Source organism: Tenrec ecaudatus, chromosome 12 (assembly GCF_050624435.1).
Source record: "Tenrec ecaudatus isolate mTenEca1 chromosome 12, mTenEca1.hap1, whole genome shotgun sequence".
Classification (NCBI taxonomy): Eukaryota; Metazoa; Chordata; class Mammalia; order Afrosoricida; family Tenrecidae; genus Tenrec; species Tenrec ecaudatus.
In genome coordinates this window covers 124860212-124925773 of record NC_134541.1, presented here as the reverse complement: position 1 = coordinate 124925773, position 65562 = coordinate 124860212, and the positions used below count along the sequence as shown (strand labels likewise).

The following is a 65562-nucleotide window of genomic DNA, read 5'->3' as shown; positions in this document are numbered from 1 at the left end:
TGCCAACTCACGGGGCCCCTAGAGGACAGGGTGGAACTGTCCCAGGTGAGTTTCTGAGATGGTCACTCTGGGAGCAGAAAGACCCCTCTTTCTCCGGAGGAGCAGGATTCCAAAAGCTGACCTTGCACTTAGAGGCCAAACAGGCAGCGACGACAGATGGTTGTAAACAGTAGGTAACAACACAGAAAGAACATGAAAGAAACACACAAACACCCCCAAACCTAAACACCTGTCCACACAAACTAGCCAGCAAGCCCTGCCCGTTTTGGATTCTAAAGTGAAGGTCTGCTCTCTCGGTGTTTTTTAAAAACGATAAAATCAGGAAGAGGACAAGATAAGCCTGGATAGACAGGTGCCAACGGGCGGCTGGCAGGGAAACCACACGGGCTCCTCCAGGGAGCAGAGGTGCTGAAAGACAAGTGGGAAGATAACATCTTCTCCCGGGGGTTTTCCCTGTGGATCCTGTGCTGGGCTGCCAGGCACACGCTGGGAAAACCCTCTCTGGCTGTCCTGGGAGTTTCTAAACAGCTCCACGGGCCCTCCGAGCAGGCCAGGCAGGAGAACACAGTCACAGGAAGGGGGCCAGTGTGAGGTGACTGCAGAACCTCCTCTCTGGGATCCCAGGCGACTTCTGCCCACTTTGCTCCCCTCCCCCAGCCTGGCCCCCAGTGTGTCTGGAACCCCCACATGGTCTGGGCAGGCCGACACCCCCCCCTCGGGCCCGTCCCAATTTACCTTTCCCTGCTACTTCAGGCTCCTCAGCCAGGTGCTGGGGTCTGCTCATCCTTTGTACCTGAGGGGCGCATCTCCTCAGCCCTCTGGTGCTGGGAGGAAGTGACATCATCTAAGGCTGTGAATAAATAAACACAAAGCAGCCTGAAGTGCCCTGTTTCCCACCCGATACCCAGGGAAGGGCTCAATTCCCCCTAGAGGGTTCTGGCCAGAGTCAGAACCAGAGTGCCCACACCATTTATTATTCAAGGCTTGCATTTGTACCTGTCCCAGGTTAGGTACAAGTCCTCCCTGCCCCGATCTATCCGTTGGCAAAAGCCGAGGACGATAGCTGGTTGGTTTGGCATCAGAAAACGAAGGGTCTAGGCTCCTTTCCTCCCACTCAAAGCTGTGTGGCCTTGGCCAAGTTTCAGAACCTCTCTGGGCCTCCCCTGTATATACTACACGAATTCCCATTGTTTGGGCGCAAATCCTGGCTCTGCCTCCGACTAGCCAGGAGTTCTTGAGCAAGAGGCTTAGCTCCTCGGAGCAGAGCTCCGGGATCCTGCAGCAGTATTGCTCTAGAGGGCTGGGATGATTAAATGAAATGACATGTGGAAAGCATTGGTCCCGTGTAACGCCTGGCAAACATTCACAATCTGATCACCGTTCTTGTTGCTGTTGGTGTTGTTATATATTTTTAACGAGCCCTTGTTCTGCCCCAGATATTTTGCATACAGTTTTTCTAATCCACCCCACAAGCCCTGGCGATCTCTTCTGGGAATCTCTGCTTTCCAGATGAGGAAGACTGAGGCTCAGAGAGGGCATTCATGTGTCCAAGGTCATGCACCAGCAGAACTTGAATTCAAACCCGGAGTTTTCCCATTAAGAAAATGCTCCTGGGCCACAATGTCTCCCCTCTCTAAACTAGAAGTGACAATGTCTGTCCCTCAGGTCTATTAAGATGTTTGAAGAAGCCTTTGCTGCTACCTGCTCAGCTTCTTTAGGCCCCAGGGTAAAGATCTAGGCATGTGCCTTTCCTTTGCCTAATAAGAAGGCTGGGGAGCTTTCTCCTACTCTCTGAGAGGCTATATGGCCCGATAGCCACAGGAGGGGACTTAGATCAAAATCAGGACTCCCAGGTTCCCATCCAGACCCAGGGCCCCCCTTTCATGAAGCTTTCTGTCTCCTCTGGGCCTTTTTGGACTCTCCAATTTCCCACTGACCCCATGGTGATTTGAAGTATGAAACCCCTTTCTCTTTCTTCCCAGGGGCCAGTCAAAACTCCCTGTGATCGTATGAAGCAGCGAACTAACAGAGAGGTCTGCGGGGCCGGCCCCCACCCCCGCTACTTCGACCCCCTGCCCAGAAGATTGCACTAGAGGCTAACACTGAAGATACAGCCCAGGGGGAGTGACGGGTCTGCCCAGACTACAAGAGAGCAAACTAAGGGGGGTGGGGGGGTGGAGAGAGAGAACCATCTCGACCCACCAGGTCCCAAGGATGACACAGAGAGGACCATGGGGCCAGCCCCACCACGAGATAAGACGTCCCCTCACTGGCCCACAGCGCTGCAGGGGACAGCACTGGAGACACACTGTGGGCATTGTGCTTGGTCTGAGCCCCCTACCCTAGGGCCAAACACAAAGGGAGAGCAACAGAGCAGCGGGGGGGGGGGGGGGGGGGGAAGGGAGCAAAGCAAGGAAGTCCCTGAGGAATCCCCCGAATAGACTTCAGACTGGGAGGGCAGGGCTTGGCACCTCATCAGACTCAATCAATCAGAAAACCGACCTAAGGGTCAGCAGACAGACCTGGAACTATTTATAGGCTCCCTTTGGTCTTCTTTTTAAAAATGTCTATCTATATAAGATAGGCAAGATAAACAATCTCAAAGAGAAAACAATGGAACCGATGGGTTGAGGGGAGGGCAAGGACAGGGGGAGGGAGGAAAGGAATGGGGAGGCAACAAACCCATGGATGGACAAGGGAACAACAAGAGATCTAAAATCGATGGTGAGGAAAGTATTGAATACCTGGTAGGGTTTGATCAAGTGCAATGTAGCCGAGAGGAAGTACTGAAAGCTGAGTGAAAGTCAAACATGATAGTGGGACAGGAGGAAAGTAAAAGGAAATAGAGGAAAGAATTAGGAGGCAAAAGACTTTTATAGGGGTATAAATATGTAAAAGGAATGTATATATGTAATATATGATGATAGAGATAAAGGTCTATGTACATATACTTATATGTTAAGTATCAAGGTAGCAGATGGACATTGGACCTATACTTAAGTCCTCCCTCAACACAAGAACACGTTGTTCTAATAACCTAGCATTCTGGGATGCTCACCTTCCTGACATGATCGCTGAAGTCAAAATGGGTGCATAAGCAAATGTGGCGAAGAAAGCTGATGGTGCCGGGTATTAGAAGATATAGTATCTAGGAAAAAAAAATAAGATACAGCATCTGAGGTCTTAAAAGCTTGGAGTTAAATAAGCTGTCATCTAGCTTAGAAGCAACAAAGCCCACATGGAATAAGCATGTGTAATTAATTATAAGGTGTTGATAGGATCAGGTATTAGGCATCAGAAGACCCAAAACCATCAGATTGATGCAAACGAGGGGTGTTGGAGTGGAGACCCAAATCCCATCTGTAGACAATTGGACATCCGCTCAGAGAAGGGTCACCGGAAGGGACCAGTCAGCCAGGGTGCAGTATAGTATTGATGAAACACACATTCCTCTAGTTCAGCGGTTCTCAACCTTCCTAATGCTGCAACCCCATTAATACAGTTCCTCATGTTGTGGTGACCCCCCAACCATAAAATTATTTTTGTTGCTATTTCATAACTGTAATTTTGCTACTGTTATGAATCAGGTGACGCCTGTGAAAGGGTCGTTTGACTCCCCCAAAGGGTCGCGACCCACAGGTTGAGAACCACTGCTCTAGTTCTTTAATGCTTCCTCCTCCCACTATCATGACTCCATTTCTTTCTTTCTTTTTTTTGAGTTGATTATTCCGTTTATTATCTGTGCCTGATTTATTGGGTAAGTGGTATCTTCTGTTACCCCTAACATTTTATTGAATCATTTTATTGGGGGACCCCATTTCTAACCTACAATCTGGCTAGACTGGTGCTTGAACACTGGTACAGATAAGAGCTATGAACACACAGGATCCAGGATAGTCCCCTCAGGAACAACAATGGGAGTAGGGATCCCATGAGATTAGGGGGAAGGTGGAGGGAGAAGAGGGACAAAGCGGAACTGATGACAATGATCAACGTATAACACCTACCCTCCCCAGGGGACAAACAACAGAAACGAGGGTGAAGGGAGACAGCAGATGGTGTGAGATATGAAAACAATAATTTATGATTAATCGAGGGGTAATGAGGATGGAAGAGTGGGGGAGGGAGAGAAAAAAAGAGCTGATTAACCAAGGGCTCAAGTAGAAAGAAAATGTTTTGAAATGATGATGGCAGCATATGTACAAATGTGCTTGATACAATGGATGGATGGATGGGTAGTGATAAGACTTGTAAGAGCCCCCAATAAAATGATTTATTAAAAAAATAAATAAACCTCCCTGTGATCATGTCTGCCATCTCCTGCTTTGCACATGAGGTGGAGGTGAAGAAAGTTTCCCTGCCTGCCCCCAACAAAGGTATGGGTAGAAGCCGGGCTTTGGCACAGTACACACACACCTCGCCCCTTCTCCTGGCTCACCTTGCAGTCAGCGGACCTGGGCCACTGGGTACCTGGCTGAATAATGCATGATTATACACCATCAGCCACGCGCCTGACCACTGCAGGCCACAGGTGCGTCCAGAAATCGTGCAGAGATGGAGGAAGCGTGTGTCATCTGAAGCCTTTCTAAGGCTGGGCTGGGAATTGGGCTTCTCTTGGTCTCAGTACTTTACATGGAGATAGATAAGGGCAGATCAGAAGACACCGGGAAATGGCCACCTGGTCCTGCAGGCCTCAGAATTTCTGAAGGTGACATTGAGGCCACACAGACTCCTGTTTTTCCTGTTTGCCTGACTTGGAAGCCCCCGCCCATGGAGAGGGTTGGAACTGAAACTGTGAGGTTGAAGGCAGGAGGAGAGATTTGGGACACAGAAATGGATGGACGGGACACAGACTCTGGAAACTTCCATGACTGCTTCCTGGTGTTGGAAATCCCTGGGGGCAGCAACTGCGGTGCGGTCCATCAGACTTGGACCATGCACAAAGGCAGGTGTTTGGTGGCTCTGCTTTTAGGGGGAGATGCCAGGGATGCAGCAATCACACCTGAAGTCTGAGGTCTCCACAGGGGAGGGACTCCTAGGTGAGGGTGTGAGTGGTAGTGTACGACACACACACCCCCAACCAGGAAAGACAGAGAGGGTGGGGTGGCCTGAGTCCTCTGAGAGCCAATGGCACTGAAACCACTGCCATTGAGTTGATGTCAACTCATAGGGACCTGATAGGACAGGGTAGAACTGCCCCTTGTGAGTTTCTGAGACTGTAACTGTTTACGGGAGTAGATAGCCTGTCTCTCATCCGAGCGGCTGGTGGTTTCGAAATGCCCACCTGCAGAGGGAACAGCAACTTCAAAGGCGTGGGGCTGTAAGATCCTGGGCCCGTTCAAGACCCTCAAGTTGGTACTATGGTGAAGGTTGAAAAGACCTGATGGGACACAAAACAATCTTATTAATTTCTTCACCTATTGATTAGCCGACTACCCCCATTGAATGTAAAAGCTGGAGAGTGGCCATTTGTTCCTCTGGTTCTTGGTCAGAACCTCACAGCCCAGAGCAGCGTGTTGCACACGATTTCCACCTCTATCGAATGGATCTGCTGGCTCATCTTGAGCCTGCAGAGCATGGGGGAACTGCTGGGAGCAGAAAGCTCGGTCTCTCTCCTGTGGAGTAGCAGGTGATTTTGAACTGCTGACCTTGCGATCGGTGCGACCGCTGCACAACCACTACGGCTCCGGAAATGTGAACGTCCAAGCAGAAACAGGAAGGGCCTAGAGAGGATGATGGCAATCATGCTGGAGGCTGCCGGAGCTTCTAGAACTTTCCAAGTAGAGAAAGAATGAGATCTGGTGTGAGTTGTAGGAAGAGACTCGACAGGGGCCGGGCTGGATGGGGAGGGTGAAGGGAAGAAAGGACAAGGTCTTAAATGACAGCACATCAGTGAACACGGTAGTGTCGGGCTGAAAAAATATCGATGCACAGTAAGAGCACCTCCAAATTAATTAAGGACTTCTGACACAGGATGGCGCTATGCTAAGGTCTGAGGGGCAAACTCCTTTTCAGGAATGTGGCTTGTCATCCCTGTGACTCTCCACTGCACCCAATTAAAAAAAAATCAGAGAACAAAGTTATTTTGCTTGCTTCGAGGTTTTGCTTAGTAGTGTAGTGGATATGCATTAGAGCGCTGTCACGGTAGACCAGGCTATAACACATCATCACGGGTCCGGTAGGCGCAATTGTACAGCGATAATAAGTCAAGATTATAGTAAAGTCAGAGAGCATGAGAGATAGAAGAGAAATTGAAATAATGGAGTCAGACACAATTCATAGTAGCATGCTCCCTTCAGCCTCCCTTGGTGGTCCACGTGGAGAGAGAGAGAGAGAGAGATTGATTTTATATTCTCTGGGGACGTGAAAGCCTCCTAATTACAGGTGAAGACATACGGCACAGGAAAGGGTTGTGCTATAGGTAATACAGTAATGGGAGGGGGATGATCTAGGGGTTAATATGTTATTGGAAGAGGAGGGAATAAAGGTATACATGTGACAAGATGGATGGACCCTAGATTCATGATGGCTGCTTAACTTTAGATGTTGCTGAGCAAGTTTGGCCTGTTCTCTGGCTCACTACAGAAATCATTATCAGCAGGACTGTAAACTCACCCTACGGGGACCAAAGTGATGGCCTCAAGCCTTTAAGGAGAAGTAGCCCATTGTCCTTAATGGCAGGGAGTGGGCCCTGGTGGGATCAGTCTGGCGACTGACTGCCTTCAGGGAGGCAACTTGACAATCATTTGCCATTAGTTGCAAGCAGTGTCCTAAGTCCTGGGAGAAATCTTTCTGTTTCCCACAGGCCACTAACCGCAAGGTCAGCAGTTTGAAATCACTAGCTGCTCCTTGGGAGAAAAATGGGACTTTCTACCCCAGAGTCTCAGAAACTCACAGGGGTGATTTTGCGCTGCCCTACGGGGTTACTGTGAGCTAAAATTGACTTGAGGGCGGTGAGTTTGTTTTTTTTTGGAAGAGTTTTTGCTTGCCTCTTAAACTGGGTCCAAAGCAATTCTTAGATGTTTAACTCAAAATATATTTTAGTGCTATCATGCCAAGTGTATTGGAAAGTGGAGTGCAGATGTAGTTAAATTAAATTTTAACACTTTTTCTATGGATGTTCCTTTTGACCCATTGTAATTTGTTTTAGTTGCTACTATTTTCAGCTTTTATTTCGAGGTTTTTTTTCTCTCTCTTTTTTTCTGGTATCTTTTTGTATATATGAAATCCTATTAATAACAATGAGGACAAGAATCAAAAATGTTCTAAAATTGTGGTGATGATTGTACAAAGTTTCTTAATAGGATTGAACTATTGAATTGTAGATGTGACTCATATGCTAATAAAACTGTTAAAAAAATAAAATAAACTTTAGAATTACTCATGGCCTCCCTGCAGGCATGCAAGGAGGAACTTACAAGTGTGCTTAGACTCCGTATGTCTCCAATTTAACAATTATATTGTCATTTTAAAAAATGTTTTCGAAATGTATGTCATCTCCTACCAGTTAGGTGTAACCTCATTCACTTTGTAACTATTACTTAAATGTCAACCAACTACTGAATTTTTTTAACTGAAGTTCCCTGTATTTTCTTATACAAACCCCTTGAACTGTTTTCTGCTCCGATCACTTAGTTCAGAATCCTCTGGATCTTGGATTCCCAGTTTGAAAACTACCTTATCTCTCAAGAAAAACTCTTTTTTCCCCCATATGTGTGTGAAACACACATACCAGAACACCCCAAAGGTAACAACTCCCATATCTACAATTCTGGGACTCAGGCTATGTCCCCATTATCTCTGTCCTCATCTAAAATATTCCACCAACATTAACTCCATGCCCCCCACCCCCAATTAAAACTCCCTCTTTTTCCCTTTCTCTCACCCATGGTAACCACTAATTTTCTGTGGTTTCTACATGTTTCCTTATTTCGTGTGAGATCATAGAGCATTGTTCTTTTGTGATTGGCCTATTTTGTTCAGTATAAGGTTTTCAAAGTTCATCCACGATCTGACCTGGCTTGATACATTGTGACATACTGTGAACCAGAACTGATACATCTGTGATACCAGAACTGATACGATCTGACCTGGCTTGATACATTGTGACATACTGTGAACCAGAACCTCCTCTCTCTTCACAGCTGCATCTATCTCATCCACTGCCCCATGGCCAGTCGGGGGTGACCGCACAGGACAGGGTAGAACTGCAGTCCTCTTCTCTCACCCGAGGAGCAGCTGGTGGTTTTTGAACTGCTGCCTTTGCGGATCGCAGCCCAGTGCGTAAGCACTACGCTACCAGGGCTCCTACAGCTGGGTACTATATTTGATTTATTCATTCACCCACAGACGGACGTCTGGGCTGTTCCCATCTTTGGGCTCTTGTGAGCAGAGCTACAGTGAATACTGGTGTACAGGGATTTGCGTTCCTCTCTTCCCTTCTTCGAAGAAGGGGGGACATATGGCAATTCTACTACCTGCAACCAACCCTTGGAAGGACCCCGGGCCGCCCCCCTTCACGTCCCTCCCAGCAACGGACAAGGACGCGTTGCGGTCTCTGCACACCAGGCCGACACTGGCAGTGTTCTTTTGGATCATTGCCGTTCTAAGGGAGCACAGCCGTCTGAATTTTGACAGCGGACGCTTCGTCCGTCAGGTTGCAGTCCGGGAAATGGGCTCAGGAGGCGCCGGGACTTGACCCCAAGTCATGCAGCAAACTGGGGTGTCGCCCGAGGGTTCAGGCCTCCCTCAGTAGCGCCCCAAGGCCTGGGATGCCTTCTCGGTGTTCTTTATATGATGAGGATGCTGCGGACAGGAATTTGCTTTTCCATTCAGTTACCTAGGAAACGAGGAAGCCCAACCCCACCCCACCCCCACCCCTAAGTCAGCGCTGCAACCTGGCGCAGGACCTGATGGTGTCTCCTTCTGGGTTTGCACAGGGTCGCTATGGGTCGGAACCGATTCGATAGCACCTAAGAAAACCCCCGCAGGCCCGAGAGAGAGAGCGAACGGAAAGGAGACGGGCGAGGAGTTTTGGGTCTTGGCGGCCGCCGTAGGAGCGGCGCCCTGGTTCCCTATGGCAACGCCAAAAAAAAGAAAAAAACGGGGAGCCGAAACCCGGGCAGCTTTGCCGCCAAGGCCGCGCAGACCGTCGCGACACAGAGTCTGGGCACTGACTGCGGGCCCCAAGGGTGCAGGTGATGGAGACGGGTGGGCGCAGGGAGCCCGAGGCGTGGGGGCCCCGGAAGGATGGGGGCCTGGGCGGGGCGGGGCCGCCCGCGAACCCTGGGACCGACCCCCACCCCCTGCACCTGGGGCCCTCACCCAGCCTCCCTCTCCCGCGGGAGAAATGGTGGGCGCTCCAGTTCCAAGCCCCTCCCAGCCTCTGAGGTCCGGCTCCTGTTCCCACTGCAGCTCCGGGACGGACAGGCGCCGCCCCCGACCCATGGACGTGAGTCCCGCTGCTTCCCCGCCCGGTGCTGCCCCTCCCCGACGCTGCCAGCTTCGAGCCCCTGGACTGGGGAGGGGGCCCCTTTACCCAGCGGAGACCCTCCCAGCGCAGGTTTAGAGATTTCGAGGGATGGACCACCCAGAGGAGGGGCCCCAGGCAGGATGATGTGCAGGAGTTGGCCCAGTAAACCAGGGGAGGGGCCGAGGCTCTGTGTGTGTGTGTGTGTGTGTGTGTGTGTGTGTGTGTGTGTGTGTGTGTGTGTGTGTGTGTGTGTGTGTGTGTGTACACACACACGAGGTATTTAGGGAACGGTGGCGAAGCTACCAGCTACTCCGCGGGAGGAGTTGATTTTCTGCTCCCATGAAGAGTTAAACAGTCTTGAAGACCCACAGGAAAAGTTCCACTCTGTTCCATAGGGTTCTTGGGTCAGCCATAACTCGCTGGCAGTGAGTTTTTCCTTGCGGGGGTGGAGGGCCAGATGAAAGGTTTTGTATTTAAAGACGTGTAGACGGAGTAGTCTGTAGGAGCCATGGATGGGTAAGGAAAAGAGAGGTGTGCATGCAAAGGCAGTTGGTGTAGCGAGAGAGCCCCAACTGCAAACCAAACTCATAGCGGTCCAGACAGTGCATCTCCTATGGACCCTATAGGACAAAGAACTGCCCCACGTTGTTTCCAAGGCTGAGATCCTTATAGAAGCAGGTGGCCCCCATCCCCCTCACTTTCTCCGGAGGTGTGGCTGGTGGGTTCAAAAGGTCCAACTTTTGGTTAGCAGCAGAGTGCTCTGTAGAGTGGAGTTAGAGAGATTCTGAAAGTTAGGGCAATAAGTCTGAGCAAAGTCTAGAGCGCTCCTGAAGGTGCTGAAATAGGGCAGGTTTGATAACAAGGTAGCCAGTCCAGCTGTGAGCACCACTGTGCCCCCAACCCCGCTTGTTCTTCCCCCTTCTCCCAGCCACCTCCCTGCCCTTCCTGTGTTCCTGCCTCCCGCCCCGCCTCCTTGTCATCCCTTCCACCTGTGCTCACTCAGGCCTCCTCTAGCACTTGGGATCCAGCCCCGGCTCCGGTCAGCAGCCCTAACCTGCTCCTCCCCATCCCTGCCATCGTCTTCATCGCTGTGGGCGTCTATTTGATGCTGCTGGGCCTCATCCTTCTGATTAGGCACTGCCTGCTGGTGAGAGGCCTGGTCAGGAATAAAAAAGATGGTCATTGGGGTTGGAGGGCCGCCACCCCCATCATTCCTATCACCCCTACCCCACCCCTGCATTCTTATCCAAAAACAGCTTTGCAGATGAGACCTCCCATCGATCCCTTTCCTGGGATCAGAGGGTCTCTCCTTTCCTGTCCCTAGCCACACCACCACCTAACCCCTCTCTCCCCCAAACCAAGAGTCTTCCCTGCCTCCACCTGGCTCCTGGCCCCCTCTCTTAGGCCCAAGGCTGCTGCACAGACTGCAGCTCCCCCTGCAGGAACAGCGGTGCCTCTGGGCCCCAGGACTGCTGCTGGGCCTGCGCCGAAGCCTGCAACTTCCCTCTGCCTAACCCAGCCGGCTACTTGGATGCCTGCTGCCCTCAGCCCACCGAAGCTGTGAGTGCCCTTCCCACCCCCCCACCCGCCCCTCCACCCCTCTCCCGGTCCCACCGAGCCTCTGATCTGGGTTTTAGCTGTGTATTCACTGATTCATTCAACAACAGTTTATGAGTGAACACCCACCTGAGGCCAGGTGTTGACAGTTCCAAGCATTGGGTCAGGGGGAGATGGGGCTCATAGCGTCCCAGAGTCTTCTGAGGATGGCAGCAGTTAATGCTGGCTCATAGCGACCCCCTCTGGGTGTTTATGGGGGTAGAAAGCCCAGCTACTGGAAGGACATCGTGCCCCACTGGAGCAAGGGGGGGAATGTAAAGTCCAGCACCCATTATCAGCGGGCGCTTCCAGGCAGGGAACAGCGTAGCCCACCCCAGAGCTGGGTGAGTGAGTGTTCTTTTTTTTTTTCTTCAAGTATCAAGTGAGTGTTCTTTGCCAAACACTTGACCCAAACCAAAATCTAAACCCACACTCACTGCCATCTAGTCATGCCGACCCAAGGGCAACCGTACGGGACAGGGTAGAACTAACTGCCCCTGTGGGTTTCCCAGACTGCAACTCTTTAAGGCGGTGGAAAGCTACCTTGTTCTCCTGCAGTTTTGAACTGCTGACCTTGGGGAGAGCAGTCCAACTAGTAACCATGATGCCCCCAGGGCTCTTAAACACTTCACAGGCTCGGTTATTTTAGCAGTACTTCACTAGGCTACCAGGATTTCTTTTCTGATGATACAAAATATGCGTGCTAGACATGCAGAGAAAGGCCGAGTCCGTTTCTCACTCAGCCCTCACGCCCCACCGCGGCGCGATGCGATTTGATGCCATGTGATTTGATGCGCGTCTTGGGCATACAGCATAGGCAACTACTGCTTTTCATTATTCTTGGGCAAAAATGGGGCCAGTACCACCGATGGCTTCCTCATCAACTGCAACTCACCTTTTAAAGTTTGCTGTTACTTCCGGGGCCCCCCTCTCTAGGCTTGTCCCATAGACGTTGTCATGAGGTGTAGTGACCGGAGGCGGCAGGCATCTTTAGAGAGGCCGAGGAAGGAAATGGCAAAGGGAACTGAGTGCCACACAAGAGAGCCTGCCTTAGCCCAGGGCTTTGTAGCTTTCATAGAAACGGAAGCCTCGGCCATAAATGTCTGCCTCGCAGGCGGCCAGTTTCGAATTTGTGGGCATAAAGCCGCTGTCCGGTGGCATCGACCCTCTTCCTGGGCAGTAATTATGGGCTCTGGGATTTAGACAGCCATGCTCCTGCCCTCTGAAGCAGTAACCTTGAAAGCCAGGGAGAGAAGGGTGAGGTCGCAAGACCACGTCTCAGCAGATTGGTGACTCAGAGTAACTCTGGTCATTGCAAATCCCAGAGAGCTGCTGAAGAGTTTCCAAATAAATTATGAGGCAAGTAACTCGTCTGAAACTTTCTGCTTTGGACTTTCTCGCACATAGCTGTGCACAGGGCTTTGGTCACAAGGGTCAGGGGAAGGAGGCGGAGCCTCTGATTTGTATCTTACAGGAAATGTTCAGTTCAAAGAGGATGCCCTAGCCCTGTCCTGGGAGTACCTAAAAGGGGTTAGCATCTTGGGGAGCCCTTGTCTCATGCACGTGAACAGCAGACTCCTTCCAGAGAAGCCACCTGGCTGCCCAGAGGGAGTGAAAAGCCGGGTCCACCTCATCCTCCCCTTGAGAGAGGTGCCCTGGAGGAAGCCCACTGGCCTCTTCCACCTTCCCCTCCAGAGCTAACCCTCTCCGGCCAGGGTGAGTCTCGAACACCTAGAGGATGAAGCAGTGCCACTGTGGCTTCAACAGGGTCCAAAGCCCACCATCCTGTTTTCTTACAGAAGCCACTAAGTTTTCCCAAACTTGGGGGATTGTTTCAGAGGTCCCCAAACCCAGGCCCATGTTGACAATGGTGGCCGTCCAGCTCACAAGCCCTGGGCTCCCTCCTCCCCTTCTCTCGTTCCTGAACTTACTCCCCACGGACTCAGGGAGTCAGTGTTGAGGCATGTTGCTGCCAAGATAAGTTCCCAGCCCTGAACAGACCCTCGGAGGACCTGATGGGACAGCAAGCAGCTAGGGGACTGGATAAGAAATCCAGGCACCTAGCACACCCCATGCAGCAGGTCTGGGATGAGACTGCAAGGGGTGCACTTTGAAGATTCCCTCAGGTGGTCCCTTGCACCCCAGGGTTAGGGACTGCTACAGGGAAGTCCACGAGCTCGGATAACGGATAACGGCAATAGCTCTTTGATGATGGAGGGTCCACCCACTGGCAGGCACCATGCCCAGTTCTTCCCATTTTCCCATAATAATAACCCTATGAACGGAGGAGGTGTTCTCTTTGTTCCCTTACAAGAAGATGGGTGCAGCAGAATTTCCAAGCCCAGCAAGAAGGGCAAGCCACATCTGACTGACCCCGGGGCCCAAGCTCTAGGCCGTGCAACCATGGCTGGCCCCACGGCAGCCAAATGAAACAATTCCCAGCGAGATGAAAAGGCAGAGCCGAGAGAAGCGAAAGGGTTAAGAGTCCATCCTGCAGTGTCCTTGTTTAATGTACTTAAACAGCAGATTCTTCCCGGAGAAGCCACATAGCTGCTTTTATGAGAGGAGAAAGTCATTAGCCAGTTATTAACGACTCTCAGCCCTTTTTAGTACCTGCTGTAAGACGAGAGTAGCTACCAGCTCTGCACCCAGAGTGGTGGTGTGGTCCCTAAAAACCTGGCCACGGCCATCAGAGCCTCTGACGGTACCTTCCCAGAGACACTCAGAGCCAGACCCTCTTCCACCGCGAAGCAGCCGCTCGGCTGTCCTTGCCAACACTGTGACCCTTCGAACTTCTCTGAGAGGCAGTCCTGATGGCAATGGCACCCGCCCAGTTCAGACCCTCCTCCCCCATGGACGGCCAGGCCCTGTCCCTCACTGGAGCCTCTGGTGATATCTGATCCCACTAGTCATCCGACACTGTACCCCCAAAACCTCAGCTGTTTGAAAGGTCATTTCCCTATTCCTGGCTTGGCCTGGTCTCTGCTTGAGTTGTGCATCTGTGACTTTCACCAGCTCTGCCTCTGGCTGGGGATCCAGCCTTCTGTTCCATTGCCACCCTGGGTGTGTCTCGCTGGAGGCACTTGGCTGGACGGACGCCTGTCCATGCCTTAAGCAGCCGCTGATCAACCCCGGCTGGAGTGGGCCAGTACTTTCTGGCTCAGAACTTGCTGTACCTGTTCCCCAAGAGACAGACCTTGTGTGTCTCCCCGAAACAGAGAAGCCCTCTTTGTCCCAAGAAGGGGAGATGCTCAACTTGGACTCAGCCATTCATTCCACATGAGGTTATGTGTGAGCTCGCTCGGCAGAGATGGACCGCCTCTCCCCCTGCAAACCCAGGAAGAAGTTTAACTCCTTGGTCTTAGGGGTCAGGGTAGGGAGCCCGGGGACTCTCAGGGCTGGAAGCAGGCAGGCCTGGCCCATCCCAGCTTCCTTCCTTAATCATGCCCCTTTGGGCCTGTTGATCCCCAATCTGAGCCTTTTTACTTTACTTACCGCATTGTAAAGAGAGGCCCATCCCTCAGGGTTCTGATAAGGAAAATAGCTCTCTCTCTTTAAGAGTTTACTATGAAAATGACCCTTTTCAAAACAAAATCTGAACCGCTTGTTCTCAATCATTTATGAAGACCACCTGTGCCTTGCCCCGAGGAGGCCCTCAGAACTGTGTGTGGGCTGGGAAGCATGATGAATGGCAAATAGGCTCACATGTATCTTTGAGCTAGAAATTGGGGATCCCAATTCTGGTGGGGGACCTAGGTCTCAGGCCATTAAGTCTCTTGGCCCATAAAATGGGAGGCAGGAGGCCCCCCCCCCCAGGAACACTGCTCCCAGCTCATGCACTTAGTTCAGCATTGTCTTGTGTTGCTGTTTTCCCGACAGCCCAGGGAACTGCTTTGATCTCAGAGCAGTGGTACCCTCCATTCCATGGGCAACAAGTTTGTTCTAAACCTCCCTGTTCTCCTCTGCCTTCCCCCTCCCCCAGAAAAGGCAGCATGAGGAAGCGCTGGTGCCCCCCCCCCCACCTGCCCAGTTCACTCATCCCTCTCTTCTCTCCTAGGGTTGGGCCCCTCGCTGTCCCCACTGCTGCCCACTCTGTGACTGTGCCTGTGCGTGCCAACTTCCTGACTGCCAGAGCCTCAACTGCCTCTGCTTTGAGATCAAGCTCCGATGAGGACCCAGGGCCCCTTCCCTTTTGGGAATGGCCAGCCCCCAGGACCCACGTGCCTTCTTTCCTATGGGGCCTGAGGACACCTATCCCCAAGCCACTGGGACCACCAATGGCTTGCCCAGCTCACCGGTGGCTTGTGAACCAGCAGTGGAGGGTCTGCTTCCCTGCAGGGCCAGCCTTGGTGTGCCCTGGGGTAGCTGGACAGCAGCCCCTTTGCAGAGCTGAGAGAAGGTCTAGTGCTCTGGCATGTACTGCTGCCCTCCTCGATTCTCCCAGGAAGCCGTCTGGACTTGAAGGTGGGCATGGGGGACATGGCACACCACATTAGGGGAGGAACTTGGACCCAAAGCATCAGGACATGGGGGTCCCCTCCACCCCCCATCTCTGTGGAGGGACTCTTAGTTACTGTCACCTCTCTGCCTCCAGAGAAGTAGGCTTTGGAGGTCACAACTGGCCCTATCCAGGGGTGAAGGAGCTCATCCCTGGGGCCACTGGGTGGAAGGATGGGACATCCCCTTCTAAGTGCCCTCACCCATCTCCACAGATCCCCACCCCAAGGTGCGGGGGTGGGTGTGGGTGTGCCTTGACCAGTAGGGCCCCATTCTGGATTTCTCAAGAAGCCTGCACCTCTGCTGGGCTGGTGAATGAGCGTCCATCCCTTTCCAGCCCCCCACCTCTCCAGGGCAAGTCTGTGGGCCCCCCCCCCTCACACTTGGGGCCCTGTGCTGGCATGAATGCCAGGGGGTTCAAATTTCCCTAAATATAGGCCGCTGCCGGTGGGCCCGTGGCGGGAAAAGGGCAGGGGTCACCTGAGAAGGTCGGGCTACTGGCAGGGGGAGGGGAAATCGGCCTTATAACCCAGCCCTGTGGCCGGACTGGCGCACTCGCTCGCTGCTGATTCCACCGGCTGCCGCTTCTTTCAGCCTCCAGGAAGGTGGGCCGTGCGCTGGGGAGGGGAGCCTAGCTGGGGGGCCAGGGCAGGGCTAGGCCTGGCCGGTAAGCTCAGGAATTATCTGGGAGCATCAGCCGGGAGACAGTTTTATTTTGGAGCGGGAAGTCAAATCCAGGGAGAGGTGCCGCATTTCTGGGGAAACTTGCCGGAGCCTGTCCGGGGCTGCGCGGCGACCTGCGCAGGGCTTTCCGGAGGCTGCCGGCGGGCGGGCCGCTCGCCCTCCCCGCCCTCCCCGCAGCCGACACCCACCGGCCTTGCCCTTCTCCCGCCGGGGCTGGAGCAACCCGGAGGGGACGGCCCGGATGCTCTGGGAGAGCCAGCAGTAGCCGCCAGGCCCCGAGGCTCGGGTCCGGTGGGATGCCCGCTGCCCGCGCTCTGGCTGGAGCGTGGCGCTGCCGACACCCCGCCTCCACCTTCCCCGCTGCCCCCAGATCCGGCTGAGTCACGGCGCCCCGGAGCGCGCCAGGCGTGAAGGAGAGGGGGAGGGCGGGCCTGGCGACCCGCAGGATGTGGCCCTAGTCACGTCCTAGGGGGGGGGAGGGGGTCGTTCTCGTCGCCTGGTCCCCTCCCAGCCCCGCCTCTCTGCTTTGCCTCGAGGGTGGGGGGGTGGGAGGGCGGCCTTTCCCGAATCCCCCGCCTGCCATTGGGCGCCGTGCGCCGCGCCGCCCCGCCCTGCAAAGGAAAGGACCCGGCAGTGGATGGTGCAGTGCCTTTAAAGGGCCAGGGACCGCCTCCCTGCCTCCCTCGCCCCCCCCACCGCCCCCACGGGAGCTGAATAGGCGGCGTTCCTCTTGGAACGCAGCTCAGAACCCGGGTGCTGGGGACGCTCGCTGGCTCACTTCCCCCTGCCACCGCCGCAGCCGCTCTCTGGTGTCAGGTGAGCCATCCTTCCCGCGCCAGGACCAGATCGGAAACAGCGGAGAAGGCTACTGGGTGGGGTGGGCTTCGGCTAGAGCCCCCACATCCCTTATTCCGGCTCCCAGCCTCCCCTCCCCATCGTCAGCACCCCGAGTTTGCTGCGCAATGCCGCGGCCTCCACGTTGAGTCATGGCGTGGGTGGAGGCGGCAGGAAAAGTCGGAGGGCGCATTGCCCCCTGCTCCTGCGGGGACCCCAGGTGCAAAGGATTATGGCCCCTCTGCTGCTGCCGAGACCGCCGGGGCGGACGCGGGCCCTTCTGTGTTTTCTGGGGCGCTCCTCCCAGCTAGCCGGGGTTCCCTTCCTGGGAGGGGGGTGCCTCTGGAACCCCTTGGCTGTGTAAGCGTGCGTTTCCGCGTGAATACTTCCTGGGCCTTCCTTATCTGGGGGTCTTGATTCTGCGCCCCGAACATCGGGTGCGGTTTGTGGGAGCAAACGGGCACAAGGAGAAGGGGTGGGGCGCTTGCCGCTCCTCCGTTTCCTTCCCTGTGTGGACCGTGAGCGCCCCACTTTACCCTTCCTTCCACCTTGGGGCTGCCAGCGCAGCTGTTCTTTCGTGGGCCTCCCCTTCCCAACACCCTACCACCTTCTCCCTAACTGAGGGTGGGGGGGGGCAGCCAAGGGCCCCTGACCTTGGGATGTCCTTGAGGCCTGTGAGCCTGAGCCTACTGTGGGAGGTAGGGTGGGTGGAAGGAGCACACACATGGCAGTCAGCATCTGGGTTCTAGTCTCAGGTCTGGCTTGGAACCCAGAGATGCCCCTGCGCCCCCTCCCCTCTTCTGAGCCTTTTCTGTTGAGGTTGGGCTCTCTGCCCTCCACGCGACCTTTTAATTCTAAACTACTCCGGTTTGGTTTTGCTTCTAGGCAAAGTGACCCCATGGCAAGTCGCAAGCCACAAGGGTCCAGCTTCTACATGACCCACCTGTCCTGGGCTCTGGCCTTTTCCTATAGCCCAGACACCCGTGCACAGCCCCGCCCTCAGCTGGGCAACACCCAGCAAGAGTTAGGAAAGGTACACGAGGCAGGCTGAGCCTGAGGAAGCTGGGTAGAAAGGAGAGTTGGGCCAGGAAGTGGCTCGGGGCCAGCCGGCTATGGGACAGGGGAGGTAGGGAGCATTTGCCCTAGCCTCCAGGCCAGGGCCCCTGCCGTTTGGCTCTGGAAAGATGTAGCTGACCGATTCTCCTGTCCTCCTGTACCCAGGAACTTGCCACCATGCCCTACCCATACCCAGCGCTCACCCCAGAGCAGAAGAAGGAGCTGTCGGACATTGCCCATCGCATTGTGGCCCCGGGCAAGGGCATCCTGGCTGCGGATGAGTCCACCGGTGCGGGCAGGAGACTGAGCCATGGGGAGGGCCCAGGGTTGGGGGCGCCAGGCTGAAGCCCCCGTTCCCTCGTGACCTTCTGTAGGAAGCATTGCCAAGCGGCTGCAGTCCATTGGGACCGAGAACACCGAAGAGAATCGCCGCTTCTACCGCCAGCTGCTGCTGACCGCTGATGACCGGGTGAACCCCTGCATTGGGGGCGTCATCCTCTTCCATGAGACTCTGTACCAGAAGGCGGACGACGGGCGCCCCTTCCCCCAAGTTATCAAATCCAAGGGCGGGATCGTGGGCATCAAGGTGAGGGGCCTGGACATGCAGGAAGGTAGCCCCAAGGAGTGGGGTGGGGGTGACATTGGCTTGGGAGCACGAGTCACCTTGGGTGGTGTCTGCCCAGCTTGCCATCCAAGGTTTTCCCCGTGGCGTTCGGAGAGAGGGGCATTGATTGTATTTGAGAGGTGAGAAGCGCGAGGCTTGGGAATTCAAAGTCAGTAAGCGGCAGAGCCCCAGCCTCCTGGCAGACAGTCCGGCAGGTTAGTGTTTCGTCACAGGGCATCCACTGTAGCCCACCGCACAGGCGTCAGATGCTGAAAGAACGTCTGCAAGCCACGAGCTGCTACTTGAGGGCTGAAGGGGAGGTTCAGATGGGCTGCCAGGGGGGGAAGGACCCTGCACATCCCTCTCACGTGTAACACCCACACCCATCTTCCCCATCCCAACAGGTCGACAAGGGTGTGGTGCCCCTGGCAGGAACGAACGGCGAGACCACCACCCAAGGTGAGAACTGTTTGGCTCCTTCCCCCATTGACTCAGTCTGCCTAGGTTGGTACCCCTCTTGGGCGCTGAAGGTGAATGAGTGCCTTGTATGCCTATGCTGGTCCACCCCACCCTCCCGCCCACTCTTTTGTCTCCTCTTTAGGGCTGGACGGGCTGTCTGAGCGCTGTGCCCAGTATAAGAAAGATGGCGCTGACTTTGCCAAGTGGCGCTGTGTGCTGAAGATTGGCGAACATACCCCTTCAGCCCTCGCCATCATGGAAAATGCCAACGTGCTGGCCCGTTATGCCAGCATCTGCCAGCAGGTGGGCCTGCAGGTCCCCCCACAGGCCTCCTCCCACCTCCGGAATGTCAGCTAGCCTGCCACCAGTCTGCCAGGATGCTTCCCTCCCTCGGGGCAGCTGTCCCTGACACTCACATAGGCCCAGGTCGGGTACCAGGATTGGCCTTGTTGAGGCCACTTGGAAAGGCTTTCTCCCCGAGGCACAAGGGACAGGGTAGGGATGGTGTGGGTGGATCTGGGGGCGATTCCTGCCATCTGCTGAGGGCTTTGAAGAAAGAGTTTGGCCAGTGGGGCTTCCAGGCAGCAAGCCTCACGGCTGCCCTTCCCTCACCCGCAGAATGGCATTGTGCCCATTGTGGAGCCCGAGATCCTCCCCGATGGTGACCATGACCTGAAGCGCTGCCAGTATGTCACTGAGAAGGTAGGTGGCCAACCCGGTGACCGGGCAGTGCTGGGGGCTGAGCTGGGGAGCCCTATGTGTGATCCCTGTGCCCACCCTGCCTTGCCCTAGGTGCTGGCTGCCGTCTACAAGGCCCTGAGTGACCACCACGTCTACCTGGAAGGCACCTTGCTGAAGCCCAATATGGTCACCCCTGGCCATGCCTGCACACAGAAGTTTTCCCATGAGGAGATTGCCATGGCAACTGTCACCGCCCTGCGCCGCACCGTGCCCCCTGCTGTTACCGGTGAGGCCTTCACTCTCCCTCTGCCAGCAGGAGGAGGAGCTGTACTCCCAGTGCATGCCCCCTTTGGGCTGGTTTCCAGGGCAGCAGCGCTGGGGGTTCCCACCAAGGCTCCTGGGCCCCGTGACAATAGCCCCACCTCATTTGTTCTGCAGGAGTCACCTTCCTGTCTGGAGGCCAGAGTGAGGAGGAGGCGTCCATCAACCTCAACGCCATCAACAAGTGCCCCCTGCTGAAGCCATGGGCCCTGACCTTCTCCTACGGGAGAGCCCTGCAGGCCTCTGCCCTGAAGGCCTGGGGTGGCAAGAAGGAGAACCTGAAGGCGGCCCAGGAGGAGTACATCAAGCGAGCCCTGGTAAGGCTGGGGCAAGGGGTGGGCAGGGTGCCCGGGCATGGGCTTCCAGGGAAAGGAGAGCACCTCTCACTCCACCACCCCCTTCCCCCATAGGCCAACAGCCTCGCCTGCCAAGGAAAGTACACTCCAAGCGGTCAAGCTGGGGCTGCAGCCAGCGAGTCCCTCTTCGTCTCTAACCACGCCTACTAAATGGAGGTGGTGTGAGGCTGCCCCCTCAACACTCCAGGCCCCCCGCCCCCTCCCATGCCCACCTCTTGATGGGAGAACACCACCTGGGCTCCAGGCCACGCTTTCCTCTCACTCTCGTCGCTCTTGTGACAGTGGTGTGCGGTGTTGTCTGTGTATGCTAACTCCATCGCCCTTTCCAGCTCACGGCCAATAAACAGCGGTTTGAGGGGGAGTCTGTGTCTGTTTTATATGAACTTGGGGCTCTGAGGAAGGTGGAGCGCGAGAGCTTGTGAGACTCTTTCTGCCATGTAATGGCTCCATCCCTTCTGCCAGCGGCATCTGAGTTCAGTGTTGAGTGTGTGCACAGTTTGTAAGTCTTGGAAGGCCACAAACTCAGCCTCACTTTTAGGCCCAGAATTCCCAGATGACAAAAACAGCTGTTGATAAAAGTTGGTCTTTCCGGAGTGCTTGGAGCCAGGCAAGATAATCGATACTGTGGATGAGTAGGCACGCCGATTCCCCATCCACGTAGGGCTCCCTCACCCAGGGCAGTCCTCTTTCTCACCAGAATGATGACTGCTTCATTTCCCCCTTCCCTGGTTTACCAGGAGATGGGAGTCGAGTCAGCTGTTTAGTCTTTGAGTTGTGGAACCCCTTTGGGGAATTTAGAATCCTCCTCTACCCTCAACAGTGTGACTGTACAGAGGTGTAGCATTGTGGATCCAGGTACCCAGGTAAGAATAGAGCTCTGTGGCTGCTGTGGTCCATGAAACCTGTGCCATCCCTTGAACCCTTGATCACTGAGACTAGGCCACAGGAGTAAGACCAGGGCCTTTCAGCTGTCAGAAAGATGATTGCCTTCTCAGGAAGCAACCTACTGATCTTGCTGCCACTCCTACCTCTTTCACCCCTAGCCCTTCCAGTGAAGGCCCTCTAATCTGAACTACCCCGTATCATAAAAACAATTATGGCTTTTATACTCCTTCGTAGAAATGACACATAGGACCTCCTAGGAGTTTTAAAAACTTGGTTTTCTGTCTGCACATTGGTATCTGCTGCCTGTATCTTCAAACCAAGCTCACCCCTAGTGGCCCTCCAACTTTGGCCTCACTTCTGAGCCTAACCTCATTCAGTCCTCTGGGAAATGTACCTGTTAAGCTGAAGAAAAATACTAAAAGGCCCAGTGGCTGAATGGAAATTTTGCTTAAAGATCACTAGCATTCTGTACCTGCAGCCAGGAGGCTTGTGGGACAGAGGACTTAAAAGTGCCAGTTTGGGGAAAGTCATTTGCTCCAGAGCCGAGCTGGTGTCCTGGTGACGAATTGGGGCATGGTTGGTGGTAATACTCTTAAGACCCTTCTAGGCCACCGTCCTAGAGGAAAAAGACTGATCTTCCTTCTGGCTTACAGCCCAAGGTGTCACTGAGTCAGCATTGACTCAATAGCAGTGGCTTTGGTTTTCATTTTTTCCAGAAAGGTACATGGCAGGATTAAGAGCACTGACTGGCTGGATTCAAATTTCAGCCTTGATCCCACTCAAACTGTCAACACGTGGGTGGTGCCAGGGTTCAGGCTGCTAATGGGAAAGCCCGCAGTTGGAACCCAGGCGTGGCTCAGGGGGAGGAAAGTGAGGCAAGCGGTTTGCTTCTCAGGCGTGGCAGCCCTGTTGTGAGCGGGTTCCTTTCTGACCCACTCCCTCTAAAAAGGAGCCGGCTGCAGACTATAGGATACAGAGGTGGGCCCTGGGGGCCACTTTAGGAAAGACAGGTGGGCTCTTCACGCCGGAGATCCTCCCTGGCAACCATTTTTCGGGCCAAGAGGGACAGTCCCGAGATTCCCATCACTAAACACATTTCTGTAGCCCTATCTGCCAAGCTCTGGGGCTGCAAACCCAAAGCCCCATCCCTCAAGGAGGGGGGGGGCAGTCCGACTAAAACGAAAACGGGCACAAACGTGACATGACGTTACAGGGCAGGGGGACCGGATTAGGGCCTCAAGTCTTAACTGCCTTCCCCGCGCCGGCCCGCTAAAGCCGCACTCGCTTCCGCCCGCACTTGGCCCACGTCCGGTTCCTTCAGCTCCGTCCCTGCAGGGCTTGGAGGCGGGGCTCAGGGCGCGGCGAGCAGGAGGGGCGTGTGCATGACGCTGCATCCGGTGTGCGCCGGAAGTGGATTCCCTTTGCTTCCCCGGCGGGGCCGGAAGTAGAAACGGCGGCGGCGGCCCAGAGCTCTAGGAAGGAGGGAGGCAGGCGCCCTGAGAGCCGGAATCGGAGTCCCGGCGGCGGTAATACTCGAAGGCCCTTCTGGGCCACCGTCCTAGCGCGGGACCCCCGGGGTTCGACGGGAGTTAGCGGGGGTGCGGCCAGGGCCGTGGGACGCTGGGGGCCCCGGGGCCGATGTTAGGGGCGGCTGCGTGGGGGGCGGGCCAGCCTCAGAACCAAGTTGCCCTCCGGCACGGCCCGGGGACGTTCTGACCCGATCGCCGGCGGGTTTTCACCCTCCCTAGGAGGCCCCTGTGCGGTGCGGAGGGGGCGGTGGCCCCGGCTCTAACCGCGCCGGGGGGTGGGCCATGGCGGAGATCAGCGACCTGGACCGGCAAATCGAGCAACTGCGGCGCTGCGAGCTCATCAAGGAGAGCGAAGTCAAAGCCCTGTGCGCCAAGGCCAGGTGAGCGCGGCCACCGGGCAGGGGAACCCGGGCCGCCCCTGGGGTTCTTTCTCACCTGTCCCGTCCCGGAAGTTTTCCCAGAGGGGCAGATCCGATAGATTACCCCCTCTCCTCCTTCGTCCCTCCTGGAGCCACCAGCTTGTTGGGGGAGACCCATAGGAAGTTTCCGATGATGAGCGACACTGTCCATCTGTCTACGGAGGAGCTGGACTGGGCATGGCTGGAATAAGGAAGGGGCTTAGCAAAGTCAAAGTGGCGGGGCGGCAGAGCTAAACGCTGCCATTCACGAAACGGTTTGACTCTCAGCAACCGTCTTGAAAGGGAGGTGAGACCTGCTTCACAGGCGAGGCATCTCCTGTCGAAAGTTAGCAGGCAGGGAGAGGTGTGTAGTCTGCCGCCAGCTCTCTGTCCCAGTCTCCTGCGGCAAGTAGGTGGAGACTCACTTGGGTTTGGTGTGATAATCCACGAGATAGTAGCGAATTAAGCTGGGCTCAGAGGGGAGACCCAGGGAGCCCTGGCTGCCCAGTGCTTATGTATTGGGCTGTGAATCACAAGGTCAGTAGTTAGAAACCAGCCGCTCCTCCTTGGGTGAAAGATGAAGCATTCTGAAAACTTCCACAGAGTTACAGTCTCACCCAAACCACATCGAAAAAAAGATTTACAGTCATGGAAACTTATGGGGGCAATTCTACTCTGCCCTGTAGGTTGTCTATGGTCAGAATTGACTCGATGGCATTGGAGTTTTTGCTTGCTTTTTTTTTTTTTGAGAGAGAGAGGGAGACCTAACTCAACACCCAGTGGGAAGTAGGATGATGTCCTTATGAAGAGCCCAGGCTTCAGAATGTGGTTGCTCTAGATTTGCACCCGAGCTCTGCTGTGCATTGCCTGTGTTTTGTGATTTTTGAACTTTCTGGGGATCCGTTGTGGCACTAAACCCCTTCTGACAAATAGCCACCCCATCGGATCGCGGGTTTCCCAGTTGACAGCCTCTTTCTCCCTCAGAACAGCTGGTGGGTTCGAATTGCTGGCCTTGCAGCCAATAGCCCAGTACGACTAAAGTGGAATGACAAACTGGGAGAAGAACAAAACAAAAAACACACCCACTGCCATCAAGTCAATTCCAATTCAGAGCTATCCTACATAGGATTCCTGAGAAGGTGAATCTTTGTGGAAGGAGCTAGTGTTGTCTTTTACCCAAGGGGCTTCCAGGAACCACCAACCTAGCAGGCTAGCAGTGTCACTGACCCACAGGACCACCCGCCTCCTTAAACATGGGAGGAGCCCTGCTTTGAAGATTCAGTGAGTTGGCGCCCCGCACAAGGTGGTGACACCATTGAAGTGTTCAGGAAGCGTCAGGTGTTCCTTCTATGTTGGACAAGGGCAACGGTGACATCAGTTGACGTCATCAAGCAGAGATGTAGATAATTTGGATAACTGACAGAACAAGACCAGAGAACACGGGCATTCTAAGCAGGTGTAGAGTCAGTGAAAGTCCTGCAGCAGGCAGCGTGAGGATACTAATGGCCTGCCCCCTCAGGGGAACTGTGGTCTGTGATGTCCATCAAGCTGGAGCATGGTGGGAGAAGCCAGCCAAACCGCATGGCCCTTGGTTCTCACTCACGTGGCCGTAGCAGACACTAGAACTGCCCCATAAGGCTCCCAAGGCTGTAAGTCGTGGGGAAAGGAGACTGCCACCTCTGTCTCCCTCAGAGGAGCTGATCTGCTCAAAGCACCAAGCATCTGGTTGGCAGCCGGATAGCTAACCACGGGGCCCTGGGACTCCTTTGTGGGAACAATAGCCTGGTTCTGCACCGGTAGGAGCATAAGTCCCCTTCACCCATCCCCCGCGCAGCAAAGTTGGAATAACTGGCTCTTTCTACCGAACCAGAGAGCCTTGACCCGTGGAAGCCACGAAGCCACTTGCCCTGACTGGAGGTCACCCAGTGAGGAATGGCTGGCCTCTGAACCCATGGCTGTCTGGCTTAGTGCTCGTCCTTGCCTCCACCCGCCACCCGCCCCCTACAGCTGGGTCCTCTGCAGCCAGAGGGGCCTGCCTGAGAATGGTGAAGACCAGGCTCCCCCTTTTTTTCAGCATCTGTTGCCGACTCCTCCATGTTTCCCCACTTGGAGGAAGTCCAGCTGACTGGACCAGCATTTTTAGGAACTTAATCCAATTGCTGTCTGAAAATGGTCTTTTTAACCTGGGCTGGGGAGGTATGGCCAGGTGTGGCTATGCAGAGTCGTTCCGTGTGGCCACCCCGTGGCCTTGACAGGAGGGACCGAGGAGCTGTTTCCCCCAGGCCTTTGAGTGAGGGGGGAGGGGTAAGATTAGATCCAGGACTTGGTGCTCCTGTACCATGAACGCCAGGCAGGGATGTTTCGTTCTTGAAACAGGCCATGATAGGCTAGGGCCCTTCCAGGTGGCAGGGTCGGCCCCCTGGGAACAGAAGCAGAGCTAGGAGACTGGACCGCAGCTTGTCATTAGTCTAGTCTGAAGGAGAATCAGTCCTAGCACCTAGCTGGTACGGGTGATAGTGGGCGCTGGACCACCTGTCCGTACGGCAGGGGCTGCAGCTTTGGGATTGGGCCTGCCTCAGCAGGAATCCCACCGAGAGCACTGGGCCCGCGATCAGGTCCTGTCACTCTGGGTCTCAGGCCATTCTGCAGGGCCAGGTCTGGACACAGTGGGATTCACGAGGGCGGGGGGAGGGGGTACTGCAAGTCACCGAGGTGGGCTTCATCTTCAGAGGCCCCACTGGCACGAGGACAGGTTTTTCAGACAGCAAGAGTCCTGTACATGGTATTGCTGGGTTTCAGGCTGGGGACCAGTGGGTGCTGGCAGGAATTATTGGGAACTTGGGCTTCCTGGGTCCCAATTGGGCTATTCTGGTTTTGCCCGGGGATTCTGCTGCTCTGGTCTCAGCCTTGCTTCCTTGACCTGTTGGGTGAGCGTGAAAGACTCCTCAGGAAGGTCCCTCGCTGTACGCAGTGACCAGGAAGGACTTCCACCCTTGGTGCAGGACAGGGAGAGTGCAGCTAGCAGTCACTGTTACAGCTTCTCTGAGCGTTCCTTGTTCTGCCTCTGTCTCGTAGAGCACCCTGCAGGGTGGAAGCCAGGCCTCTAGTTCCCTGGGTCCCTTGCCATAGGGAGCTGGAGGCTGGGCCAACACCTGGGCCCTTCATCAGGAGCATGCCATAAAAGGCCTGGATTCCCACCCCACCTGTCCTGCAGCCTCCTGGAGGCTGGCGGGCTATGAGAACCTTCACAGCTGTGCCTGTTTTGGAGAGTAGCTCTTCTGGTGAGGGTCACCGGTGTCAGGCTCCCATGCAGGGTTTGAGCGGGACTGTTCAAGGCTGCTGCTCTCCGGGTGGGGTCTGGAAATGGGCTTGACCTTCAGGTGGATGTCGGCCACTGCCCAGGTAGCTTTGTGGCGCTCACTGAAGTAGAGATGGACTGCGACGAGAAGGAAGCCTTTAGTGGCTCCTGGAAAAGTCAGAGGGGGGCGGCTGGGCACTGCAAGGGGACTTCAGGTCGCCGCCTGGGAGAAGGGCCCATGATGCTTGGGGCAGGGCTGTAAATGCCCCAGAAGGGCTGGCTCTCAGTGGCAGGCCAGCCTGGGGGACCATCTTGAGCAGAGGAAAAGGGACTCATGGGTGGTGGGTATACGGATGGAAGCAGATGCTGGCAGAGAGAGTCCCAGGCCGTCTGGAAGGGGGGTGAGCACTGGAGCAGGAGCCTGGACTTGAGCCTTTTGGTTGAGGGCACCGTGGGTGCCAGGTCAGCTGGCCCTGGGGCCATGGACCACCCTGTCCTCCCTCCCTCCCTGCACCAACAAGGTCAGGAGTGGGGCTGGCAGGCCCAGTCAAGGTGACCCTGGTCTTCTCCTGTCCGCAGAGAGATCTTGGTGGAGGAGAGCAACGTGCAGAGGGTGGACTCGCCGGTCACCGTGAGTACCCTGTCCCTGCAGGGACACTTGGACATACCCCCTAGCCTGGCGCGTTCCCCAGGGCCACCTTCCTTCCCTGGGACCCCGAAAGCGCCAGAACGGATGTTCTGGGAGGGGCTTTTGATTTGGTAGGGGATCCTTTGGGCCAGAACCGAAGGACTTCTGACTTGCTGAGTTCTGTTTGACGTGTTTCTGTAGCCCCCTGTGAATGAGTTCGTGTTGGGGACCTTGAGGGAAGCGGGAGGAGAAGGGGGCAAGTGTTGCTTGGGAGACGAGGCTCTCACTCCGGCCTGCAGGTGCAGAGGCCCTAGACAGGTTCATGCAGGAGGGCCGGTGGGTTTTGTTGCTGAGGAGTAGAGGCATAGGCAAGTGTCCCAGTTCTCTGTTGCTGGAGCGGACACGCCACACGTGGTTAGCTATAACACACGGATCCCTTTCCTCACAGTTTAAGAGGCTAAAAGTCCAAATGCAGAGCATGGCTAAGACGGGTTGGCAGACTTGAGACGGAAGTCTCAACAATATTCAAGAGCCACGTGCATTTTTGCCAACAAATGAGGCCATCATCACATGGATAGCGTGTGAAACGTTTTTTCAGTTTACTTCAGAGCCACACGCACCTACCGAAGGGGCCGCAGTTTGCTGGCCTCTGGTCCAGGGCAAGGTCCACCCCCTCAACCCCAGGCTCTGGGAGAAGGTCCCTGTCTTCCCTTGGCCCTTGGGGATCTTCAGTGCTGCGCCATCTCTCCTCCCCTCTCGCTGAAGCTGCTCCTTTAAATCTCGGAAACAGCGAAGACACCCTCCACTGACACAGCCTTCCTCCCTCACACGCCCGACGACTGACTCCCAGACACGCGTGGGCTTTAGGGCTCACAGTCCGTATTTGGGGTAGGGGCGCACGATTAAATCCATAACACCAATGGGAATCTGAAGGGGGTGGGGGTGGGGGCGCCTTGAAGAATAGCCCCTGGAAAGAAAAACTCTGGGTGCAAGTTCTGACTTCCCTCTCCCACTTCCCAGGTCTGTGGCGACATCCATGGACAGTTCTATGACCTCAAGGAACTTTTCAGAGTGAGTGTCAAGGAAAATAAGAGTGTGAAGGGACCAGGTGGGAGCTGGGGGCGTGGCGCCTGGTACGGACCCCTCCACCAGGAAAACGGACTTAGGACCGAGGGAAACCTCCTCTTTCTCCCTCCCCCTCCCCCACAAGGTGGGTGGCGATGTCCCTGAGACCAACTACCTCTTCATGGGGGACTTTGTGGATCGTGGCTTCTACAGCGTCGAGACATTCCTCCTGCTGCTGGCGCTCAAGGTACGAGCCCGGACTTCTGGGCCCCAGACCTTGGCTGTGCAGGCTGCTGGAGGGGGACTGGCCAGAGCAGGCTCTCATGATGGGGGGCATCTCCTTGGGGCCATGGACGATGGGATTAGCAGGATGACACTCCAGGGGAGGGCATCAAGGTCCAAATTGTTCCTGGGGTGAGTCATCGCTCACAGCTGGGTGGATAACAGGACCCGATGAGCCTCTGCTGGAACCTGGGGTGGTGAGGGAGGGGCCAGGGGCCAGCCCTGAATGTCTTGCTAGGGACTTAGGTCGGTGTCTGGCAGTTGAAAGACCCTGCGAGGTGGCATGTGGCGGGGCCGAGTCCGCTTGATCCCTCTGAAGGAGGGCTGCCGGCTGGCCGGGGATGCAGATACCATGGTTCGGGCAGTCGGCTGATTCATGATGTGGAGGAAGTGGTGGAGGTGGCAGCCAGGAGGTGATCTGCAGCAGGGACAGGGCCCTGCATTCCACCCTGGCTTGGTGGCTGTCCCCAGGTTCGCTATCCTGACCGCATCACCCTGATCCGGGGCAACCACGAGAGCCGCCAGATCACCCAGGTTTACGGCTTCTATGATGAGTGCCTGCGCAAGTATGGCTCGGTGACTGTGTGGCGCTACTGCACTGAGATCTTCGACTACCTCAGCCTGTCGGCCATCATCGACGGCAAGGTGCGCTGCGCCCGGCGGGGGGGCTGGGGGGTGGATGACGGAGACCCTGGGCTTAGTTCTCCCCTCGCTCACCCCCTCCCTTCTTGCAGATCTTTTGTGTGCATGGGGGTCTCTCCCCCTCCATCCAGACCCTGGACCAGATCCGGACAATTGACCGGAAACAAGAGGTGCCTCATGACGGGCCCATGTGTGACCTGCTCTGGTCGGATCCTGAAGGTGAGGGCAGGCAGAAGGGTCGCTCTCTACTCTCTGTGTAACAGACTGAGGGGCCCTGGGGAGGCCATCCATTGGGTCCGGAGAGTGAGGCGGAGCAGGGCTGGGTCTCCCTGCCTGGAGCTGGGTGCCTGGTGCTCAGGCTGGGTCCGAGTGTGCGCAATGGCTCAGGAGGGTGTGTAAGACAGAGCCCTCGGCTCCTTCAGTGTGAAAGGGCCCTGGTCCCTCTGCCTCATCCCCAGAGCTCAGGCTTCCACATGAGAGCCTCTGAGGACTCTTGATTCTGTGGGGTTCCCCAGCTGGTCTGGAACAGAGCCAGGGATTCAAGCCAGGTTTCTCGGCCCGAGCAGGGCGTCCTGCCTCCAGGCTGGCCCAACAGTCTGTTCCAGGGAGTGCTTCCGGTCACTCCCGAGCACCTGCCTTCCCAGTAGCTGATGCGGCAGGCTGACTCGGAAGGGGGTGCAGGCCCCATGCCCTTGCCCCACAGGCCTGCAGAGGTGAGTAGGATAAGCACCTAAGAGGGGCCACCGGAGAACCCCTGAGGCAGCCCGCCCCCATTCTAATGTCCATCTGCTCAGATACAACCGGCTGGGGCGTGAGCCCCCGTGGCGCTGGCTACCTGTTTGGTAGTGATGTTGTGGCCCAGTTCAACGCCGCCAACGACATCGACATGATCTGCCGAGCCCACCAGCTAGTGATGGAAGGTTACAAGTGGCACTTCAATGAGACCGTGCTGACCGTGTGGTCAGCCCCCAACTACTGCTACCGGTGAGCTGGCTGGGTCCGGGGGGTCAGGCTGGTGCTCTGGGGGTGGGCTCGGCAGGCCCACTCCTTAAATCCTGCTTCACCTTCCGCCTCCAGCTGTGGGAACGTGGCCGCCATCTTGGAGTTGGACGAACACCTCCAGAAAGACTTCATCATTTTTGAGGCTGCCCCCCAGGAGACCCGGGGCATCCCCTCCAAGAAGCCCGTGGCGGACTACTTCCTGTGACTCCATCGGCCCCCTGCCCCCTCCAATTCCTCTGGCCCTCGGGCCACTGTGACTTTGTCCTCTCCCCCAGACAGAGGTGGGCATGGGGGCGTCCCGGCTCTCCCCTTCCCACCGAGAGGGCACTGTGAGGGCAAGGACTTTTCAGGAGAGGTCGGAGCCTCAGCTCCGTGCCCCTCTTCCTTCTCCCAATTTTAACCATGAAGTTTCCAATAATTGCCTTTTTTTTTCTTTTTGTTTTGTTTTTAGATAAAAATTTTGAGAAAAAAACTGGAAAAAAATTCTAATAAAAGAAGAAAAATACTCTTCTGGTCGGTGACAGGCTTGACTAGGTGTCAGCAGGGGGGCAGTAGGACCCTGACTGGCCCAAAGCCCTAGTCCTGGGCCCAGGTAAATCAGCTTGCCCAGGGCTACCAGGTCAGGGGCCGCCTTTAGCTGGCGTGGAGGGCAGGGTATAAGTCATTAGGCAGTCTGACTCCATTCTCAAACTAAGATTCGGATTCCCCAGTTTTCCTGAAGAGTAAACCGAGACCCAGGGCCAGTGGATTGGCTGCGGCACAACAGAGTCGAGATTGGGACTTGGGTCTCCCCACAAAACCATTGCGCACCAAGCCCCACCCAGTGGCAAACACTTTATTAGCCCGTTTCCAGAGCACTGGTGCCTGTCAGGTTTTATTAACAAAAATACTCTGGTCCTGAGAACAGATCAGCTGTGGCTTGTGGGTAGAACCCTCCTATGCCTAAGGGTGAGGCCCAGGAGGTGGGTGTGAGGGCCCCCAGGCCCCATTTGGCCAGGCCCAGCCACCTCCATTCACACCCAGGTGAGAGCTGGGAAGGGGAAGCTGGCCCAGCTGTGCTCCCTGCTTCCCTGCCTGGGCTTTGAAGCCAGAGGGGGGTGGGAGCAAAATCAAAGTGAAGAGGGGTGGGGGCACAGGCCCAAGACAGCCATTTGGCATGGGGGAGGGGTTACCAAGCTGGGGGAGGGGAACTGGCCATTTGGGATGAAGCCAACCAGAGGTTGGGGGGTGGGGGCGTGTCAGGGGCTCAATACATGGGTTTAGAACCCACATCCAGGTAACCCCCAGGCCCTGGGAAGGATATAGGGAAAGGGCCCCCCTGGAGAAAAGGGGGGGCAAAGGGTGCCGTGGGTGGAGCCACAGAGTACCCTGGGCCCCCTGGCCCGGGCTGTAGCTCTAAAAAGCCAGCGGAATAGGGGGCTGGCCGCCCAGAGTCTGGAGTCTCAGAGAAGTTGGGGTTCCTGGATTGGAGAGAGCTATCAGAACAGGGTGAGGGACCTGCCCACCCCCAGGCCTGTACCTGCCCTGTCTCACTCACCTGGTTGGAAGGTGACCAGGAGCCCCATGGAAAGCGGCAGGGTGCAGGAGGTAGGCCTCAGCACTGGGGCCACCACAGTGTGGGGCAGGGGCTGCCGGGGCAGCTTCTCGGGGAGCTGGAGCCTGTTCCGGGTCTGACTCACGGACATCCCCGCCCAGCGTGGAGTCACAGGGACCACCGGAGGCCTCTGGGGAGACAAGGAGCAGGGTGGGCATCAGAGAGCTGTACTACCTGCTGGCCAGGCGCCGGTGGCACTGTAACCCCACTCACCTCCGCTCCCATAGGCCTTTGTGGCAACTGGCTCGGAGCCCCGGAGTTTCCTTTTCACACGGGCATCTCGCTCCCTGGGGAAGTGACGATGATGATGATGATGGTGGCAATAATAGCACATATCAGGGGCAGGTGTTTCACCCACTCAGGGACCTCATCAGGGAGGTGCCATGAAGCCCACTTTCCTGATGAAGTTGCTGAACGCTGGGGAGACGCCCAGAAGGTGGCAGAGCTGGGTGAATCCCCTGGCTGGAAGCGTCAGTGGTTTCGAGCTGCTTTTAGGATCCACTGAGACTCTTTCCCAAGTGACAAGTCCTGGCTGGTGTGACCCCAGCCACTCCCACCTAACTGCCCCCTGTTCCGTCTACACTAGCTGCTTCCAGACCCTCTTAACTTGCCAGCCTATACAGAGCCTCTGGAATCTTCTGGCTTCTGTCACCTGCTGAACTCTTCTTCGTATCCTGCCTGATCTCTGGGGCACCACACACCCTCCCCGATAACTGTCCACCACAGAGACAAGTGTACACGGAGTTGAGTGAATGATGCCTTGAGGGTGACCTTGTCTCCTGACCTTTACTGTCCAGCTGACCGGCTCTCCAGCCCCTCACTGCAGCCACATTGCAGGCAAGGCTCCCACCCCAGGGCCTTTGCATGTGCTGTTTCCACTGTGGCACGCTTTCTCCCCAAATAGCCCTGGATTTCCTCCCTTGCTCCCTTCAGATCTTATCTCCCTTCCTTGCATCTTTTCTCTTTGGAACGTATCCCTGATCGTGTAGTATTGATTTCTCGTTCGCTTTCTGCTCTGCCCACTAGGACAGGGCGATCAGGTTCAGGAGGACAGGGGCTTTGGTTTGTTTTCATCCATGTGTTTCCAGTGCCTGGCGCAGTGATGATGTGTTGGGCTGTGATCTTCAAGGTAGGCAGTTCGAAACTGCTCCCACGAAGAGTGACAGTCTCTGAACTCATGGTTCAGTTCTACCCTGTCCTACAGAGCTGCTATGAGCAGCAGCAACTCCACGACATTTGAGTTGGGGTTAGGCACATTCCCAGATGCACTGCCTTCAAGTCTGCGGACTCACGCTGACCTTAGAGGGCAGAGGAGAAAGGCTCCAAAGGCCTTCCACGACTGTCAATCTTCATAGGAGGAGCGGACAGCTTCCTCTCTCTCCGGCACTTTCGGCTGGTAGGTTTGAACTGCCGACCTTGTGATTAGCCACCCAGTGCTGACCCCACTCTCTCCCACCAAACTCCTCTAAACCAAAGCAACCAAATCCACTGCCATTGAATAGCTTCCAAGTCAGAGACCTTGTCTATGTCGGGTTCCTGAAACCATCCACCTTCACGGGAGCAGAGAGCCTCAGCCCAGCGCTTGCTCAATGCTCACCCAACAGCGTCACCAGGCTGCTTCACTTGGCAGACGTCCTAGGGGTCCTGACTTAACATCCTGTGCCGGCTTCCAGCACAGCGTCAGCCCAGAGTGGGCCACTAGCCCACATCTGTGGAACCAACGCAAGAACGATGCCTACCTCTTACAGTTCCTGCCATTCTCCCGGAAACCCTTGGCGAAGGGGTTCGCGGCGATCTTCAGCTGTGTGATCTAGGGGCACATGGTCAGGGGGTCAATGCGCCTGCAGCCTGGGCCAGCTGCAGCCACCCCTGGAAGAGGGCCACTCACCCGAGGGTTCTGGTAAGCCGTCACAGAGATGAATGTGGTCTCCGGGAAGCGGAAGGAGGCGACGCCCCCCCAGTGCTGGCTGCACAGCTGGGCGGCCCGCACCAGGTGTACGCGGGGCTGGTACTTGTGCATTGAGTGCAGGATCAGCTGAGAGGGAAGGAAAGCAAGGAACGCTGGTCTCGGCTCCCATCAAGCACCCCCCCAGCCCTCCCCTTTCTTGGGGTCCCAGCCTGGGCCTCACGTGGCCGTGGGGGTCCAGGGTGCTATTGGTGAGCTTGACACGGTGGAATGACACAGGCTGCCGCATCCAGTGGGCGCCAGTGGCGGGCGAGTCGGGGTGAATGTAGACGCGGTCTGGCAGGCGGGGTTCAGCCTTGCCACTGGGCTCCCAGCGCCGGCCCTGCCAGCGGTAGCGGGCCCCGTCCACTGGGACTACATCCAGAAGGAACAGGTAGCGGGCCTCAGGGTCCAGTCCCAGGACTGACACTCGGCAAGCCGGGAACATGCGCCTGAGCAGAGGAGGGGGTGAGAGAGGCCTGGAGCTCCCCACTGGTCAGGGTGGGCCCAGCACCAGCAGAGAGGGTGGAGGAACAGCCCCCCACCCCCGTTGTCAGAGAAGCTTGGAAGGAGGTAGAAGTAGAGTTCAGAGGGCAGCAGCTAAGAGCCAAAAAGATGTCTGGTCCCCTTTTTACATGGGAACAATGGACAGAAAGAGGAGGTGATTCAGCAAGTTCAGCCAGGACCCCTGACTGCCTCAAACACCTATTACAGAGTTCTGGTGACCATTTTTTTCTCCCTGAAATCTTGCCAGGAGCCTCCTGGTCCCCAACCCCAGACTCTGCAGCTGCTGAACAAATCCTCTTCAGAGACAGACCTTACCTTCCTGAAGGACAGGCTGATAGAAGCCACCCACTGACCCTTGTGTGCTTCAGCCTGATCCTGGACCCCGGGTCCCGGGCCCCGGGCATAGTTCTCTGCTCTTGAGAGCCCTGGTGGGCCCTGACCCCAGAGTCTGACCCCTGCCTCCAGCCACACAGACTGACCCAGCCAGATTTCCTGACCCTGGCCCAGACTGACCTCTGACCCTGGCCACAGATCACTCCCTAAACACAGCCGCAAACTCCACAGACTGGCTCTTGTCCCTTGACACCGAGTAAGCCCTCCCCCCAGGCCACAATCAGATTCCGCCCCACAAACCTAGTCCCGACACCCGTGACTCAGCTTCCCCCCAAGACCCCCACAGGGGCACCTGGTTCCTCTGACCTCAGCCAGCCCCTCACCTCCCGGCTTTGGTGATGATCATCTCGGTCCCCACGGAGTTGAACTCCTTCCACAGGTCCCGGTTCTCCAGGCTCAGGCTGACCCCAGGGAGGGAGTGAAGGGCCTCTGGAGCTGGGGCGGCCAGGTCAGTGCCCAGGACTGGGGGGTGAGGGGGCAGAGGCGGGGGTGCGGCCAGGGTGCGGGGTGCAGCCTCAAGTCCAGAGAGGAAGCAGTCCAGTTTGGGCGTGTCCAGATCTGGGGATGAGGACAGGATGAGGAACCAGCCAAGGGCTAGTGTATGCGCCCAGTCCTTACCCCAGGAGCTGGGCGCCATGCTCACCAGGGTAACGGTAGCCCTCGGCCAGGGCAGGCGGGAAGCTGGAGTCGGCCCCAGGCTGCGGGGGGCCCAGGCGGTAGCTGGTCCCCAGGGAGGGGTACAACTCCCGTGGGTGGTACATGGAAGGAGAAGTCTAGTCTGGCCTCAGGCCACACTGCCTAAAGTCCCCCCAGTGCTGGGAAATGCCCCCTTTATAGCTCGCTGCTCAGCCCCTTCCAGACCCAAGATCACAGCCCCTCCCCTCGGTGGGGCCCTGGAGCTAGCCTGGGGTGGAGACCCTTAGGGCCTTGAAGGGGTCCAAGAGGGGGCCGGATACCTGGGTAACCTCCCCTCCTCTCCATCCCTCCCCTTGGCGCCTTCATTAGCCCCGACCGACCCCCTGCTCCCTCATTACATAATTAACTCCTCGGCCTGATTGATCCCGGGGCTGCGACAGGGGACGCAGTTTGGTGCTTCCGGCCAGCTGGTCTTCTTTCCCACGGGGGGGGGGGGCTGGTGGAGGGGAGGGGGGGCAGCCTGATCAACCTCAGGAGGGTGTTGACGCCCTAGACTTTTCCCCATCACTCGGAGAAATGGGGATTGGAAAAATGTAGTCGACCTGGGAAAGCGGCCCGAGCTTATTACAGGGCACTGGGGTCGTTAAGCAGTCACAGGTGAGGCCCGAAGCCTGGGGCCACCCCCGCCCTTTGGGCTCCATACCGCAATCGGGGACTGGGAAGTTTAGAGGTGCGGACAGCTAGCTAAGCCTCTCTGGTGGCAGAGGGTCCGGGGCTGGAGAAACCGCGGAACTACATTTCCCAGCGGGCTCAGCGCCCATGCGCGGCACGAAGGAAGCGGACACCGCGTTGGGGTCGCTGGAAGTTGTAGTCGGAGGGAAGCAGGACGGCGAAACCAGCGGCGGGGCTGCTTCCCGGAGGAGTTGCTCCTCCCTAGGCGGAGTCAAAACGCCGGAGTTGAGACGGCAGTGATGGAGATTAGCCCACGTCTGGGGGGCCCTGGGGGCCAGCGTGGGCGACAGAAGTCCACTGGCCGTGTCACCCAGCCTAGGTCCCAGAGAAGGTGACAGACGCAGCAGGAACCAGGAGCAGCGCAGGCCCCCAGCGTGGACGGCTGTGTCTGCCCCACACCTGCAGGCCAGGGCTTTGGGGCCAGGCCTCTGAACCCCGCGGTTCGAATTCCACGTGAGCCGGGCGGTCTCCACTTCATTGTTTTATTATGTACAAAGGCTACAGAATGAGGGGTGCTGACACGCGTGGGATGGGGGGGAGCCTAAGGAGACGCACTCAGACGATAGCTATAGGGCAGTGGGGGTAGAAAGGGTTTAAAAACGAGATCCAAGCCAGCCAGATCGCAGGAGAGGCAGGGGTGCAATCCCCCTTCCGGTTCCTTCCCCCACCCCACCCCCAAGGTCACAGTGCATGCAATAAAATATAAGTACAGTAGCCGGGTCCTTCCTCCGCCTGGGCTCTGAGGGGCAGGTGTGCAAGGCCCGCGGCACCCCCCGGCGGCCAGGCCGGGCTGGAGCCACATGCATTCGAAGCAGGGGTCAGTCAGTCCCAACCGTTGTCCTTAATCATGTGGTTGAGTTCAATGATGTACTTCCCCTCTTTGTACTTCTGGCTGCTCTCGAAGGCCTGTTCCTGAAGGGAGAGGAGGGCACCGGTCATCCTTGGAGCAAGAGCAGGGATTAGAAGGGAGTGTATGATTGGCCCCCATTTGACAGGTCAGGAAACTGCTGCCCAGAGAAGCCAAGCCAATGCAAGGCCTCCTGTTCACACAGCTGGTAGATGGCAGGGCCCGGCTTCTCACCACGAGGCCAGAACTCATGCCATCCCGGGCTCTTTTTAGCAGGAATGTTGGCTTCAAGAGAAGGGCTGTGAAGTTCTCAAAGGAGTTCCTGTGCAAACTGATGGCCTGTAGGCCAGTTTCAGCTTGTGCTGTTTGGTCAGTAGAGTTAAATAAAGTTCCCTGGAAAAGGACATCATGTTTGGGAAAGTGGGGGGAGGCCAGTGAAACAGAGGAGATGGACTGACACAGTGGCTACAACAATGGGCTCAGACCTAACTATTGTGTGGAGCGTGCAGGGCCAGAGAGTGTTCTGTTCTGTTGGGCACAGCAACTGACTCAAGGGCACACGACAATCACAATCACAACATGCTCCTTCTAGTTGGTCACAGATTCCCTCTTCCTGAGAGCTAGGCTACCATGATCACAAATTGATTGTTTCTGCTGGGCCCTGCAGACACTGGAGTTTGTCATCTCCAGACTAGGGTACCTCTTGACTTCACAGGGGCCCGGAGAGGCCAAGTTCTTTCCCAGGTGCATGCACCAAGTGTGTGGTGGGGGCTGAGTGCGGGGGGGGGTGGGGGGCTGAGTGCGGGGGGGTGGGGGGATAGAAACTCAGGTGAGGGCTGCATGTCTATCTTAGCCTGGGGCTTACACCTCCCAAGAGGCTCAAGCAATCCTGCTCTCTGCATGTTTGCACACACCATCTTCCATTGCTGCAGCTAATCAGATCCCCAGGACAATCTTGGGTGCCAGGCGATGGCTTTCTCAACTGCTAGATACGGAAATGAGAAGCAGGGTCATGAAATCAGACCCAGGGCGGCAGCAGAGGCAGTGAGGACAGCGGAAACGGACACTCATGGACCGCCGCTCCTTGCTGTCTGCGGGGTCATGGCCGCCTCTCTGGTCTTTTGAATGATAATCCAGGCAGTCACATGTTTGGGAAACAAAAACAAAACAAATGAAGGTTCTGTTCCCCATTGAGCAACTTATCAGTTCCAGGCCAGTTGACCTAACATCTCTGGGTCTCTGGTTCTTCTTCTGTAGAACGGGGTAATAAAAGACTCTGCCTATGGGGTTGCTCTAATGACCGGATGAGGTCACATATGCCAAGGTCGTGGTGCAGAAGCATTCCACAGACAGCGACTCTGATGGATTTGGGGGCCGATTAGATCCTCATCTTTAAAATGGGCCTGGGAGGGAGTGGAGCAGGTTAGGGAACCTTCCTACAAGCCCATGCGCAGAGGACAGAGGACCCGGCCAGGGGATCAAAAGGCTGGTGATTTGGCTGGAGGGAGCGACGCCCGTGCACTTTTTGATGACTGATAGCAGGGAGGAGGTGATGGTAGGGCCGGTCAAAGGAGAAGCCTGCGGACAGAGGTCTCTGACTCACATATTTCCAGCCCAAAGTGGTCTTGCAATTCTCACAGTGGATGTCAGCCACAGCATGGAGGCCTGTTAACAGCACCCGCTCCTCGGCTGGCCCGCAGCCCACGTTCACCCTGTGGGGACATGGGGCAGTTCCAGGGAGGGGCCCACCATCATAATAAGCCTCTCCCCACTGACTGGCCATCATAGCCTCTGTCAAGGAGCTGGGGGAGGGGGAGCCTCAGCACGGTGCCAGGGGTCACAGGTTGTAGCAGAGGTCAGACACCAATAGGATACTCACACAGAGTTGAAGAGGTAGGCGCGCCCCTGACTGCCCTGGAAGGACTACAGGGTGGGAAGAGAAGAGGAAGGGGTCAGGAATACTGCCACTGGGCAGCCTCTCCTGCCTCCCATTGCAGTCCCACCTGTGGCCTGGTTACCTTGGAGATGAGGTCGTCGTGGTTGGCAAGGTGTGCTCGGCAGTGGGCACAACTATACCTCCGGTGACAATCATCCAAATAGGCCTGAAACGTCTTGGGTTTTGAAATTCGCACCATGGCGGGGGCCGGGGGCAGTGGCCCCACGCGGGGAGCGGCCCACGGGGAGCAGAGGGAGCCCAGTGCCTGCCAGGGAGGGAGGCAGTGGGCTGTCAGGCCCTGGGCCACATACGTGCAGGCATGCCCAGGGCCACGGGGACTTTCTCTGTCACACTTGGCTGCGGTCTTCCTTTACTGGGAGCCAGCAGCCTCCCGGGGGGCCAGAGTCATCTCAGTTTTGACTCACTGGGAGGCCTCAGGTTGCATCAACATGGAAACTGAGGCTAGGAGGAGCCCAAGGTGAATCACCCACCTGCTTCCCACCTCACCACCCTAGCCTGGCAGCTGGAGCTGGAGGAAGGGGCTTTCGAGGGGCACCTGTCCGTTCCCATCTTAGGGGCAGAGGGGAAGGGAAGAGGTCTGTGGTCTTTGGGACCTCATCTGGACTGCGGGGGGGGGGGGGGGGGGAGCCCTTAGCTTAGATACAGGGAGTTCACCTGGAGCGAGGGGCCCTTAGCAAGAGGGGGCAGGAGGCCTCCAGGCAAGTGAAGGGGCATCTCAAAGGGGAGGAGCTCTACCTGGGGGGTGCAGAGGCCTTAGGGATAACGCGGGATCTTACCTGCAACGCGGAGCCTTACCTGGGACCCCGGTGCTCACCTGGGGCGTGGGGGAGTGGGGGGCAGGGAACAGGCACCGGGGAAAGGGGCAGTCCTCGATGGCTGGGCGGGGGCGCGGGACCTCACCTCGCCTGGGCGCGTGGGGGCTTTGGTCCGCCGGGTGACCTGGCCTAGGAGTGGGGGGCGCTCCTGGCGGGCGCCGTCCCCACGGCCCGGGTTAGCAGCCGCCGCGACTTGTTTACACCGAGACCAGCTGCTGCCGCCGCTGCGGCGGGAGGGGGAGGGCGCCGGCCTCGGGTCCCGGCGGCCGCCGTGGCCAATCGGCGTGCAGCATGCAAATGAGGGGGCGCGTCATCCAGCGTCCAGCGCAGGCCCGCGCTGCCCTTCCCCCTGCGCCGGACTCCGGCCGGCCCGGAAATGCGGCTGCAGCCGGCGCCCAGCCCGTGGCCCCGCAGCAGCGTGCCCATCCTGAACCTGGCGCCCCTTAGAGGTCCTTGAGAGAGCCCGGATCTGGGCGTGTGTGTTTGGGGGTGGAGGGTGGGCCATCTGAACGCATGCACCCTGAAAAGAAAAGCGTCAACCCCTGCATTCCCCTCGCCAGCACCTAACTCAGAAAGCCTTCATCATAGCTCGTGAGGCAGTTTCTATTGTCTCCGTTTATTGGAGAAACTGAATCCCCGAGAGCTCTAAAAGGTCCCCCAAGATTATCCAGCTGGAAAGGACAGATGGGATCCTCACCTTTTCAAAAAATCACCCAAACCCACTGCCAGCAAGGGCTCAAGTAGAAAGCAGATGTTTTGAGGATGATGGCAGCAAATGTACAAATGTGCCGGACACAATGGGTGAATGGATGTGATCAGAATTGCACGACCCCCCAATAACATGATTCAAAAACAAAAACCCACTGCCAGGGAGCCCATTCATGCCCACAGGGCGGGTCATTCCACCTTTCTCCCATGGGGTAGCCGGTGGACTTGAACCACCAACCTTGCGGTTAACATCCAACCCTTAATTCCTATTGGGCTCGAAATCTTTTTGTTTTGGCATCCTCTCCTCTGGCCCCTACCCCTGGGTTAGGTGTCGCCTCTGCATTCAGATGAACATGCTTCTTGATAGACTCTGGGGACCCCACGTGAGGAGGACGGGAACGGGCCACTGGCTGGGACCAGGGTGGAAGAAGGTCAAGGGCCTCGGGGAACTTGAGTGCCTGGAAAGACAGGCTTTCTGGAGTAGAAGCTGGAGGCTGCTGAGGCAGCAGCTGGGTGCTGTGAGCCCAGCCCCACTCAGGCTCACCCTCTGCCACCCAGGAGGCCCACGGGAACAGGACTAGGGGAGTCGGGTCTCTTGCTGTGTGCGTGGAACTCTGAATCGCTTCCAGGGACTGGAACATTACCTGTGGCTCTCAAGGAAAGGGGTGGAGGGCCAGGACACCTGGGTTGGCTCTGCCAAGGGGCATTCCTGAGGAAAGTGGAGGCCCAGGCTGGCAGAGGGAGTGGTATGGCTCTGGGTCTGGAATGTCGTGCAACCAGTGGGTCCAGCCCCAGGCTCTGCCCCCAGGCCTTCTCTGCCCCACACTGCCATCTTCACTGCTTTCCAAGAGCCCTTCCCCAAGCACAAAGACAAGACTTAAAAGAACCTATTTATTGTGGTTGTTCACAGGGCCATCAGACCAGTTCCTACTCATAGTGACCCCCAGGCACAACAGAATGGAACCTCATCCTGTCCTGTGTCATCCTCACAGTGGTGGCTACATTTGAGCCCATTACTGCCGTCCCTGTGTCACTCCATCTCCTTGACGACCTTCCTCTCTGAGGCCGATTTATTGGGAAAGAGAAGCAGGAGAGAAAGAGATCCTTCAGGTGTGGGGGGCCCCAGCCACTGCTCTGTGGTTGTCCAGATAGCGCCTAAGGGCGGTGGGGTAGTCTGTTATGACACCACTGGCCCCCAGGCTGAAGGCCACTTCAAAATCGGACTCTTCATTAAGGCACCAGAAGACCACCTGAAAAGGAGGAAGGGGCTTGGAGTTGCCAAAACACTTTACCGGGAACATTGCTTCATCTCCTGCTCTGAGGCTAGAAGCTGATGCTTCAGTGTCAGGAATTTTAGAAACTAGCTGTTAAACACAGTAGGGAATCAACAGTAAAAGTACAGGAACTTGTCATTAGATACATTGTATGAAAAACAAAGGTAAAGCATCCTCAAACTACTTTATTCCCGGATCTAGAATCTGTTTCACTGGAAATAGCAATATGGAGTGCTACCACCCATCTCCTCCCAACTCTGCCTTGGGTGACTTGTTGACCAAAGGTGGGAGTATTTACACCAGGAAAATTGGTGCCCAACTCAGCCCTTCCTCTTTGTAAAAAAAAAAAAAAAAAAGAAAGAAAAGAAAAACAACATCCTGGAGAGCTGACCTGTGAACGCTGACCAGCATGCCTGTCTCAGCTTCCCAGTGGGCAATGAGGGAGGCCGAGATGGTACTGTTAACCCCGGGCCACCTCTTTCTGAATGTGACAAATGAAGGTGACTGTCAATCTCAGACTTGTTTTGGAAATCCCGGAGATGAGGCTGATCTGATCTGAGAGCTTTATTAACCCACACTCTCTCTCCCACACCCAATCAACCAGCCAGGCCTGGTCTCTGTTCTCAGTGAGTCCACTCTCCCATCCATTCTGCTGCTCTCCGCTCAGCTCAGCGCCAGCCTCTTCCCGGGGGCGCTCTGCATCCATACTGACCCTTATAATCTCCTCTCCACAGGGTGGGTAACCCTCATCTCACCTGAATCAGTCTAAACTGGATCCGTTCTCTCCCCTGGTTTCGAACACCCTCAAAACACTCTCTGCCCCCCGCCCCCTACACACTGCTGTGTCCTGGTTTCACACCCTCCACTTTTTTTCCCCACAACAGTTGTATTGGCACTTCATCCACACATCATACAATTCCGCAATTCAGCCATCTCAAGAAGAGCTGTGTACTGATCACCACGGTCAATTCTAGAACATGTTCTTCCTTGTAGTCATTGTTATTCATGGAGTTGTCTCTTTAAATCGTGCCCCAAAATATACACCACAAAACCTTCTCCCAGTGAACAACTTCTGCAGGTCTCATTCAGTGCCACTGACTCTGCTCTGTGTCATATCACCATTCTCCACACCCTCTTCCAGGTGAGCCCACCGCCGTTCATGTGCCCCTAAGCTCCTCCTTCCTCCAAGCTCGCCATCGGCCCAGTTTGGTTCCTTGCTTTCTCTCCTTTTAAGCAGTTTTCTGATACAGAAGTCACACAGCATGCACTTCCATAGCTCAATCGCTTTGAAAAAGAGTTTGTACATCACCACCATTTGTTCTGGCGCTCCCTCTGCCTGCCCCCCACCCCTTCTCCAGGCCTGCTAAACCTCCTGCTCCCAGACTGCCCCTTCTTTTCTCTCCCCTGAGCTCCTATCTTCAGGAAGGCCTTCCCTGACCCCCTCCCCGAGAGTGTTTCTCAAAGTGGGCAGTCCTGCCGCCTGGGGGCGGGGGGTCCTGGAAGGATCCGAGGGTCTGCACAAGCAGACCCTACACTTCACCCAGGATTCTGACTTAGATGACATAAAGTGACAAAAGTGTTTCCTTACCAGGGGTGGGGCACTGAGTCTTCCCACCACCCCCTCTGAAAAGGGGGCAGTGGGTCCAATCAGTTTGGGGACTTATGGCTACAGACACTGGCCCTGTGCCTTCTGTCCACTCATGACCCTCAGGAGGGCCTGCTTCCTTTCTTTCCTCGACTCTTGGCTGGCGGCTCCTTGCTCTACCCCCAACTAATGCAGTGCCTAGGAAGTCCATCAGGCCTGGGGAGGTTCGCTGAGTGAATGGCTCAGGAGAGGGGGAAGGATGGCTGGGCCTGCTTGCCCTTCCCCTAGCTTTTCTCCAGCCCCCTCATCGAGGTCAGTGTAGAAGTTCCATATGTGATTTACTTAAACATGCAGCCTTACAAAGCCCCAGGTAAACAGACCCAAGAGCCCGAACTACTACCTGTCCCAGTCCTACAGGTGAAGAAACGGAGGTCCTGGGCAGAGACCCAGCTGTGAGTGAGTAGGAACCCTGCTACCTGGCCTTGCTTAGGGAGCGCCGGTCAAGCCCTACCTGTATCCCTCGTCCCTCCAAGTGTTGGATCAGACTTTTCCGCATGATCATCCTGGGGAAAGGAGGTGGCAAGAGCGATGAGGGGAGCGATCCCAGGGGAAGGGCAACGATGGGTCGCAGGGGGGCTCCCCAACCCACCCACCCTGCCCAGCTCACTTTTTTGACAGCACAGCTAACAGCTGGTTCAGCAGCGAGGAGGAAGACGGGAAGTAGGTCCTATGGTGAGAAGGGGTTGGAGGTCAGTCTGGCGGAGTGACCGGTGTGACCCTGCCCCTTCCAAAAAGAAGGTCTGGCCGTCGCCCAGTGACCAATCTGCCAGTTGTTCAGAGAGCACCCACTCCAATCCGCGGGGCAGCCCTCCCCTTGGAGTGGCGGGAACCAAGATCTAATGGATCTTGCCCAGGGTCACAGAGCAAGTGGGTGGTGGGCCCAGGACTGGTCACGGAACTGAACTCCGTTTGATTCCTGAGCTGGAAACCACAGTCTAGAAGTTCTCTGGCTGGATCCGGTGTTTCTGAGACCAAACCAAACCAAATTCATTGGCACTGAGTTGATCCTGACTCATGGGGCCCCTTACAGGGCAGGGGAGAGCTGCCTCGGTGAGTTTCTGAGATGGTCATTTGTCCATGGGCATAGAATGCCTCCTTGGTCTCCTTCAGGGCTGCTGGTAGCTTCTGAATGCTGATTTAGGGGTTCGCAGCCCCAACCCATAACCGTTACTCCACCGGGGCTCCTGCGCTTTGAAGGCCAGCCAAGGGCTGAATGAATCGCTCCACACAAGGAGGACTTTGGGTGCTAGACCCTGGACAAACCCAGGTCTTTCCAGTTGTGTGCCCTTGGGCACATCACAGTTTTCTGAGCCCCAAATTCTCCATGAGTCCTTGAGGTGGGGGTGGGGTTAAATGGGACAAGACTCCTATACCTCCTAAGGGGGCTTAAAACTCAATGAAGCTACAGAAAGTGCAAATACTTTGCAGAGCCCATAGGAAAAGTTAAGTACATGCAGGCTTGTGCTAGAACAGCGGTTCTCAACCTGTGGGTCACGACCCCTTTGGGGGGTCGAACAACCCTTTCACAGGGGTCGCCTGAGACCATCGGAAAACGCATAAGCATTTGACACTATAGAATGACATTGTTGGGTGAGATTCATCACTACGCTTTAAATGTATCCTGTTCGACTGGTAGCAATGAAAATCCATCCTGCAAATCAGATTCACACATGACGATTCATCCCAGCAAAATAACGGTGATGAAGTAGCAATGAAAATAATGTCATGGTTGGGGGGAGGGTGACCACCACCTGAGGACCTGCATGAAAGGGTCTCCACATGAGGAAGGTTGAGAACCACTGCTCTAGGCTGACCTCTCTGGGTGGGGCCGGATGAGGCCCCCCTCCCCCCATTCAAGATGCAAAGCAGAAGCCAGGCATCCCCATCCTGGCACCCCCGGGTTGAGCTACTTTGTTCATTTTGCCCACTGGCAGGCAGAGGCTTGTCTTTCTCTGTGGAGTGTGACTGTCGTTAAGTAACTGGGTCTCCACAGCCAGCCTGTCAGCGCACCGAGTCCCCGCCCCCCCAACACCACCACCAAACTGAACTTGGTGTCGAATCAGCCGTCCGTCACCATCTGTTGGATGAACGAACAAACGAATGAACTCCGGCCTCCAGTGCCACATCGGCAAACGTTTGTGTGTCATTTCCCTTTGTGCCCTTGATGGATTTTGCCCACGGCTCCTTTCATGTCTGTGAGGACATCCCTGGCGTGATGGGGATTAAGAGTCTGGCTCTAACTCTGAACCAGGTTAATAGTTCAAAGTCACCGGCCGCTTTGTAGGAGTAAGAGGAGGTTTCTACTCCCGGCAAGAGTTACTGTCTCCCCACATCAGACGAAGGCCTTATTACTAAAATCTGCAAGAGTCACCATCTCGCCACATCAGTCGGGCCAGCCCCTTGGGTCTCCACAAGACAAGCCGGTTTCAGGACAGGCTGGATCCAGCTTCATTCAGCATGACTACCAGTTATTTGATAATCACGGAACTCGGTGGGGTGCAATTTATATTGATGCGTCCCAGCTGGCTTCATCCCAGCCGGGCACTCACGTTGTTTCCCTCTCCCTCTCTCTCCTCCTCCTCCTCCTCCTCCACCTCTTCCTCCTCCTCCAGATGCTCCAAACATCACACACCAGCCAGGCCGAAGTGGGAGGGGCGCGGGGTGCTGCTGTCACTCAGGTGCTGTGCATGATATTTGGACACTAGGTAGTTGCATCGGACAGGGGAAGTTTGTGTTGTGGCAGAGCATGCCTTGCAAAGACTAAAGTCATGCGAAACGTTAACCTTTTTTTTTTTTTCCATTTCCTTTTTAAAAAAATCTACTGACAAGTCGCTCTAGTAAGTCAAAGACGGGAAGGGGAAAGCAGCTGCCTCACCGCCCAGCCATTGGTTTGTTCAGATGCTTCAATGCCTCATTATACAATAAAACCACAAAAAACGGTCTTAAAATAAACAAGTTACGATCTCGCTTTCTCTCTCTCTCGGAAACCCACAGGGGCAGTTCGACCTTGTCCTACAAGGTCGCCGTGAATCAGAATGGACTAAATGGCAGTCCACTGGGTTTGAGTTCCAAGTTTGTATCTGTGCACCCTAGACAAGTGCTACTGTGTCCCAAAGACCTTGGGGTATGGTTTGAGGGGCCACTGGGGAGATAGTTCCCGCCTCCACGGCTCGGTCGAGGGGCCTCTGGTACCTGTTGATGATGGAGGGCAGGAAAATCAAAAGGAACCGCTCAGGGATTGAGATGAAGGGCAGGAGCCCCAGGTAATAGAGCAGCAGTATCCAGACTCCGCGGCACATGGTGAAGGAGAAGGGCATCTCGGGGTTCTGGAGCGACAGGGGGAGGTGAGAAAGGGCACGCTCTTCCTGGGATGGAAGAGGGGAAGTTTGGGCTGTAGGGGGACCAACATTGGACACTTGGGGGTTGCCTTGTAGCTGAGGGTCAAAGTCATACCTTGGCCCATTGTTTGAGGCCTACCTGCAGCCTCATCTTTCTTTTCCATCCATCACACTCCCCCCTCCCTTCAGCCCCCTTGCCCCCCACTCCACTGCCTCCCCTTGGAGACCTGGCTTAAAGCCACGTGCTTCCAGAACCTTCCCTGGTCCCTCTGGCTGGGGCCCCTCAGGCTGGCTGGACCCCAGCTGCTGAGAAGAAGGGCTGGTGGGGACTCAAGCCCGGGGGAGGGAGTGGGCTTACGGCCGCTGTGCACTTTTTCATGACTGAGTTCTTCTCGGAGGCCCACACGGTGATCTCGTTTCGGTCAAAGCGCCGGACCAGGTCTGCTATCTGGAAAGAAGAGCCGAGGTCCAGGGCAGCGGCTCAGGCGTCTCTCGGAGCCCGGGCGGCTGGGTCCCTCCCCGCTGTCCCCCGCCATGCCCCCAGCCTCACCTTGTGAATGAGCTCCTCGTCCTCCTCCTTGACCTCCACGATCATGGGCATCCTCGGAAACCTCTGGAACACGTCCTCCAAGGTCACCATGCGCCGGTCTGACCCCGTAGCAAAGTGGCCTGGGGTGGGGGGTGGGAAGAGGCAACAAGGCAGCATGGGTGCAGAGGGAGGCCATGGGGTGGGGGTGCATCCGGAGGAAAAGAGAGGGTGGGAGGTAGCCACTAGAGCTAGAGCACCCTGTGGGTCAAGGGCAAGTGGGGGGGGGACACAGGCCCGGGTTTGGCCCCCCGTCATAGCGCAGGGCTCACCAGGGGAGAAGTAGATCTCCAGCTTCTTCTTGTAGAGAGGCAGGTCCTGAAAGGAGACAGCATGGAGGATGTCGCCAGGAGGCAGGAAGGGCCAGTGTGGGGACTCTGAGCTGGGGTGGGGGTGGGAGGGTGGTGGTCTTGGCCCGGGGAGGGGCCAGCACCGGAATCAAGCCCACCTCAAAGTCCAGGCTGTCCACATCCCGATTCAGGCCGGACTGGCGTAACAGGTTCTTGTCGTGGGATACCACCACCACCCCATCCCTGGTCAGGTGACAGTCAAGCTCCAGGAGGTCTGCTCTCTGGGCCTTGGAGCTACGGGGGCAAAGGTCAGCAGGGGGGGCAGGGCAAAGTCACATGGACTGAGAGAGGCTGGTGCGGAGGTGGGGACAGTGGCTAAGGTGGGGTGTGCAGGCCCCACACTGCCCAGCTCCAGGGCGCTGTTTCCCCATTGTGAGCCACACCCCCCACCCAGGGGACCTGTCACGCCCAAGTGGCATTCCCACCGTGGCAAGCGTGGGTTGGGGCAGGCACACTCACTTCTCCATGGCTTCCATGGTACTCTCCAGCTTCTCTCCAGAGCCTGCACAGGGCAGCGGCGGTGTGGGTCCCTGAGCCTGGCCGGCCCCTACCCACATTCTCCCTAGATCACTTGCCCCATTACCCCATCCACGCATGGTCTACTTCCTGGTATCACTCTCTCACCTTAGAACCTGGGCCCCCTTTCCAGAATCCTGCCTCTGGGATTCCTCCCCCCCCCCCACCTGTCTTGTTCCCCACTCTCCCCTTTTACCCCCCCCCCCACCCAGCGCACCTGCTCGGTGAGCCACCAGGCTGGACTCGAAGGCCCTAACCCAGGGCCGGTGCAGCAGGCGCGGCCGGCGCAGGAAGAAGAGGGAGAGCATGATGTAGCATCCCGTAGCGGGCAGGGCGTAGTATAGCACAGGGCTCATGGCCACGCTGCTGCTCGGCGCGCCGGCTACCACAAGCCCTGTCCCCAGCGGACTGCGCTGCCTCACTGCCTGCCAGGCTGGTAGAGGCTGGCTCTGTGACTGGTCGTCACCACGCCCCTGGGACCGGCTCAGCCTGCTTCTGGCTGGGGGCCAGGCTGCAGACTCAGGACAGCGAGGTGACCCAGTCTGATATCCTCAGGCCTCGCCTCCCCAGCCCTGTCTTCACTGGGGCCACACCGCAGGGAGGAGGCGTCCGCCCCAGCGTACTATGATCTCTCCATAGGATGGGTGCTTGTGGTCAAGGGACATCCAGGGGTGCGTAGAGACCCATGTTACCCCGAAGCCACCCCCAGCGAGTCAGACATGAAACCACGGGAGGCGGTGAGCTGGGTGACTTAGGGGCAAAAGGCTCCTCCTCTTTCTGACCCTGGGATCCCTTACAGGTGGCCAGCTGGGTGGGGCAGAGGTCGTAGGTCAAAAGGACCACCATAAGCAAACTCAATGCTGTGGGGCTGATTCTGACTCCTGGCGACCCTACAGGACAGGGTGGAACGGCCCCTGTGAGTTTCTGAGATTGCCCCTCTTCACAGGAGCAGAAAGCCCCGTCTTTCTCCCTGGGAGCAGCTGCTGGTTTCAAACAGCTGACGTTGAGGACCACAGCCCAACTCCTAAGCACGGAGCTCCTGTGTGGGTCACCGGGGCCAGTTGAGTCACCGCTGGGAAGTGGCACGGGAGCGTCAGGGAACACAGACAGAGCCAGGAATCCTTGTACACACCTCTGTATTTATATATTAGACACAGGCGCGGGGAGGTGGCGGGGCACTGGGCTTGCCATGGGCCCCCCTCCGGCCATCCACACACAGAAGCAGCAGGGCAGGGGATGGGGCGGAGGCCTGGGCCCTGCTCCTCAGGGATGCTAGCCCTTGAGAGGTGGGGATGTTCCTTTAAGGAAGACGGGCGTGGTTCTGACGTGAGGAGCAGGGTAAGGCTAAGTTCCTCTCCCCCCCACCCCCACCCGCTCACTGCCCCTCACTAAGTGTCAAGGCCGGCAGGGGCCCTCCATTCCAGAATGACCAGAGACTGGGGGAGCAGGGGGAGATGCAGGCAGAGCGGGGGCGGAGGGGTTTCCTTTGGGGTCCGCTGAGCCCCTCAGACCCGGGGAAAGGAAGGCAGAAAGATGGAAGGGCCGAGGCCTGCCCACAGCAGGCAACTCCAAGCACAGGGAGAGAGGGCGGCCAAGCCTTCCCCGCCCTGGTGGGACCCCTGGGGGCCGGGCGGGGCACAGTGTCCATTTTCTAACAGTCCAGCAGCAGGGTGGTCAGGAGGCAGGCCTAGAGGAGACAGGCGGGAAAGGAGCTTTAGCACCCACGGAAGGCGCTGCCGGAGCCTGGGCCCTAGCTCCCCCACCCACTGCCTCTTCAAGGAGGGTAGGTGGCTAGCTGCTCGCGGTCTCCATTTCTGCTGTGACACAGGGCTGTCTTGGGCCCCGACCTCACAGTGCTACTGCAGGACCAGGCCCTGCCCCAGGGAAGCCTGTTAGAAGGGGGGGCTGGTCCAATGTAGGCACCTGCTTGCTCCTCTCAGGGCCGACGCCAAGAAATGGCGGCCGGGCAAAGCGGCGTGTCTTGCTCTGACACTGGCCGAGCTGGGCTCTGGACCAGTCTGTCTGCGCTCTCCGAGGCCAGGCTGGTGAAAGCCAGGAAGGAGTGAGCACTGCCTGGGTGGGGGCGGCCCCCAGAGGGCTGGGAGCTGCTGACCTGAGTACTGAGCCCAGTGGGAGGGAGGGAGGGAGACTGCCCGCCTGGGGAGCCAGAGCCTGGCTCTGTCCCTTAGCTGTGGAGGGGACCCTCAATGACCTCAGGGGCCTGCAAGAGCGACCGAGCTGGCAGATGCATGGGGTGAACAGGGGTGGGTGGGTGGGTCTGGCAGCTCTGGACCCTTGTCTGACCGCTACACCAGCGGCAGCAGTGGTCACAGGCGCGAAGTAAGCGTGGTACTGTCTGGAAGCCTGATGGGCACTGTGGTAACAGCAAGCCTGTGCCTGGGCAGAGGACTGCACTCACCAGGCCCCAGAGAGCAGGGCACCGTCCAGGCTAGGGGGCCTCTGCGGCCCCAGGCTGGAAGCGGGCGGTCTCTTGGAAAATGAGCTCCTTCAGCCGCTCCTTGGGGAGGTCATCCAGCTCCATATCGAAGGTGAAGGGCTCCTCGGCCACGGGCTGTGGGGGCAAAGAGCCAGGGCTCAGACTGGCCCTGGGGGCCGCTCGCTGCCCGTGTGCCCACCAGGTTGCTGCTGGCAATGGACCCACCTCATCCGTGGGGTCATAGTACTGCTCCAGGTAGGGGTGGGCCAAAGCTTCCTCCACTGTGATCCGTTTGTTGGGGTTAAAGGTCAACATCCGGTCCAGCAGTTCAAGGGCTAGCAAAGGGCAAGAGTCAGGGGTCAAAGGCAAGGCTTCGGGCATTCCCAGAAGCATCTCTCTGCCTTCCGGTGCCCAGACCAAAAAACTGACTCTCAGACATCAGTCCATTCTGACTCACAGCGACATGACAAGGCCGGGCAGACCTGCCTCTGGGCATTTCTGGGAATAGAGAGCCCAGTCTTCCAGAGCGGCTGGTGGGTTTGAACTGCTGATCTTGAAGCTAGCAGCCCAGTGCTTAACCACTGGGCCACCAGGGCTCCTTTTCAATGCTGTCAGACCGCAGTCGGACCCGCCCACTCCCTAGACCTCTCACCTTTGGGGTCTGCCTTGGGAAATAGCTTGGCCCAGGCAACCTTGGTCTTGGATGGCAGAGACTGCAGGTAATTCCGGGCCTTCATGTTGATGACACAGTTCAGGTCCTCCTGGGACGGGGAGCCCAGAATACCTGCAGGTAAGGGAAGTACCCTGGTGAGGGATCGCCTCCCGTCCTGGGAGGAGGCCTGACCAGCCCCTCAGAAGCCCCCTCTCCCCAGGTAGCGACAAGCCCACCCTGGCTCAAATTCTAGCTGGAGTCCTTCCTGGGGGTGGAGTTTAGCCTTGCTTTTTCTGTCAAGCAGGGACCCCATTTCTACTTCCAGGTACTGCCAGATTTTACAGAGGTTCACTACGGACGGACCCTCCTGACCTAGCAGCCCTGAGACATCCCCCCCTCCCTGCCGCTGGCCAGGGCCCTCACTCAGAATGTGGTTCAGCTGGTCCAGGTAGTGCTTGCCCGGGAAGATAGGCCGGTTGGAGAGCATCTCAGCCAGGATGCAGCCCACGGACCAGATGTCGATGGACTTGGTGTAGCCCTGGGAGAAGAGGCTGCCTCAGCTTCACCCTGTGGGCAGGGTCCTCCCCCACCCCACTCCCACCACCCTGACCCAAGGAGGCAGAGGGCAGAGGCTTGTGGGCGCTCACACTCAGGTGTATGTGTGTGGCGAGGGTCTTCCCAGGACCTGGCCCCCGCCCTGAAAGGCCTGCTCCCTACCTTGGAGTTGAGCATGATCTCTGGTGCTCGGTACCAGCGGGTAGCCACATACTCTGTCAGGAAGCCCGTGTGGTCGTGCTCAGGGTCGGCGATGCGGGCCAGGCCAAAATCACAAATCTGGAAATAAGGACCAGGCCTCCATGTCCCCAAGCGGTCCCATTTCTCTCTCGTGGCCTGTCCTGGCCCCTGGCTTGGGAAGCCCTCTTCTAAAGGCTTCTAAGGCCTAGGCCAGTGGACCTCAATCTTCCTAATGCCATGACCCTTTAATACAGTTCCTCATGTGGTGGTGACCTCCCAACCATAAAGTTATTTTCATTGCTACTTCAGAACTGTAATTTTGCTCTGTTATGAATCAGGTGACCCCTGTGAAAGGGTCAGTCAACCCCCACAAAAGGGTCATGACCCACAGGTTAAGAACCGCTGGCTTAGACAGTCTGGGCAAATCAGGAAGTGGCTGCCCCCTTCCTATGCTGGGCACTGACCTGCCCCGGGCAGAGCGTGTCTCCACAGCTGGGTCACTACCCAGCTACCCAGGGGGAGGACACAACAACCCCACCCTCCCAGAAACAAACTACTTCCCCCAGGCCTCAGCCAAACCCACTCTCTCCAGGAAGCCAGGCCTTCAAGGAGTTTCTAGAACCTTTACTATGCCCGTTGGCTTGGAGAACAGGAAGCTGGCGCCAAGATGGTCCCACTCCCTTCCCCTGCAGCCAGCTAGAAATGCCTCCCGGATAAGGAGAAGCCTAGCTCTCAGCCCTAGGAGGGCTGCCTGAGGCAGAGGCAGAGGCTGGCTCCAGCCCAGCAGGCCTCCTGGAAGCAAGCCCCAGGGGGACTTAAGACTGCGGACCTTCAGGTCACAGGTGGTGTTGATGAGCAGGTTGGAGGGCTTCAGGTCGCGGTGCAGCACGTTGGCGGAGTGGATGTACTTGAGGCCCCGCAGGATCTGGTAGAGGAAGTAGCAGATGTGATCATTGCTGAGGTGCTGGCTCTTGAGCAACTTATACAGGTCAGTCTCCATCAGATCCTGCACGATGTAGCTGAGGGTGGAGCCGGGGGAAAGCAGGAGGCAAGGGGTTAAGGAGAATAGGTTCTGATGACCAGGCCACACGCCTTCCCCAGCTGGGCCCTCTGGACTCCAGCCCCTAGGACCAGCCAAACACAGCCTATTCTCTGTGGCAGGCTGGGGCCTCTTCACATCTCAGGGGCCACGAGAATGGCCCTGCCGCGGTGTGACTCAGTTTCTCTCCATTCTAAGAAGCAGAAGAACGTCACAGGGGACGAGCACGGACCTACTTGTGTTGGAAATCCCTACTCCACTCACACCAAACTCACAGCCATCGAGCCAATGCCGACTCAGAGGGACGCTCTAGGACAGGGTAGAACTGCCCCTTGTTCACCCTCAGAGAAGCTGGTGATTTCAAATCGATGAACTTGTGGGTCACAGCCAGTATGCCACCTGGGCTCCTCCCTACCTCCTTACCTACTGGCTTTGGGGTCGGTCTGTATGTTTCCTCTGTGGTACAGGTGGGGGGAGGGGCCGAGATACTTGTTCTTTGGCAGGTGGTCCCGGGGCTGGGGCGAGAGGGCCCTGGGAGAGCAGCCAGCCTCGGCTCTGCCACACTCTGCTAAGTACTCAACCAACACCAACTATCCGGATTAGAAGCGTCTACACCCGGCTGTTGAGAGGGTTAAATGAGATAGTGCAGGAACGCCATCTGGCCTGCGATAAATATTTGCTTATTTTTAAATGCCTGCCTTCTGGGGATGGTTCCGTGCAAGAAAACTGAGGCGCTATTCTCAACAGCACATTCCTCCTCAGAGAGGAGCTGCTGGCCCCAAATCAGGAGTTTCAGGAATACGTGTACATTTACATGTTACGATAAAACAAGTACTAGCGATTCGATAAATAAATGCATGCGATTGGACTTGTCCCTGGAGGAGGGGGTACCGAATGTCCTCTTCTGAGGACATCTGGGCCAAACCTGCTGCTTTAGGGTTGGGAGATGGGTGGGGGTGGGTAAGAGGCCTGTAAGGGGCAGCAAGTTGGGGATGAGCAGCGGGATTTCCTGTCCAGTCTGGGCTGTGGACTTAGGCAGGGCTCGGGGTGGGGGGATGGGTATCACAGGCTACTGAGAACCAGAGCCATCAAGCCAGGCAGGGAGTGGACAACAGACTAAGAAAGTGACACCAGGGGAGGACCACAAAGGCTACTCTGTCCCTCCCTGGGCAAGGTTCAAGCCCAGAAGGGACTGGGGTGGGGCCCCGAGCGGGAAGTTCTAGAGGAAAGACAGGCTGCTGTTTGCGGCAGTGGAGAGCACAGCAAGAGAAGCACTTGGGGGGGGGGGGTGGAAACGACAGATTTTCTGAGCCTCCGTCTTCTCACCTTTGAAATGGTGGTGCTGATGAGCTCAGAGGCCAATTGGGGGTAGGAAGAGTACATCAATTGGGGGCATCAAAGAGTTTGGCAGCAGGCATAACCCCTGATACTCAGGAGGCCCTCAAGAAAAGGCAGCTCTTTTCCAGAGGCGAGCTGCTAACGCAAGGTCGGCGGTTCAAAACCACCAGCCAGACAGAGGAGGCTTTCTATGCCTGTAGACATTTACAGCCTTGGAAACCCACAGGGGCAGTTTGATTCTGCCCTGCAGGGCTTGAATCTGAATTGACTGGAGGGCAGTGAACTTAGATCTTAGCAGCCTTCCTTCCAGTCCCAGGCCCTGAGGGGAAAGAATCATCAATCTGTTAGCCAGAACCGACTGTGGGCAGAGGCTGGACCATGTCACAGAACTGCAGATGTCAGAAGACAAAGCTCCCATAGACAGTCTCAACCAGGCCCTCGGTGGGGCACAGAAAGAATGGGCTCAAAGCTGCAGCGCCTGGCCACAGTGGGCCAAGAGTCAATGACGCCCCACTCCTCCCTGTGGCCCCTGGGGCCCGGGACGCGACATTTCTCTGAAGGTTCTGCTTTGGAGGGCGGGTGGGAGGAAGGAAAGAGAAAGAATGCCCCATGCCGCCCCCAGGCCCAGTTCCCAGGCCATGGCTGGCCAGCTACCAGGCCAAGGTCAAGGATACACATCCCTCATGCCTTCCAGGGTGGGTGCCCGCAGGATGTCTCGGATGCCGATGACATTCTCATGGCGGAAGCGCAGCAAGATCTGGATCTCCCTCAGCGTGCGCTGGCAGTAGGTCTGGTGCTCGAAGGGGCTGATCTTCTTGATGGCCACGCGAGTCTTGCGCACTTGGTCGTATGCTGAGCTGAAAGGGCCAGAGAGCTGTTGACATGGACGGTGTGTGGCCTTACCAGGGGGAAGTCCAGGGCTGGCGGCCCCACCCAGGGCTTGGCAGAGAGGGGAGGGAGCAGGAGAGGGCTCTGGTCAAATCATAAACAATGATGGTTCCTTCCTGCTGGGGCCTGGGATCTCCAGGGAGAAGGTTGGGGACCAGCCAGGCAGGCCTTTAGTGACGCCACAAACAGAGGAAGAGGCTGACCCCTTGCTGACTTCCCTTCTCCACACCGTTCCCCCACCCCCTAGCAGCCCTGGACTTTTATCCAGCCCCCCTCCACCGCCCCCCTTTCCCAGGATGTGCACTCTGAACCCAGGCAGGTCCAGGGGGCAGAGGAAAGGAGGGCTTGGCTAGGCAAACGCAGAGGGAGGACGACTCCGAAGGGCTGCAAAGGCAGGAGGGAGGGGTGGGTGGCAGCGTCGAGGTACCTGGTAGCAGAGCTGTGCCCAGAGGAACAAAGGCCCACAGCAGGCAGGGGGCAGGGAGAGTTCACAGATCACCCCACCAAAGGTTGCTGGGAGGCCCTTCTGGCCTGCACCCCTCTCTGGACCCCTCGACCCCAGCCCAAAGCCCTGTCCCACCCTGCCCAGCCCCGAGATCGGCTCTGCCCTCCCAAACAGCCTAGCTAGGGGGGTTCTGGGGCATCTTCTCCCCGAAGAAGAACCTTCACTCCCCCTCCGGGAGGGTATGGCATTTCCACCCTAGAACACCTATTTCGCCCAGGACCCCACCCCACCCACCCAGGGTCCCCACCTCTCCCCTAGATGCACGCAGACGCCCCTCCCAGCGGTACGGAAGGGTGCGCCCGAGGCCTCCAAGCCCCCTCCCCGGACCGCATGCAGCGCCCCCTCCCAGAGAAAGCGATGGAAGACCACCCCCTAGCCCCCCTCCCCGACTCCCCCGCTGAGTGCCTCCTCCGCTGCTGCTTTGGGACGCCAGGATCTCCGAGTCAGGAAGTACTCAGCACCCCTGCCCCTCACTTTCCCCGCGCTCGGAGCCCCCTCCCCTTACCAGGCCCGGTCCCTAAGCAGCGCCCCCCCCCGCCCCGCACCTCGGACGCTCCCTCACCTGACCATGCCGTACGCGCCCTCGCCGATGTACTGCAGCTGCGAGTAGCGAGGGCCCACGTCGAATGGCTGCCCCTTCACGATCTCCACCTCTCCCGAGACCCCCAAGCAGACCCCATCGGCTCCGCAGAGCTCCCCGCCCCCGCCCCCCTCAGTCGCCGCCGTCGCCATCTCCACTCCTCCCCTCCCGCCCGTCCGCCCGCCCTCCAGCCCCCCACCCGGCGGCGGCGGCGCACGAGGCCACGCCCCTTCCCGCTCGCCCAGTCACCGAGGGGCCGCCCCTAGGCCCCGCCCCCAAGCCCCGCCCCCGCCCCGCGCGCCCCGCCGAGCTCACGCGAGGACCTGGCCGTCACGTGGTCCGCTCCCCCGCGCACCCCGCCGTCCTCCGCGGCCCTCGGCGCCCGCGGGCCCCCAGGGCCAGTCTGAGCGGTGGTCAGGCCTGTGTCCAGAGGAGAGGCCAGCCCGGGAGTCGCCCAGGCCGCCGTGCGGGGCGTGGTGCGGCCGGGACGCACTTGGGGCTCCTGGGGGGGCGCGAGGCGGAGCCCCGGCCGGCCCGTCGTAGTCGGCCTGGCTCGCCCTGTGGGTGCTGCCTCCCAGATGTGCCCTGTCTCGGGAGGGGGCGGGTGAGGTGGAGCCACTGCACGAGGGCGAGGGAGAGCTGCCACGCTCAGGGGACAGACCCCCGGCCTATGGGAGTGGACCCCGGGGACCTCGTGGTCGCCTGGAGCACCGACAGCACTGGCCAAGCTCTGCTGGGGCAGCCGAGGAGAGGCCACAAAGCTGCAGGCAGGCAGGGGTGACAAAAGGCATTGATACAGATACGCTCTGTGGCTCTTTTTTTAAAAAAAGGTATGATTGGAAACCATTTTTCTTGCCAGTGGGATTTGGCAAAATGAGGATCCTGGCAAGATCGTCATCGTGATTGTCTACCAGATGTTACCGTGTATAAATTACTTTGACCACTTCGGTTTACTGCGCTCAAGTACAGGTGTCCACCGATGTTCTTAGCTGAGTGAACAGACGCTGGGCCCTGCCCTGTTTTTTACGTCCAAAAAAAAATGAAACCAGAGTCAAGACCATCAAGTCGATTGTGACTCCGTGACCCTGTAAAGAATGGCCCCTGTGGGTTCTGAGAGTATAAAGTCTTCCCTTCCGCCGCCCCCCCCCCCCACCTAACAAACTGCTGACCTTCAGATTAGCAGCCAAATGTGGAGCCACTGCCACTGGGACTCCTACCCTGTGCCTACCACTGCATACAAACCAGACTAAACCCACTGCCATAGAATTGATTGGGACCCCTGGCCGCCTTTCGGAGGCTGCAAAGCTCCACGGGAGCAGGAAACCTCATTTCTTCCTTCTCATGGCACTGAAGAGGTGACGTTTGACCGATGGGGAAACAGATTTGGATCAAGACTCAAAGTGATCATGGCAGAGTCAATACTTAAAAATGGGGTCTCCTCCCAAGACTGTGGTCCTAAGTGGCCTGTCAGGTCTGGAGCTGGTTCAAGCTGCAGTCACAGGGGTCTGCAAGGGGGAGGGCACTAGGGAGGCACGGGTGGGCTGGCCTCCCAACCCTCAACCCTTTGAGATCAAAAGGGACTCTGCTGAGAAGGGAGAAAGGAAGCACAGGGCGGAGGTGGCCTCAATGGTGCTACATCGTGGGGGTTGCAGCAGATGAGGTGTAACCAATGTGTGCCAATTGTTCACGGACCACTGATGATCTGCTCTGTAAATCCCCCAGCTCCCCGGGAAAGTTGAAAATGTGTCTCCTGATACAGTGACGTTTTCCATTTTCATCCTATTTCTCCGAATCTGGCTGTTAGAACGGGGAAAAAAGACCCTCAGACCATCCATTTATATACACACACACACACACACACACACACACACACACCATAGTGAAGATGCAACTGGGAAGCTTCACAAACACACTTCTAGACTTAACGTTTCTCAAGCAGCTAGGAAGAGGTACACGTCTGCATTCCAGAAGAAGAGACCAAACGGAACACTAATTAGGATTCTGAAATGGCTCCTAATTAGATCCATCGCCAGGCACTCTTAACTCCGATTCCCGTTATAGATTCCCAATAGCTCACAACACAGGGAAGGTTTGCGAAGTTCCACGCCTGTCATTCATCCGATAAACTATTAAGTGACACGATGTGCAAAACGCTCTGCTAGGCACTACTACTGTTAAAGACCGCTGTGTGAGGGTAAGTAAACAAGTTTGCTACTGCAAAAATTAGAAATAGTTCTTACGAATGTCAACATTTGGGGCTATTGTATCTGCATAGCCTCCATCTATGTCTAGACACAAGAGGCGCCCTGGAGGCAGAGCGGGTTCCATGTGGGACTGCTGACTGCCAGGTCAGCCACTCAAAACAACAGCTGTTCTTTGGGCGAAAGACGGGGCTCCCTATTCCCATACGAGGGGCAGCCTCAGGTACCCCCAGGGGCAGTTTGACTCTGTCCTGAAGAGTGGGAATCCACTCGGTGGCCCTGCTTTTGTTCTGGAGTGGATGCACTTCTGAAGGCGACATGACCCCTCGGACCCTCCCCGAAGAGGCCGGTGCTTTTCCATGTCCACTCTGTCAGAACAATGTGCACCGCCCCCTTGACAGGCTCGCATTGTGCTCCTTGGATATGGTCTTCCCTTTGATCCCGTTGCAGAATGAGCAGGTGCATTGTTGTGATGGAAAACCTACTGGGCCACTTCCCTGGCCCTGTGCTCACCCAGGCCGTTTCCTGTGTTCTGAAGATTTCTTTATCACGAGCGCTGTGCTAGTCTGTGTCCTTTGAGAAACTCTGCTAAGACTGTCCCTTTGGAATCCCAAACAAGACATGGTCACCACAACGTTTGAGTTGAATTTAGCTGATCCACTAGGCTCCCTTTAGGTCTTGCTCTCTGGATCGTCTGGGTAAGTCTAAGATTTGTGCCTGGTTATGACCAGCTCCATAAAATTGCCTTGATGACCCTCGATCATGCTTCAAGGACTGATGGAAAGATCGGCTGCTTGGACTAACCGATCTTCATGTGTTTGGCTGGGTCTCAACTTCAGGAGCCAGTGCATCAATTTCCATGGTCAATGGCAATTCCATGGTCTTCTACCCGTTTCTGGATGTCAGCTATTGCTTTTCATCAAGATCAACCGTCCTTAAACCACTTGATCCACATACAAATGGGGGTTCTGTGTGGAGCAGCATTACCCACAAAGGTGTTGCAAAGCTTCTATGGTTGGGTCACATGTCCACTTACTAGCCCTGACCTGAAAATTGTTTTTTTTCCATGACACAAAAAGTATCTTTTTTTCCAAAGCACCTTACTGAGACTTAAAAGCCCTGGTAGCGCCGTGAGTTTTGCCTTGGGCTTCTAACCCCAAGGTTAGCAGTTTCGAAACCACCAGGCCTCGCTGTAGGAGCAAGATGAAGCTTTCTACTCCGGTAAAGATTTACAGTCTTGGAAACCTACAGGAGCAATTCTACTCTGTCCATTAGGGCCACTGGAATTCAGAATCGACTTGACCATGAGTTTGACTTTGGTTAGACCCAAGAACAAGTGTTAAATGGACCAAGAAGTAGGGCCAGCATGCTCCTCAGAGGCAAGGAGGGCAAGACTTGATCTTACATACTTTGGACATACGGTCAGGAGACCTGTTCTGGAGAAAGACCTCCTGTTCGGTAAAGTGGCAAAGCCAACAAGACCAGGCCCTCCAGGAGACGGATTGACACTGGCTGCAGCAATGGGCTCAGACATAGGAACCCTTGTGGGCGCGGCACAGGACCGGGCAGTGTTTGGTTCAGCTGTGTTTGTTCAGAACGCTGTGGGTCGCAACAGACTTGATGGCACTTAACACCAGCATTTCTGAGACAGCTTCTCAGAGACATGTTCAGACACGTTTTGTTTAGAATAAACCTGGGACTGGGTTTATTCTAAGGACTGGGAGCTCCAGTCGCGGTCCTTCTTAACTTTGTCTCGTGTAGTTGGAATGAGTGATTATTAGTTTTCTTTATTGAATTCATAATAATTATTATTTACAGCAAGGGCTCTCCGAGGACGGATTATCCATCTTACTAGCCTCTCTCTTTGAGTTATTTTAAAAAATTATTTTATTGGGAGCTCATACAACTCATCACCATCCATCCATTGTGTTCTTTTTGAGTTTATAATCTATTGAAGAGATAAAATGTACACACCTAAATCAATTTGGTGGATGATGAAGAGTATCGAGTATGTAGTACAAGCTCATGGGTGGGAGAGAGTGCTCTTTCTGCACAGGGGGGGAGGGATAATGGAGGAGGTGGCTCTGAGCCATGCAAGCAGCAGGAGGATTTCAGCTGGTTGGGCTCAAGGAAAGGCAGCAAGGAGGGGGAGCAGCTTGGGCCAAGGCACAGAGGTGGGAGCAGGCCTTCCTGGTCCAGCAAAGACTGGCAGACTGGAGTCTAAAGCAGCAAGGGGAGTTCAGGCTGGGTGTGGCCAGATTGAGGGAAGGCCTTGGGTGCTGGCCAGGAGTTTGGATATGACTCAGTCCGCAGTAAGAGCCTTTGAGGAATTCTTGCCAGAGCCTTTCGCAACTTTGAAAGAAGATAGTGACTCAGAGAAAAGTGGAGTTTAGCACTGAGCCAGGATTCTTGGTGGGAGTGTTTGTGGGCAGGGGAAAGGCTGGTGTATGAGGAGGCCCCCCCGCCCTGTCTCCTTGGCTGCGTTTATGAGTCTCACTGAAGGGAGTGACTGAATTTCCCCTCTAGTGTCTGATGCTGGTATTTCCTCTGGGTGTTGGACTGGAATTTCTTAGTCGATTGAACATTCATTCAGCGGATGAAAACGATTCTGTTTTCATTAACAGATACCGTTAGGCATATGTGCTCCAATCATCCTTGCAGCAACCATGTAAAATATATACTATTCTTTCCATTTAGCAGAAGAAAAAAACACACCCAGAAACTGAATAGTCGAGTGGTGAGGGAGCCCAGGCAGCATTTTCTCTACCAGGTAGGTAGCACCTGATCTCAGCTCTCTGCACTGAGGTTTGCAGCCCACTCTGTGGTTCGCTGTCCTCTGTGTTTACCCAAACTTACTCTTAAACCCAGTTCTCATCTTCCTGGGATTTCAAGGTCTGGTGCATTGTGTTTCCCAGAGCACAAAGGCACATTTCCATGGTAATGAACTCAACCAACCAGCACCAGCCAAGGTGGTAGCGAGTACCTAGGAATAGACGTGGGAGGACATTTAAAAATAATCAGATCGAAGCCCTGACCGGTTCCCCCGCTTAATCTAAAAAGCCTTCTGTTATCGATTTCTTATGACGCCACTTCAAATATTGGAGAATGGCTTTGCCCAAACATTACCTCCCAGCCCCTCCGGAATAGGCATTCTCCAACTGATCGCTTCTCTAAAATCTTTGAAGTCTGCTCTGCCAAGCCGTCCCCTCCACAATGCATCAGACTCTAATCTGGCACTATTACTACACGTTCACTTAAAAAAACCATTTCACCAGGAGCTCTTACAACTCTTTTCACAATCCGTACATCCATGTGTCAAGCACATTTATACATTTGTTGCCATCATCATTTTCAAAACATTTGCTTTCTACTTAAGCCCTTGGCATCAGCTCCTCATTTCCCCCCTCCCTTCTAGCTCCCCCTCCCTCATGAACCATTGATAATTTATAAATTATTATTATTTTGTCATGTCTTACACTGTCCGACGTCTCCCTTCCCCCACTTTTCTGTTGTCCGCCCCCCAGGGAGGAGGTTATATGTAGAGCCTTGTAATCGGTTCCCCTTTTTTACCCACCCTCCCTCCACCCTCCGGTATCACTACGCTCACCACTGGTCCTGAAGGGATCATCTGCCCGGGATGCCCTGTGTTTCCAGTTCCTATCTGTACCCGTGTACATCCGCCGGTCTAGCCAAGTTTGTAAGGTAGAATTGGGATCATGAGAGTGGGGGAGGCGGAACATTAAAGAACTAGAGGAAAGTTGTATGTTTCATCGTTGCTACACTGCACCATGACTGCCTCATCTCCTCCCCCAGACCCTTCTGTAATGGGATGTCCAGTTACCTGCAGATGGGCTTTGGGTCCCCAGTCTGCACTCCTCCTCATTCACAATGATTTGACTTTTTGTTTTTTGATGCCTGATACCTCATCCTTTTGACACCCCATGATCACACAGGCTGGTGTGCTTCTTCCATGTGGGCTTTGTTGCTTCTCAGCTAGATGGCCGCTTGTTTACCTTCAAGTCTTTAAGACCCTAGATGCTATATATTTTGATAGCTGGGCACCATCAACTTTCTTCACCACATTTGCTTATGCACCCATTTGTCTTCAGTGATCGTGTCAGGAAGGTGAGCATCATGGAATGGCAGCTTAATAGAATGAAATATTCTTGCATTGAGGGAGTCCTTGAGTGGAGGCCCAATATCCATCTGCTACCTTAATACTAGACCTATAAATATGTGCACATAGATATATTTCCCCATCCTCATGTATAAATAGATTTACATATATACATGCCTTTATTTAGACTTCTATAAATGCCTTTTGGCTCCTTTCCTCTATTTCCTTTTCCTTTCTCCTGTCCCACTATCATGCTCAGCCTTCATTTGGGTTTCAGGAATTTTTCTTGGTTACATTACCCTTGAGCAAGCCCCACTAGGCCTTCTACACACTCCTTGCCATCAATTTTGGATCACTTGTTGTTCCCTTACCCTGGGTTTGTCGGCATCATTTCCTCCCCCCCACCACCTCGCCTCCCCTTCTCCCATGTCACCCCGGGACTGTCAGTCCTCCAGATGGTTCATCCAGCCCCTCTTTTTTAGACAGACTTTACATGTTCACTTTTTAACTTTTCAGGTTAGTTTTAGACTTACCAGAAAGTTGCAGAAATAGTTCAAAGAATTTCCATATACCTTGAATCAACACATTTTCAGTGTTGACCTTTTAAATAAACATGGCCCAATGATCTAACCTGTGGATATTTAAAACTTGTCCTTTGTCCCACTGATATCTTGGAGCCAGCACATTCCTTAAAAATGAGGATGGCGGGGAAAAAAAAAAGAGGACCTGATGCAAAGGGCTTAAGTGGAGAGCAAATGCTTTGAAAATGATGAGGGCAAAGAATGTACAGATGTGCTTTATACAATTGATGTATGTATATGTATGGATTGTGATAAGAGTTGTATGAGCCCCTAATAAAATGTTTTTAAAAAAATGAGGATGGCAGGATTTTGTCTCATGTACTGTGGCCATGTTACCAGGAGGAAGCAGTCCCTGGCGAAGGACATTAGACTTGGTAAGCTAGAGGATCAGTGAAGAAGAGGAAGACCTTCGATGAGGAGGATGGACGCAGTGGACACAGCGGCTACAGAGACACCAGAGCAATGTGAGGACGGCGCGGGACTGGACAGTGTCTCGTGCTGTTGCCATGGGGTCATTTGAAGTTGGATCCGACTGGGTGACTCTTACACAACAACACCTCTTTTTGGGTCCAAGCTCCAGGACAAGAGCACACGCTGCAGTGGGCTGCCCTGACTCTTCATTGCCCTTAATCTGGAATGGTTCCTTGTTTGTTTGTTTGGTCTTCACATTTTTGGAGATTACAGAGCTGTTACTTTGTAGACTGTCCCGCAGTTTGGGTTTATCATACGACCCTCTTAGTTCCTCAGTTCGGTTTACCTTTGGGCTTGGACTGCTAACCCCCAGGCCAGCGGTTCAAACCCACCAGCTACATTGCAGGAGAAAGAAGAAGCTGCCTGTTTATATAAGATGTATACAGCCTGGGAGCCCCTGTATAGGGTGGCTGTAAGTTGGAATTAAGTTGATGGCAGTTTGTGGTTTGTTTGTTTTTTTAGCTTATTATCATATTGACTTTTTTACAATTTTCTGGTCAGACTTTGTATTTCTTTTTGAGTCAGTTTTAGTCATTTATAGGAATATGTCCATTTCATTTCAGGTATCTAATTATTGGCATACAGTTGTTCATAGTATTCCCCGATAGCTCGTTTTGGTTTTGTAAGGTAGGCCAGGAGTGTTCCAGACTTCATTTTTCACTGCAGCAACCGAGTTGGCTCTCTTTTTCTTTTGGTCATCCTAGCCCCGTTATTTGTCAGGTTTGTGGATATTCTCAACAATATTTGTTTTGTCCATTGTCTCTAATTTAAAAAGTTCTCAACTAGGCATGATAAACAATCTTGAGGAGAAAACAATGGGACCAACGGTTTTGGGGGTACATAGGAGAGGGGGATGTGGGGGGGGGGAAGAAAGTGGGTGTTAACAAACCCAGGGTCAAGGGAACAACAAGTGATCCAAAATTGATGGCAAGGAGCATGTAGGAGGCCTGTGGGGCTTGATCAAGGGCAATGTAACCAAGCGGAATTCCTGAAACCCAAATGAAGGCTGAGCATGATAGTGGGACAAGAGGAAAGTAGGCTGAACATGATAGTGGGACAAGAGGAAAATAAAAGGAAATAGAAGAAAGAACTAGGAGGCAAAGGGCATTTATAGAGGTCTAAATAAAGGTATGTACATATTTAAATATATATGATGATGGGGAAATAGATATATATGCATATATTTATAGATTTAGTATTAAGGTAGCAGATAGACATTGGGCCTCTACTTAAGTACTCCTTCAATGCAAGAATACTTCGTTCTATTAACCTGGCATTCCATGATGCTCACCTTCCCAACATGATCGCTGAAGACAAATGTGTGCATAAGCAAATGTGGTGAAGAAAGCTGATGGTGCATGGCTATCAAAAGATATAGCATCTAGGGTCTTAAAGGCTTGAAGGTAAATAAGTGGCCATCTAGCTGAGAAGCAACAAAGCCCACATGGAAGAAGCACACTAGCCTGTGCGATCACGAGGTGTCTATAGGTTCAGGGATCAGGCATTGACAGGGAACTGCCAGAAGTTCAGAGCAGATTCAGAAGAGGAAGTGCAACAAGGGCTATCATTGCTGACATCAGATGGAGCTGCGCTCAAAGCAGAGACTACCAGAAAGATGTTTACTTGTGTTTCATTGATTATGCAAGAGTATTTGACTATGTGGACCATAATAAATTATGAATAAACTTGAGAAGAATGGGAATTCCAGAACACTTTGTTGTGCTCATGAGGAAATTGTACACGGATCAAGATGCAACAAGGGCATACTGTGTGGTGTAAAATCAAGAAAAGATGCGCATCAGGGTCGTATCCTCGCCCCATCCTTACTCAATCTGTATGCTGAGCAAATCGCCAGAGAAGCTGGATTATGTGAAGAAGAATTCAGT

The 65562-nt window shown here is 55.8% G+C and overlaps 7 protein-coding genes across 11 annotated transcripts; 3 read left to right on the top strand and 4 right to left on the bottom strand.

Moving 5' to 3' along the window:
• Positions 1-9102: 9102 nt before the first annotated feature.
• On the top strand, positions 9103-15910 carry LOC142423209 (uncharacterized). The gene is made up of 5 exons (XM_075528425.1): positions 9103-9197; positions 9415-9451; positions 10476-10619; positions 10877-11032; positions 15126-15910. Exons 2-5 carry the CDS (start codon positions 9446-9448, stop codon positions 15237-15239), a joined length of 420 nt encoding a protein of 139 aa, XP_075384540.1. The 5' UTR covers positions 9103-9197; positions 9415-9445; the 3' UTR covers positions 15240-15910.
• Positions 15911-16049: 139 nt separating this feature from the next.
• On the top strand, positions 16050-20921 carry ALDOA (aldolase, fructose-bisphosphate A). Of its 2 annotated transcripts, none has more exons than XM_075564719.1 (9): positions 16050-16170; positions 18305-18428; positions 18514-18725; positions 19148-19202; positions 19345-19505; positions 19821-19904; positions 19995-20169; positions 20322-20521; positions 20615-20921. In XM_075564719.1, exons 2-9 carry the CDS (start codon positions 18317-18319, stop codon positions 20708-20710), a joined length of 1095 nt encoding a protein of 364 aa, XP_075420834.1. In that variant the 5' UTR covers positions 16050-16170; positions 18305-18316; the 3' UTR covers positions 20711-20921. The 2 variants fall into 2 exon arrangements, with proteins under 2 accessions (XP_075420834.1, XP_075420832.1); XM_075564717.1 differs by lacking the exon at positions 16050-16170 and adding an exon at positions 16909-17065.
• Positions 20922-22832: 1911 nt separating this feature from the next.
• On the top strand, positions 22833-30794 carry PPP4C (protein phosphatase 4 catalytic subunit). Its single transcript, XM_075564716.1, has 9 exons — positions 22833-22971; positions 23194-23354; positions 27250-27301; positions 28319-28369; positions 28509-28610; positions 29117-29290; positions 29380-29506; positions 30082-30271; positions 30365-30794. Exons 2-9 carry the CDS (start codon positions 23257-23259, stop codon positions 30492-30494), a joined length of 924 nt encoding a protein of 307 aa, XP_075420831.1. The 5' UTR covers positions 22833-22971; positions 23194-23256; the 3' UTR covers positions 30495-30794.
• A 342-nt stretch (positions 30795-31136) lies between these two features.
• TBX6 (T-box transcription factor 6) lies at positions 31137-35489 on the bottom strand. Its single transcript, XM_075528424.1, has 8 exons — positions 35372-35489; positions 35052-35286; positions 34013-34280; positions 33772-33918; positions 33623-33693; positions 32097-32170; positions 31827-32013; positions 31137-31749 (listed from the first exon to the last, which is right to left on the bottom strand). Exons 1-8 carry the CDS (start codon positions 35487-35489, stop codon positions 31536-31538), a joined length of 1314 nt encoding a protein of 437 aa, XP_075384539.1. The 3' UTR covers positions 31137-31535.
• Positions 35490-36564: 1075 nt separating this feature from the next.
• On the bottom strand, positions 36565-39955 carry YPEL3 (yippee like 3). Of its 2 annotated transcripts, none has more exons than XM_075528423.1 (5): positions 39801-39955; positions 38962-39144; positions 38823-38866; positions 38547-38655; positions 36565-37008 (listed from the first exon to the last, which is right to left on the bottom strand). In XM_075528423.1, the coding sequence occupies exons 2-5, from the start codon at positions 39076-39078 to the stop codon at positions 36919-36921; spliced, it is 360 nt and encodes a 119-aa protein (XP_075384538.1). In that variant the 5' UTR covers positions 39079-39144; positions 39801-39955; the 3' UTR covers positions 36565-36918. The 2 variants fall into 2 exon arrangements, with proteins under 2 accessions (XP_075384538.1, XP_075384537.1); XM_075528422.1 differs by having other exon boundaries at positions 39696-39829.
• A 1361-nt stretch (positions 39956-41316) lies between these two features.
• Positions 41317-49144, bottom strand: GDPD3 (glycerophosphodiester phosphodiesterase domain containing 3). Of its 2 annotated transcripts, XM_075564715.1 has the most exons (10): positions 48350-49144; positions 48076-48118; positions 47715-47850; positions 47539-47584; positions 47231-47349; positions 47039-47128; positions 46535-46668; positions 43950-44009; positions 43794-43845; positions 41317-41673 (listed from the first exon to the last, which is right to left on the bottom strand). In XM_075564715.1, the coding sequence occupies exons 1-10, from the start codon at positions 48486-48488 to the stop codon at positions 41530-41532; spliced, it is 963 nt and encodes a 320-aa protein (XP_075420830.1). In that variant the 5' UTR covers positions 48489-49144; the 3' UTR covers positions 41317-41529. The 2 variants fall into 2 exon arrangements, with proteins under 2 accessions (XP_075420830.1, XP_075420829.1); XM_075564714.1 differs by having other exon boundaries at positions 47231-47584.
• A 107-nt stretch (positions 49145-49251) lies between these two features.
• On the bottom strand, positions 49252-56476 carry MAPK3 (mitogen-activated protein kinase 3). Of its 2 annotated transcripts, XM_075564713.1 has the most exons (9): positions 56289-56476; positions 55008-55190; positions 52786-52975; positions 51939-52055; positions 51645-51759; positions 51222-51353; positions 50795-50904; positions 50552-50704; positions 49252-49819 (listed from the first exon to the last, which is right to left on the bottom strand). In XM_075564713.1, exons 1-8 carry the CDS (start codon positions 56456-56458, stop codon positions 50582-50584), a joined length of 1140 nt encoding a protein of 379 aa, XP_075420828.1. In that variant the 5' UTR covers positions 56459-56476; the 3' UTR covers positions 49252-49819; positions 50552-50581. The 2 variants fall into 2 exon arrangements, with proteins under 2 accessions (XP_075420828.1, XP_075420827.1); XM_075564712.1 differs by having other exon boundaries at positions 50552-50904.
• Positions 56477-65562: the final 9086 nt, after the last annotated feature.

Bases quoted from the DNA above. Each gene is read 5' to 3' on its own strand.
- LOC142423209 (XM_075528425.1), top strand. The intron at 10,620-10,876 runs GTGAGAGGCCTG...CCCCTCTCTTAG, and splicing joins TGATTAGGCACTGCCTGCTG to GCCCAAGGCTGCTGCACAGA. The intron at 11,033-15,125 runs GTGAGTGCCCTT...CTTCTCTCCTAG, and splicing joins GCCCTCAGCCCACCGAAGCT to GGTTGGGCCCCTCGCTGTCC.
- ALDOA (XM_075564719.1), top strand. From the start codon at position 18,317: ATGCCCTACCCATACCCAGCGCTCACCCCAGAGCAGAAGAAGGAGCTG. The intron at 18,726-19,147 runs GTGAGGGGCCTG...CCATCCCAACAG, and splicing joins GCGGGATCGTGGGCATCAAG to GTCGACAAGGGTGTGGTGCC. The intron at 19,203-19,344 runs GTGAGAACTGTT...TCTCCTCTTTAG, and splicing joins CGGCGAGACCACCACCCAAG to GGCTGGACGGGCTGTCTGAG.
- PPP4C (XM_075564716.1), top strand. From the start codon at position 23,257: ATGGCGGAGATCAGCGACCTGGACCGGCAAATCGAGCAACTGCGGCGC. The intron at 27,302-28,318 runs GTGAGTACCCTG...CCCACTTCCCAG, and splicing joins GGGTGGACTCGCCGGTCACC to GTCTGTGGCGACATCCATGG. The intron at 30,272-30,364 runs GTGAGCTGGCTG...TTCCGCCTCCAG, and splicing joins GCCCCCAACTACTGCTACCG to CTGTGGGAACGTGGCCGCCA.
- TBX6 (XM_075528424.1), bottom strand. From the start codon at position 35,489: ATGTACCACCCACGGGAGTTGTACCCCTCCCTGGGGACCAGCTACCGC. The intron at 34,281-35,051 runs GTGAGGGGCTGG...TCCTCTGCTCAG, and splicing joins ATCATCACCAAAGCCGGGAG to GCGCATGTTCCCGGCTTGCC. The intron at 33,919-34,012 runs GTGAGGCCCAGG...CTTCCCTCTCAG, and splicing joins CCCTGGACCCCCACGGCCAC to CTGATCCTGCACTCAATGCA.
- YPEL3 (XM_075528423.1), bottom strand. From the start codon at position 39,078: ATGGTGCGAATTTCAAAACCCAAGACGTTTCAGGCCTATTTGGATGAT. The intron at 38,867-38,961 runs GTAACCAGGCCA...CCCACCCTGTAG, and splicing joins ACGACGACCTCATCTCCAAG to TCCTTCCAGGGCAGTCAGGG. The intron at 37,009-38,546 runs GTGAGTCAGAGA...CTCTCCCTTCAG, and splicing joins CCACTTTGGGCTGGAAATAT to GAACAGGCCTTCGAGAGCAG.
- GDPD3 (XM_075564714.1), bottom strand. From the start codon at position 48,488: ATGAGCCCTGTGCTATACTACGCCCTGCCCGCTACGGGATGCTACATC. The intron at 44,010-46,534 runs GTACCAGAGGCC...TTCTCACCATAG, and splicing joins CTGCCCTCCATCATCAACAG to GACCTACTTCCCGTCTTCCT. The intron at 43,846-43,949 runs GTGAGCTGGGCA...TCCTTTCCCCAG, and splicing joins TTAGCTGTGCTGTCAAAAAA to GATGATCATGCGGAAAAGTC.
- MAPK3 (XM_075564712.1), bottom strand. From the start codon at position 56,458: ATGGCGACGGCGGCGACTGAGGGGGGCGGGGGCGGGGAGCTCTGCGGA. The intron at 52,976-55,007 runs GTATCCTTGACC...CTCCACCCTCAG, and splicing joins CTGGAAGGCATGAGGGATGT to CTACATCGTGCAGGATCTGA. The intron at 51,760-51,938 runs GTAGGGAGCAGG...CTCTTCTCCCAG, and splicing joins AGATCATGCTCAACTCCAAG to GGCTACACCAAGTCCATCGA.